General features: G+C 42.2%; 1 protein-coding gene and 1 pseudogene across 2 annotated transcripts in view; both read right to left on the bottom strand.

The window, feature by feature from the left end:
• LOC308149763 (piwi-like protein 1) overlaps positions 1 to 13,808 on the bottom strand; it is a gene marked incomplete at both ends in the record, with an annotated part of 17,517 nt that extends 3,709 nt beyond the window's left edge. Inside the window, 4 exons of the mRNA XM_080522654.1 lie at positions 1 to 56; positions 318 to 532; positions 694 to 822; positions 13,721 to 13,808. The exon at positions 1 to 56 is cut by the window's left edge and continues 66 nt beyond it. Coding sequence (XP_080378780.1) covers positions 1 to 56; positions 318 to 532; positions 694 to 822; positions 13,721 to 13,808 — 488 coding nt within the window. The remainder of the gene's footprint in view (positions 57 to 317; positions 533 to 693; positions 823 to 13,720) is intronic.
• A 32,308-nt stretch (positions 13,809 to 46,116) lies between these two features.
• LOC308151418 (integrin beta-1-like) lies at positions 46,117 to 58,580 on the bottom strand (annotated as a pseudogene). Its single transcript, XR_013938005.1, has 16 exons — positions 58,400 to 58,580; positions 56,611 to 56,677; positions 56,281 to 56,366; positions 55,186 to 55,399; positions 54,347 to 54,517; positions 53,525 to 53,718; positions 53,060 to 53,209; positions 52,804 to 52,899; positions 52,600 to 52,689; positions 52,113 to 52,253; positions 51,679 to 51,881; positions 49,412 to 49,653; positions 49,074 to 49,286; positions 47,473 to 47,708; positions 46,964 to 47,031; positions 46,117 to 46,499 (listed from the first exon to the last, which is right to left on the bottom strand). The product of XR_013938005.1 is annotated as an integrin beta-1-like (transcript).
• Between the last annotated feature and the right edge of the window lie 13,509 nt (positions 58,581 to 72,089).

The following is a 72,089-nucleotide window of genomic DNA, read 5'->3' as shown; positions in this document are numbered from 1 at the left end:
GTGATAGTGATCTGGACATCCTCTCCATGATTGGTCCGAGTCTGAAGTACAGTCTCCTACAAAATAACAGCATCTTCTCAAATGACAGTCTCCTTCTCAAATAACAGTCTCCTTCTCAAAACAGCATGTGGGAGCTGATCCATCAGTATGGGTATCCATCATACTGTAGTTAGTATGTTTTTCACTCTTGCTCCAACAATTAACAGTTAACTACTGTGTGAAGTTCTTACATGCCGTTTGGTAAATTATGATCTTAGTCTATCACAAATCCGAGTGATGGAGCCACCAGAAGAACCGAACCCTCTAGTGTACTGTACCCGGTTCTCAAGTCTGTGAGGCAGGAAGAGGAGGGCTCCATCAAAGGTGCGGGCTGAGCCTAGCGTCTCGTTATGATGATACAAGAGGGCAGAACGCATGCGGCGGGACTCTATGGGGGGCTTGTAGTCCACATGGTACTGGTAAAGCACCCACTGAGGGTGGGAAAGGATGCAGAAGAAGTTGGCTTTCAGTTGAATAGGAGAGCCAGAGGACCCTGAAGACATATCACAGATGACAGCATTATATTACAGAAAACAGAACAATGACATTCTTCTGCAATGGGTTTAATGAGGATTTCATACATGGATGTATCATGTTGTTCATTATTCTAAAACTATACTATAATTGTAACCATGTAATGGCTGGCTAACACACCAGTCTTGGATTCCTTGACATGTTCCATGGCCTGCCTGGTGTTGATTCCTACATCATGGAAATCACCGCGGCGTCCAACCCTCTTTCCGATCTTCACCTGCTGAAAGAGTGCAGATATCTTAAGAAGATCTGTGGAAACAAAGGGCAGAGAAATAATGCAGTTTCACTCACTCTCATTTCACATTAAACACATTGATTGAACACATTTCAAATGTAAAATGTTAGGCTTGACTACTGGTATAGGAGAGGAAGAATTCAAAGTAAAAGTGCACTTTAGGCTTGACAGGTAGACCATATACGCAGAAAGACATGATTAATCAATGCTTGCAGTAACTTTTCTGTTCACTGTTTTCGTTCCCTCAACTCTCAAATCCGCTCGCCATGAACAAACATTTGAACAAGTTACAGAAGCAACTGCGTTCCAGACAAACTCGACCTCCGACTCAATGGAACGCATCATACACCGAAAATTCACTGGTGCATATTGAACCGTGGATGGCAAACCATACAGTTCAATATAAACAGAGAACCGTTGCACCCCTAATATGCATTAGCTACTTTAAATGACCATAGAACACTGCACCTTCTGAGGACCAAAGTCCCGGGGCAATTTTCTGTCTTCCACGACCCACAAGTTGACCATCAGAAGTGGAGTGAACTGGCCGTGCTTCCTCCTGAGGGGGAGCCTTTAAGAAAAAACATTCAAATGTAATCAAAAATACTTTTTTACTATTTTACTATACTATTGAAAGCCCTTACCAGTTCCTATAATAACTCATGTTTCATATCAACACCACTCCACAAAATTACTGTGAAAACTCATAAAGGTAAGTGAAGTAATCTTATTTAGCCTGATCCATTCTCATCCTATTATATTTATATCGAGGATACACTACACAATTTATAAAATCTTCATACCGGAAAACCTCTGACATTTTGTGATCACCCTTGCCCAAATGATTGTGTCTTGCTGTTGCTCTCTCCAAGATCAGGGGTTCTCACATCACACATTTTAATTTATACATTTACATAAGATTTGACCATCAAGACCCTACAGTAGCCTAAATTCATACAGCCATGTTGGTACAGCCATGCGTAACGGCGAAATCCTGTGGGCAGAATTAATTCCTACAATATGTTGGTAATTGATGTGTATAAGGATTATTAATGAACTCACCGACACCGCCCCTGGTGGCCCAGTCTCTTGACCGCGTGCACGACCCCTCGATCTTGCTCTGGCTCGACCCGTCATTTTAGGGTTTGGGTTAAAACTGGAATGGAACTGGAAGAAACATACAAATTAAACTTCTCATTCTACAATTTTAACATAGCAAAGTTTGACATGACTACCACGTGTACATTTGGAACACAATTAAAGACAGTCACGAGCACATGTCGTGACCACAGTCGTGACCACATACTGGCGCAAAGTGCTGCACGAGGCAAGAAACAAGACTTAGCTAGCTAACTAACAACCACTTTGTAGTTCATAAATTAGCTAATGGAGTCATCGTTGCTTCTGTAGTCTACAGTTAAAATTCATTGCTTTAGATGTATTAATTACTAACTGGCTAATATTATTGAAAATGTAAACATTGCGTTAGAACAGGCGGCCTGTCTAAACTAGCTCGCTAAAATCACAACTGGCAACTGGACTTGAAACCATCTTGTGTGGCTCAATTAAAAGCTTATATTCTTTAATTACTTTTACAGTGATTATCTGGCAGCATGTAAGGTAATAAACATCATGTAGCTAGCTCTATTTTCTCATAGAACGCCTTAGATGTACTTACATAGTGACTTCTTTCAAATCTCAACTGTCTGCGATACGAATTGTATCAGGTTATTTGTAGGGCTTCTCAACCTGAGTATTACTGCACACTAATACAATTCTCGTATCATTCGTTGGTTCACAGAATACTGAATTCTATAAATATGTTATTTATTGAATACACAGGCATTATTTTCGACTCAAAGGAAGTAAAACAAATGTCTTACTATACACTGTACATATACTCATTGTATAATAGGCTATACAGTTGGGTAGGAGAGAGAACTATATTTTGGTAGTAATAGCGCAGTAATCACTACGACCATGGACATTTCGGGGAGACCTCTACCTCAGTGGTCTTCAACCAGAGGTACTGCAGAGGTACTGCAGATACTCACCAAAATAATCAGTGAGAATTAAAAAATATAACAAATGATATTGAGTAAAGTACAAGCATTAATAGGCAATAATAAGCTACTTTTGACAAAAACTATTTACAAAATAAATGATTCTAGAGTCTCACATAACGTCAGCTGAAAAAAAAAAAATCCGCGGATTCCGCGATGCCTCGCCTGACGTGAAATGCGCAATTGTTGATCACTTGGAGGCACTCGAAAGTCAATTTGAGAAGTACTTTTCTTTTTCTAGTCTTGGAGAAAGCACAAGACATGGATACGGTTTCCATGCAAAGACAATGCATCCGACGCCTAAACCTGACAGCCGCTGAGGAAGATCAGCTGATCGACCTAACCACAGACAGTACACACAGGGACAATAGCTGCTGCAGGCGGACCATGACCCATTGCGCAGGTAACTTATTACATATGTTGTTTGAGTTCTATGTTTTGGTGCATTTTGTAAGAGTCCACTCGTGGTGTTGCTAGCATTCGCGAGCTAGGGCATGGCTAGTCAGTAACGTCATGTTGCATTCCAAGTGTAGTACCTTTTTCCGCCACACGCGTGTATGAGAACTGTTCTGCAGGATAAATATTAGAAATGGATGAAGTATTGTTCTGAATTGTATATTGTGTGATTGTGTGATTGACATAGTGTTTGAGTGCTTTTGACATGTCATTGATTGTATGTAGTATGTTGTGGTGAATGTTGTGAGCCTGAGCAGAAGGGACAATAGCTGCTGCAGGCGGACCAGAGATTCATGCCAATTGTTTTGTTTATTTGATGACCCTTTGTGCAGGCAATAAAAGCTGCTTCATCCACCATCCTGAGAGTGTCCCAATCCCTTCAGTACCGCCAAACACAAATTAATAATTTTTAACAAAGACAGATAAGAAGAACAGGGAACATTCCATCGCGAGTGAAGCGAGCAAGCGGAAAAAAAATTGGCCTCCTCAATTCTGGAAGTCACCAGCCTCCACTGGTGTGCAACTACCTTACCTCCGACCTGATCACACGGCTGCGCTCTGGCGTTCCCCCTAAGGTGAGCCCTAAGTGCTTTCCTTTGGGCACCTCCCCTTTTCCTATTGGCGCCACCCGCCACACCAGATTGGGCTACTTTTGGTCACACTGGACGGGTGGATTCGGCAGCTTTTAGACCGGTTGGGCTGGACATTGTCAATTCCGTCTGGCAACCGTGGTAGCAAAATATGTGCATACATTACAACATCGTATCTGGTAGCCTACTGGACTGGGTTGCACCAATATGGCCTAAGTCATTACTAAACCCCTAGTTGTTACTAGTTAGTTTCAAACTAGTTGTTTACTAATTTCGGTTGCACCACGCCAATCTTTTGCCAATCTTAGCTACTCAGTTTGGTAACTGTTTTTTGTTTCTCTACTGTAACATAACCAGGTACATTAATAATAATAATAATAATAATTAATAATAATTACAATTTACAATACAAATACAACAATTGGGGGTCCCTCAAAAAAAATATGGGCGCGCTGTGCGCGCACAAAATCACCCACCAAGCCCTCATTCGGACCCAGGAAAAACCCTGGTATGTACTGTATAACATGATAGCCATCTATGAGCAATGCACTGTATATAAGATGATAACCACAGGTCTTCCTGCTGCTGACCAAGGGGCTGAGTCCTGTTGATGGGGCCCATTTTTCTTTTAGAGTCTGTAGGCTACTGTATTTGTTTATTACGATTTCATAAATATGATATATTGTCAGAATTTTTTTCTTGTTTTATAAAATGTTATTATTTATGAGTTATTATTTTCATTTCTTGTGCTGGTTTATTATGAACAACATGTAAAATTGCAGGAAACTAGCACAAATAATTGGGTGGGAGAGAGGGGCCGCCGCTGCCAAAACATGCACAGTTTTTGTTACATATAGGCATATGTTAGTAGCCTGTGTTACAGGGACACCTAGGGGTGACCTGATAATGTTGCATGTAAGACCCGGATGTTGTATGTGGGCGTGCGCGGGAGGAACCGCAGTTTAATAAAAGTCATACTGAAACAGTTTTGGGTCGCTCCACCGCCAAAAAATCTCACTCCAAACTTTTGGTGAAACTTGGCAGCCCTGCAGATTCACCCAAGATGACCGCCAGCCTAACAACACAACCAGACTCACCTAAGATGGCCGCCAGCCTTACAACACAACCAGACTCACCCAAGATGGCCGCCAGCCTTACAACACACCCAGACTCAGCTAAGATGGCCGCCAGCCTTACAGCACAACCAGACTCAACTAAGATGGCCACCAGCCTTACAACACAACCAGACTCACCTAAGATGGCCGCCAGCCTAACAACACAACCAGACTCACCTAAGATGGCCGCCAGCCTTACAAACACTCTCCAAGTATATCCAGCTGCGGACATCACGCCTATCACCCGGAAGCTTGATGGACCATATTTGGTTGGAGTGGTTGGAGCGCGTCATCATACCCAGAATCAGAATCAGAATCAGAAGACTTTTATTGCCATGACATGTAAACATGTTAGGAATTTGGTTTGGTACCATGGAGCACGGTTTACAGAAGGACAGGTGCAAGACAGGACAAGACAGTGCAAACCAACATCAAAGTGCAAGAGTCATAATTAATATAAATATAAAGTGCAGAGATTCAAGTGTTCAAGTGTTCATATCCAGACAGTGCAAAGCTCTCTGGGTGGGGGTGGAGGGAGGGTAGATAGATAGGGGTCAGGTCAGGGGGGGGGGGGCCAGCGGCATTTAGGAGCCGGATGGCTGTGGGGAAAAAGCTGTTGGTGTGTCGGACCTTCACAGTATTTATGGACCGCACCCTCCTGCCTGAGGGGAGCGGGGCGAAGAGACCGCGCCTGCATATTTGCATAGACTAGTCATCGCCTTACGACGGTATGTTTTTTTCAAATCATTTATGCAAGAAATGTTTATACTAAGGATAGTTGATTGTTGAAGTGACTGGATGAAAAGGTAATCTTGTGGCTTATATGCCTTGTTGTGATTTTAATAGATAGCTGGAACTCAGCCATATGTTTTACGTACCATTTTCTAGCATTGACTAATTTTAGATGCACGATACTTCCACCTGTGTTATTGCCAGTGTCGTATATTTCCACACACATGCATAGATAGTATGATAGGGGGTCATGCTATTCTGTAGCCTTCATGTTTGCACCAGCGGGCACCCGGAAGGGTGACATCACAGTGACATCACAGGGGACGGCCCTCATGACCATCTAGATAAGGTGATAGGCTATGACCTGTGACTGTATTTGCATAAGAGGGCAGGGATCTAGGGGACTAGGGAAAACCAGCGAGGAAGGGGGGAAGCGGTCTCTTTTTGTCACCAGGCCCCAGGATCAACACGTGTATGTATAAATCTGTTTGTAACTCGGATTAAATCATCTTAAACTCACTAGCTGTTGTTTGATTCATAACCAATAAGAATACACGACACCAGTTTACTGATGCTCACAATAAGCATAAAGTAATACAATCTTAACTAGAAGACACACAAATGGATCTGTCCCTCGCATACCGACGAGGCGAGCAGACTAACACCGCATCACAAGCAGACAAACGAGACCGGCCGATCTGCATAGGCTCCTCCCCCGACCCGGAGGAGAAAGGAGTCGGGGGCAGCATGGGGGCAGCATTTCTCACCTTTCACTTTTTTTGACATGATACATTAAAATGCTCATAACTTTTTAAAATAAAGGGCTATCTCAGTCATTCAACCAGTTATGAATAGCTGAGAACTTCTAATTTATGGAAATATAAAAAAATGAAAATGTCAAAATGCCACCATGTGAAGGGTTTTCCCAGGCCACCACACATATGTTAGTAGCCTGTGTTACAGGGACACCTAGGGGTGACCTGATAATGTTGCATGTAAGACCCGGATGTTGTATGTGGGCGTGCCCGGGAGGAACCGCAGTTTAATAAAAGTCATACTGAAACAGTTTTGGGTCGCTCCACCGCCAAAAAATCTCACTCCAAACTTTTGGTGAAACTTGGCAGCCCTGCAGATTCACCCAAGATGGCCGCCAGCCTAACAACACAACCAGACTCAACTAAGATGGCCGCCAGCCTTACAACACAACCAGACTCAACTAAGATGGCCGCCAGCCTTACAACACACCCAGACTCACCTAAGATGGCCGCCAACCTTACAATACAATCAGACTCACCTAAGATGGCCGCCAGTCTTGCAACACAACCAGACTCACCTGAGATGGCCGCCAGCCTTACAACACAACCGGACTCGCCTAAGATGGCCGCCAACCTAACAACACAACCAGACTCACCTAAGATGGCCGCCAGCCTTACAAACACTCTCCAAGTATATCCAGCTGCGGACATCACGCCTATCACCCGGAAGCTTGATGGACCATATTTGGTTGGAGTGGTTGGAGCACGTCATCATACCGCGCCTGCATATTTGCATAGACTACGTCATCGCCTTACGACGGTATGGTTTTTTCAAATCATTTATGCAAGAAATGTTTATACTGTGGTGATTCACATTGGGTTAATAGGAGAGACATTCACCAAGAGGGGTTTGTACCTTTAAGAGTGGGGGTTAAAGGGGCAAGGGTTTCCGGTTCCGGTTAATGTGATTGTTGTTGTCACTGAGTGTATGTTAGCATGTAGCAGAAAGTGAGAGAAGTAAACAACCTCGACTCCAACCTACGTCTGTTGTCTCCTTGTTGCAACTCCCACAATACTAAGGATAGTTGATTGTTGAAGTGACTGGATGAAAAGGTAATCTTGTGGCTTATATGCCTTGTTGTGATTTTAATAGATAGCTGGAACTCAGCCATATGTTTTACGTACCATTTTCTAGCATTTACTAATTTTAGATGCACTTGAATTCTACAGGGAAAGGAGGTTTTCATTGCTGACCTTCATGTAACCGCAACGTGGGTCCAGCCCTACAACTGTGATCCCATGAGCCATTTCCCAGTAAGTCAAATGATTGAGCCGGTATTTGAATAAGATAAACAGCTATGTAGACAACATTGTATCCAGCATTACAATTGGCATGCCCTTCATGGGACATCAGCACATTAGCTGTGTTGGTCCTAAATAGGCCTACCTTCTTTTTTTTTTTACTTGATTTCATCAAGGTAAATTAAATGGTTTCCTAACACTAAGCCAAAAAAAACACTACATGTATGAGAAAGGACTTCATCAAATTATCATGTAATTCATAATCATGCACATCCCAGTTAAGTGTTGGATAAAAATGATAAATGCAGTACATGGTTTTGAACAGGAACATGCTGATCAGAAGGATGCCCTTATCCTTCCACTGTGGGTTCCAGGCCACTTTGTCCTGTGTGTAAGTGTACTATACCCATATATATATACAGAGCATAACTTTATGGTGAATGGTCTTTATTGTCATTGCTATAGTACAGGTACCAAACAACGAAATTTGGGAGGGGTGGCTCCCCTGCTAGGAAAGAAAAAAAAAGAGAAAAAAACTAAAAAGACGAAGGGAAAGGGGCTGGTTTACATAAATAAAGGCTATGTACACTATCCACTATACTATACTGTACAGATAAAACACTGTGCTGTACTCTATGCTATGCTATACCTATTCTAACATTTCCTATTTCTCTGCAACCTTATGTACCCTAGGGTTGTCATATTGCACATAGTGTTATTGCACATTCATTTAAAGTGTCGCAGTTTGCAGGCTTGAAATGTACACATTTGTGCCTCAGCACTACACCTGATTTTTCAATCCAGCAGCTGCCATCAATCCGTCCAGACTGTCCAGGGCCCAGAACCTAGGTCTTTGCTGTGTTCAGGGCCTGGATGGCCCTGGGGTAGAAGCTGAGCTTCAGTCTGTTTGTCCTTGCGAACATGGTCCTGTACCGCCTGTTCGAGGGCAGCCGAGCAAAGTGTTCGTACCCAGGGTGGGATGGGTCTCTGGAGATCTTGGAGGCCTTCCTGAGGCAGCGTGTGTTGTACAGCTCTTCCAGAGAGGGGAGGGGGGCGCCGGTGATCTTCTGGGCCGTTCTCACGACTCTCTGTAGCGCATTCCTCTCTGCGTCTGTGCAGCTGGAGAACCAGTTGCAGATGCAGTAGGTGAGGATGCTCTCCACTGCGCAGCGGTAGAAGGCCACCAGTATCTCCTGTCTGGTGTGGTCCTTCCTGAGGACTCTCAGGAAGAAGAGCCGCTGTTGTGCCTTCTTGATGATGGCTGCTGTGTTGTTCTTCCAGGACAGGTCATCCTGTATGTGCACCCCCAGGAATCGGAGGGTTGAGACTCTCTCCACGCTCCCTCCGTCGATGAGCAGGGGCTGGACCTCAGATTTTTTCCTCCTGAAGTCCACGATGATTTCCTGGGTCTTTGACTGGTTCAGCAGCAGGTTGTTAACCTTGCACAGCTTGCTCAGCTGCTCTACCTCATCCCTGTACGCCGCCTCGTCCCCCCCCGAGATGCAGCCCACCACGGTGGTGTCGTCTGCAAACTTTACGATGGAGTTGCTGGGGTGGACGGGGGTGAAGTCGTAGGTGTAGAGGTTGTAGAGGATGGGGCTTAGCACGCAGCCCTGGGGGGACCCAGTGCTGAGTCTGAGGGCTGTGGAGGTGTGGGAGCCCACCCGCACCCTCTGGGGGCGGTCGGACAGGAAGTCCTTGATCCATGCACATATAGAGTGTGATAGTCCCAGGTCTAGTAGTTTGGTCACTAGCCTGTCTGGAAGGATGGTGTTGAAGGCAGAGCTGAAGTCCACAAAGAGCAGTCTCGCGTAGCTGTTTCCCCTCTCCAGGTGGGATAGAGTGGAGTGGAGAGTCGTCGCGATGGCGTCCTCTGTGGACCTGTGGGCTCTGTAGGCGAACTGGTATGGATCCAGGTTGGGCGGGAGGCGTGTGACTGTGGGCCCGGACTAGTTTCTCGAAGCACTTCATGATGATTGGTGTGAGTGCCACCGGGCGGTAGTCGTTTAGGCAGCTCACCGTGCTTTTCTTCTTATATGCAACATATGACATCCACAGTAGTAGATTATAAAGACATACAATGTAGTTGAGCATTTCTCAGCTTTAACCTTCATATGCCATTTGTTTGTGAGTTTGTGTCTATTGTATTACCCCCAGTGTCCTTTTTGCTTAATGCACTAGGAAAGCCGTGAGGTGTCATAGGGCACCAGTGAGTACAAAAACAAATCTACCTTTGCACTCGATCAAATGTCAGGACCCTCCTTTCATGACTTTTCTTAGATATGTGCGTTCTACCACCCAGCATCTTTACATTTTCAAAATCTAGTTAGTATAAAGCGTTTTTGCAGTATTTCTGTGTGTGTCTGTGTATTTGCCTTGGAATTCGGCTGCCATCTTTTTCTCCAAGGCTGCAATTCTCTTTTATATCAGCAGAGGTAGCAAGGGGACACACACTGTGCTCAAACTTCAGGCTTCAGTGCTGAATTAGATACAGTGGATAAGACTGATACGTATGTAACATAATGTGTTTATATATAGCAATAGGGATGCATAAGATATGTATATGTACAGACAGTTATGAAAATGATAAACTGTACAGTTGTCTCCCAATCCCTTCAGATTTGTTGGAGCTGAGTTTTTTTTTTTCACAGCGGGTTTACCCAAGTTCCATGCAATAGTGATGAGATATTATGATATGTGTAGCCTATGTACAGTTATGAATGATACACTGCACACACAGACCTATCAAGTTGTGTGGTGCATGCATAGCTCCCGCAGCAAAGTAATTGCAGTAGCCTCCGTTTGATTATGCATGTACTCATCAATGAATATTATATAACAAACGGATATTTATAATATTGTATATAATGTATTTTTATATATCACTGTAGACCACGGTGCTAGACCACTGGACCACCTCAGGCCACCAGTAATAACCATAATTGTGGATTACTATTTACAATTAGTAGTCTCCTAATCTCGCTACAGTTTGAGCGAGTCTGTAACTACTTTTGTTTCAGCCCATTCTTGCCTATAGACAACAATGTACAATCATTCATATTGAGTTTATTCACCCAATAAAGTAAAGATGAATAATACTGCCCTTCATCTTATTATCAGATGTTCAGTTATGATTAGACCTGTGTCGGCAATGATAATAATACACAACAGGCAAGACGGTTGTACCATAGATATACGCAGATTAATATTTGTAGATTCGTTTTCGAACATTAGATAGGCCTAGTTGATTTTGGCAACATTGTAGTAGCCAATTGCAGAGTGTATTAATTATTTTGTTTGTTTGAATCCTCACTGTGTTCATGTTATAATGTTTAGTGAACGAACAATTGTTGGGTGAATAAACTGTCTCTTGCCACAAATCGTAATTCTCTTGCCGTGAAATGTGTACATCAAATAACATGATGTCGGCGATCTACTAGAACTGGAGCGGGACGACTGCAATGTACCATATATATCTGCCATATCATACCGTTTTATATTGAAAAATATGATGGTAAATAAATACATGTGGGACCGATGTATGATATGGCAGAGGTGTGGTGTGTATCAGTCTGTCTCGTTCCAGCGAGTCAACTCGTGTTGACTCAATAAGACATTATTGCGCTCTGCGCTGCGGGCTACATTTGATTATGTAATCATCAATGAATATTATATAACGAACGGATATTTATAATAGGCCTACAGTATATAATGTATTATAATTTTTATTCTGAGCAGTCCCACTCATAATAAAATACTGATGTTCTCATAATATAATTATAGATATAGCCTAGCTAAATCGTGTAGACTGCTATGGAGGTATATTGAAAAATATGATGATAAATAGGCTACATGTGGGATGGAGGTACGGTGTGGGATGGCAGATATATGTATGATATATTATGGCAGTTTCTCGCGCCTGTCCCGCTCTGTTGTTCAAAGACTATAATATAAAACTTTAACTTTACTCTCATTACTCTCATGTGCCATGGGCTCTCGGAAAGCTGCGCATTGAATGTATTATGTATGAAAATAATGCAATAGGCTACATAGGAATAAGTGTGTTCATATGCAAACATACTCGAGAGATATGAGTTCAATCTGTAAACTGTTATCATCTCAATAGGACGGCCAATGTAATGCGTTGTTTTTTTGATTTTGCATTCCTTGTTTCGTGGTAAACAAATCTCTTTCTGATCGTCCCGTTCACAAAAACCTAAGGTGCATAAGTCACGTAATATGGCGAAATAAATGTTCGTTCAGACAATACAAGATATATTGAAAAATATGATGATGAATACATGTGGGATGGAGGTACGGGGATGATATGTGGCATGTCCGCTCGCCAACTAAAGCCCATTCTTGCCTATAGACAACTGTACAATCATATTGAGTTTATTCACCCAATAAAGTAAAGATGAATAATACTGCCCTTCACCTTATTATCAGATGTTCATAGACCTGTGTCGGCAATGATAATAATACACAACAGGCAAGACGGTTGTACCATAGATATACAGTAAGCAGATTAATATTTGTAGATTTGTTTTCGAACATTAGATGGGCCTAGTTGATTTTGGCAACATTGTACATTGTAGTAGCCAATTGTCCGCTCGCCAACTAAACACACCACATATCATACCTCCGCCCTATATGTATTTATCATCATATTTCTCAATATAAAACGGAGGTACGATATATTACCAGATATACAGTATGTATGGTATATTATGGCAGTTTCTGGCGCCTGTCCCGTTCTGTTGTTCAAAGAATATTATATAAAACGCATCACATGTTTGTCACTGTGTGAAAATATTTCTGTAGCGAAGAACCTTGGTTCAATCTGGAGCTGATCAACTCCGGACGGCAATAGCACGTTGTGGGTGCAATTGTGCAAGAATAACACTATTTACAGCTCTCATTTATTGCTATATTTATTACTGTTATATATAAATGTGAACATTACAGATACCTGGTCAACACAGCTTGGGATTCCAAGGAAATTACATGGAACTATGTGTGAAAGGGACAACAGTTATTATATATTACAGTTATTATTTTTTTTCAACTTTCATTCGTTAGTAATGAAAACTCCCGCAGTCTTGATCAATCTCCTAGATCAATCTCCTCTCCACTTACGTTACATCTACAATGGCATGCATACGCTATTATATATATATATATATATGTTCCTTTTCAGATGACTCTCTGCTCTGTCCCTACTTCTCTGGAACTTTATGCATTTTTAGAGGTAGTGTCTTGTCATTTTCTCTTCTTGTGTGACATCGCCATCCAGCGATTTTTGTGCGTCAGTACACACTCCCCCATTGTGAAGAGTGGTCGTGTGATTCGACACCTCTTTGCGCTAAAAGTAGGTAAAAAAACTTCGCTGTTCTAGTGTTAAACAACTACAACATTGTACGTGTGCCATTGTTTGTTATTTCTAGGACTCGAGTTTCGAAAGCATGGCGTTTAATGTTGTTTTTTTAACAATTTGCATCTTTTACCCTAGATTGCCATGGTAAGAAGAAAACTATTGGGTTTTCATCCTTGTAACCTATTTAATTGTATTCCCTGACCTCACAAATGTAGTTTGACACCAAATGTCATTATAGCCATAACAGTAGCAAATATATGGGGTGTGGTAATTGCCAATGGGCTCTGATGTATTGTTGGGGCCATTTTGAGAAAAAAAAAACAGATCTCACTTGTGTCTTTGGAAAAAAAGTTTTTCTATGACCCTAAGGTACTTCCATGCCAAAGGGGACATTTGTTGCATTTACTGAAGTCAACGTGCTATATTTTGGACTAACAGCCTTTACTATAAGACGGTCTGTTGTTGAAGCCAGTGCAAATGCCGTCTCCTGGAATAGCTCTCGGTTGAAGGGATATATCCCACTTGCCCGGAATCCTGCCTGAATGTTGGCCGGGGAAACTGCTAGAGGGAAGGCTGTAGCCACGATTTTGGGGATCTCGTAGATCGTCATAGTTTTCCCGGGGTTGTTTAGCATCCAGGCAGTGGAGGCGGTATTCGGTTAAGTCTGACGTGACGTTTAGCAATTTCCGGGTTCAAATTTTAAAAATCCCTGTACCAGTGTATTAACAGGTAGACTGAAGTTACGATCTGGCAGAGTGGTGAAGGCTGGACCGGGTATTTATTGAAGGCTATAAGGTGGTAATGAGGACCAGCCGGTCACCTGACTCCTACACACCTGACTCCACTCCTGGAGTTAGTAAGAGAGAGAGGAAGGGAGAGGGACTGCCAGATACCTATAGGTAGAGTGTGTGACATTTTGTTGGTTGCTCATACAGTAGTTGCTTTCATAGTTATAAGGCCTGTATTTGCTATGCTATTTGTTTGATAGGAACTCTCCTCCTTACATGCACTTAAAATAATAGAATGATCATCTTGGGCTCAAACTTAAACCAGCACTCATAATTAAGACCAGAAGTTGGAACGGATCATTCGCTTTCTTGTTTCTGTGTTCCGCCTGACTTTGATGAAAGATTCATGATTCGGATGTGAAGTATTAAGGATTCTGTGACGTAGTAAAAAAAAAGTAAAATGGTCCTCTCTTAACATTCTATTAAGAGGGTTCGATTGCAAGTTACAATATCTCTTCCTTCAAACCTCTTCCTCCCATCTCCCCTTCATCCTTTAGAAAAGAACGTGGCACCTTAGAGGGCATTTTGAGGAAGATGTACGTAAGTCTTTCATGTCTGAGATCTAAGACTGATTACAGATTCAGACCTGAGGGACCAGTCTGAGAGGAATCACTCCAGTCACTGTTTACCTGCCTGAAAAGGAGAGAGTGAGTGAGGGGGGGGGGAGCATTCTAAATTGTTCCTATTTGGTAATCACACATTGCACATTGTAAATTAGTTGAAGATTACACAACAGAAAAGAGAAGAGAAGAGACCTAACACAAATCACCACGGACAGGGTCTGTCTATATAATGACAACTGTTTGTGTAAATGTTTATGACAGGGCAGTTAAATGCAAATGAGAAGTAAGTACTCCATGTAATGTCCTAATTGAACACCTGGAAACCCCCTTTAGAAAGATGAGGTCATAAAAACTGAATGGTTGCTCCCCAAAACAACAACTGGCCATTCTGTTTGAGGATTGCTTGGCTTGTCCTTCAATAACTACTGTTCCAGTAACTTATTTCCCTTGGAAACAAAGTGCACAATCTCAGATGAATGTTTCCCATTCTTCAAGTTCCATAAGGATCTGTGTCATAGAATGCATCCTGCAGGTTTCACACAGAAGTCAGTCAACGAGCATGATACAAGGCAAATATATTGTTAGGGGCATAGTGTTCAGCCAACTCAATAGATGTTGCTCTAGCAAATCCTCATTTGCTAGAGCAAATGTCAGTCGATAAGTTGAGCATGATACAAGGCAAATATTGTTAGCAGTAAGTAGTCAGTAAGTGATAAAACAGTGGTGTGGCTTCTGAAAATAGTTTTATCTATCACACCACCTTTCACTCCAATGATAAGGACACATACTATGAAGGCATCTTTTATTTGTTGCAAAGAATATTCCTTCAAACGCCACCGTTTCCCTTATAAAACAACAAAGGCCAAAGCAAAAAAAAAGAGCTGAAAGCTGAGCAGTGTGAGGCTGAGAAAGGTGCCCCCTGCCAGGGACGTTGATGAATGCGCTTCAGGCTTCAAGCTGGCCCAGCAGCCCCCAGCAAGTGTGGATCCCACACTTACACTAATCAACCACTGCGAGACATCCAGGCCCAACACAATTGAGTGGGCGCTTTCCTCTCACAGAAACATGTAATGTACTGTAGTTTAACACTGAATACCAAATTGGTTATCTTGTTTTAAAAATCATTATCGTCATCACTATCAACATTTGGGGTGTTTCTGACTCAATACATACAAGAGTAGTCTGTGTCCTCCAACCTCACTGACCCATTTGAACAAAAATCATACAAACAAAGCAAGATCAAAGCCTTTATAGCAATAGCTATGTACCCATTTAGCTCCCACATTTGATTGCAAAAGTAGTACAAGAGGGGATTCTGAATAATAAGGATACCATGATATCAGTAAGCGGGTTAGGAAAATTAGATTACTCTATTGCCTGCTGTGGAACATAATCTGCTCAGCATCGATTAAATTTAATGGTACCATGCACACACACACACACACACACACACACACACACACACACTCCTGTTATTCTCACATCATAGAGATTGTTTTTCATGGCCTGTGCATGGGCAATAGACAGAGTGTACTGTATGTTGTTGGAATCCTATTGGCTACACCAACGGACAGTTTGAAGTTGTCCTGATACACATCGCAATGGTACTGTAAAGTAAACTACTGATACTCTCTCTAATGTAACATATCCATTGTCTTCTGTATGATAAACATCTCAATTCTATCTCATTTACTGTGTGTTATTTGCTCCAACGAATCATCAGAATATTGTTATTAGATTAGATTAGATTCAACTTTATTGTCATTGCAGAGTACTATACAACAAAATGCAGTTTAGCCTCCAACCAAAAGTAAGTAAGTAAGCACGTGTGCATACTATAGAGCTGCAAATAACCGCATGCACATACAAGCACGCACGCATGCACACACATACAGAGAGACTACGGCTGCGAGCGGGCAGCTTTAAATTCAGCACAATGTATTGACTGGCCTTTTGGCTGCTTATCACCCAGATCAGCATCACACAAGTCTTTCTGCTGCTGCCAATTCCACACTCCCTGACCCTCTGCCAGCTCTGGGTATTAAAGTATTAATGCAGTCGCAGTCTGGCGGGAGACACTGGAGGACCAGGCTTTACTTACTGGAAATGCAGCCAATGGTTTTGAACGCTGTTTAATATAGGTTGGTAGTCTATGTAGATAACATGCAGCCACACTGATGCCCCTCTTTAGTTAGCCCCTCTTTAGTTAACCCCTCTTTAGTTAACCCCTCTTTAGTTAGGCCCTCTTTAGTTAGCCCCTCTTTAGTTAGCCCCGCTTTAGTTAACCCCTCTTTAGTTAACCACTCTTTAGTTAGCCCCTCTTTAGTTAGCCCCTCTTTAGTTAGGCCCTCTTTAGTTAGGCCCTCTTTAGTTAGCCCCTCTTTAGTTAGCCCCTCTTTAGTTAACACCTCTTTAGTTAACCCCTCTTTAGTTAACCCCTCTTTAGTTAACCCCTCTTTAGTTAGCCCCTCTTTAGTTGGCCCCTCTTTAGTTAACCCCTCTTTAGTTAGCCCCTCTTTAGTTAGCCCCTCTTTAGTTAACCCCTCTTTAGTTAGCCCCTCTTTAGTTAGCCCCTCTTTAGTTAACCCCTCTTTAGTTAACCCCTCTTTAGTTAGCCCCTCTTTAGTTGGCCCCTCTTTAGTTAACCCCTCTTTAGTTAACCCCTCTTTAGTTAGCCCCTCTTTAGTTAACCCCTCTTTAGTTAGCCCCTCTTTAGTTAACCCCTCTTTAGTTAGCCCCTCTTTAGTTGGCCCCTCTTTAGTTGGCCCCTCTTTAGTTAGCCCCTCTTTAGTTAACCCCTCTTTAGTTAACCCCTCTTTAGTTATCCCCTCTTTTTTTGTAATCAGTATTTTATTGATTTTTTTCAATAAACACATTTCTTGACAACTTTTGTATAAAATGGTAACAATATCACTGAATAAGTCTTGCTGTCATCAAACAGAAATAATTATCTTTAGTTAACCCCTCTTTAGTTAGGCCCTCTTTAGTTAGCCCCTCTTTAGTTAGGCCCTCTTTAGTTAACCCCTCTTTAGTTAGCCCCTCTTTAGTTCAAAATGCTACTTTTAATGACTGCTGCAGTCTCAAAATGATTCAACCCCTTCATGACAAACATCTTCAGTACTTAGTAGAGCACCCTTTTGCTGTTATGACCTGCTGCAAACATGATGCATAGCCAGACACTAGCTTCTGACAGCATTCCTGAGGAATCTTAGCCCATTCCTCATGGGTAATGGCCTCCAGTTTAGTAATATTCTTGGGATTGCGTTTTGCATCAGCCTTCTTCAAATCCCACCAGAGATTCTCTATGGGGTTCAAGTCAGGCGACTATATACATACAAACATTGTATACATACATACATCATAATAACAAAATAAATGAAAAATAAATAAATAAATACATCAAAATACAACAGATCAGCAAACGAGATAAATCATCTATTGTTCTTTCAGAGTTAATTGTATTAAGTGCTCTTTTATTGTTTTCTTGAAAGTGCATCTAGAATTAGTTTTACTAACATGCTTGGGTAAAGAGTTCCCTCCTGTAATGGCTCTGTAAATTACAGTAGATTTGAGAAGATTTGTCCTAGGTCTAGGTGGTAAGAGATGTCCTGAAATGGCCTGTCTGGTCAGATAATTGTTTTCATTTCTGATATACACTACTTGGTCAGAAAAGTACTGTGGTTTCTTGTCATTAATGACATTCCTGAATAAGATCAGAAGACTTGATTGTAATCTATCTTCTACAGGAAGCCAAGCGAGATTTCTATGCATTTCCAAAACATGTGTACGCATTGTACAGTGGAGAGCTAATCTAGCAGCTTTGTTTTGAGCGATTTTGAGTTTTCTTAGATCTTTCTTAGCAGCAGATGACCAAATGCCTGGACAGTACTCAAGGTGTGACAGAACTAAAGCTTGAATCACTTGGTTCAGTGTCTGATGTTACATACTTAGAACATTTCCTTGTTACGGCAATGCTCTTACCCATTTTAGTTGCAATAATATCAATATTCAGTCCATGTAAGTTTAGCATCCAGCACAATGCCAAGTAGCTTGGTCTTTTTAACTTGTTCTACTATTAATGGAGGTAAATGTAAAGGTGTACCACGTTTTCTCTGAGGTAAAAGAGAAACTGAATGCCAACTGCCCAGATGGAGAAAACAAGGTTTGATTTGTTATTACTTGCCACAGGAGAGTATGGAACACTGTCTATGAAAATTAAAACATGTTTTTCATGTTATACTTGCAACGTACCCTACAGTTCACTCTGCCTTATAATCAGGGGTGCACATAACTGGTGCGCCAGTGCGCATGCGTCGCCAAAATGCATGCTGCGCGGCAGATCAGCCGCATGAGGGCGCTTTTGCGCACCCCCAAAAAAAAAAAAAAAAAAAAAAAAATTTATCACAAAAAAAATATCCTCTACCATGGTTGAAATTGAGGACAGTGATAAGTTACAGCAGTCAAGAGACCAGTGACGATGACGATTAAGCTTGTAGCATAAATAAATGCTTAGGCTGTAACTTTTTGTTGAAAAGTTGATTTCAGTGTTTACAGAACAGAGCAGTGCTTAAAGAGATGTCAGTTGATTTCATTGTGTTTAAAGGAGTCTGACAGACTTTCATGCTTAAAGAGCAGTCATTTGATTTTGCATTTGTTTATTTTGTTTTGCACACAATCATTTGTTCGTTCATCTTTATTTATGAATAAATGTCGTTTTGCTAATATAAGTTATCCATGTATCCCTTTTTCATCCATCCTGTGGGATGGGTCGTGACTCGCGAGCTCGGGGAGCACCAAACAGCATCCCTAGGTGCTCCTCTGAGCACTGGCCCCAAAAAGTTATGTGCACCCCTGCTTATAATCCCATTGTAGTGCAGGTCTGGGTAAGTGACAATGAACATGAAGGAAATGCAACTGAAGATGAATATTCAATAAAATCTGGGTTTAGGAGTCAAGTGCAAGTCAACATTATTCATGTCCAACAAAGCATGTGCGAGTGAATTAGTATTCAGTAGAAAGTTTCATAGTATTAATATTGTTCTGTTGAGAACATGATTCCAAACTTGCATTCTAATAAGAATGTTGTTTTCAACTTCTTCCAGAATCTAGGTTAACAGAAGAAGGTTCAGCCTTTGTACAACGAAATGTATTTATGCTCTAGAGCCATATAAGGTAACCCTGGAGCAATTAGGGGTTCAGTGCCTCGCTCAAGGACACCTCAACATGTGGACAGCCGGGGTTCGAACCGCCTGAGCTGCCGATCTTGTGATCATTAGACACTGGCTCTACCGGCTGAGCCACAGCCAACCGAAGCCAAAAGAGCTACTTATCACTATTTCATTTATGAAACTGAGCTATTTCTGTATGCCAGGCTGTGTTTTTAGTGGCACTGGGGTGTACTGTATTTGTATCAACACCCAACTAGCACATAGAGTAGTGAATGTATGATGAATTGAAAGCCAATGTATTTATCAATATACTATCCTCAAGGATTGTGCAGATGTCCAACTATGTCTCTGGTCCAGAGTTTGTACAGTATGTGAAATGAAACTGTTTTCCCCACCATCATCTCCTACATCATTTTGTTCACCATTCCATCTTTCCATCCACCTTTAAGAGAAACTGCTTTTTCTGAACTACTTATACATGAGATTTGAACTGCGACTGCCCAAAAAGAATGTATAAAAAAACATCCTGTATAACTTTCTGTACAATTCTCATCCTACAGTAACAGCCATTTAAAATGCAGTAAATATACTGTATGTAAAAATGTTAAAGTCATGAACCATAGGTTCAGTCATTGCTTCAATACAGTTTGAGTGATTGATGCTCTTTTTGCGCGAGTATCATGCTTCCTCCATTGAACGGAAAGTCCTATCTATTCCATTCAAAGTCAGAAAGTGTTTTAGCCTTCCCCCTTTCCACTGGTAATAAGGAATTGGCAAGAATAGATCGATATTAGATCAACATAATGCAGCACTATCATGCACCCCAGTGAGCAATTTTACGTTGATTAGACGTCTAAACAACGTCTAAATGGCCTGTAGACGTCTAGGCCAAATCGAGGCTAAATATAGGCCAAATTGGAAATTTAAAAAACGTCTATGTTTAGACGTTGTCACGTTGAAACATAGAAAGGGAAACAACGTCTATATTTCAACGGTATTTCAACGTCTTAACATAGACGTTGTTTCAATGTCCAATATAGCTTAATTATAACCTAGACATTGAAACACCGGTGTTTAAACGTCTAGGCTAAAACAAAGCCTAATGGAGGTGAAATTGAAACGACTGTTTCTATAGGCATTTCAACGGCAGACTATATATAGCTGTTGAAATGCAGTTTAAACAGACGTTTCAATTTCCAATTTCACATCAATTTAGCTTTGTTATAGCCTAGACATTTAAACACTTAGTATAAGTAGACAAATACAATTTTCATGAGTAATAAGTAAATTATGACAAGGAAATATGAATAGGAACATGTATTTATTTAGGGTTAGGGAATTTTGCAATAAACAGAAAGAGGTATTACAGTACACATGTTGTTACTAATCTGAATTATAACACCAACTTAAGACAGTACTCGAATAACAATCTCTGCGGCGTGAACTGCGCCAAACGAGCTTCATTGAAGAGCACGCAATAGCGGCGCCCATAGAAAGCACATGGCCAGACTAATTGCTAGTGCTAATATAGAGTGCAGAAAACGGCAGTATCCAAATCAACACAGCAAATACAACCTAAATACTGGGTGAAACATTGTACTTACAGTAATTCAGTGACGCACATTGACACTGTAATGCTGCACAACGATGCTAACTGGTTGGAGTTGTTACACGAGAAACTTGATGGAAGCTTGCAACTTATTCTCCGATCTGAATCAATGCGGTCCAGAATGCACTGCGCACTTAAGGTGGCAGGTGATATTACGCACAGCTTAGCTCTTAAGGTGGAAATGATAACTAAATATAATAATCATGAATCATGAATATTTTCTACTTATCTTAAATGCATTAAAACCGTTATTAAATCCCTCTAAACTGTCAGAATACGTCCCAGACGAGTTGATACATCCAATTGTATCGAACCTTTCGAGTTTTGATACTTTTTCGCCAGCGCCAGCCCAGCACACATATTTTGCACCAGAGAGAAGTTTTGTGGGGTCAGCTGTCAAACGTGCGTGTGTGGATGTATCAACTCGTCTGGGACGTATTCCAATGGGGGGATGCAGCTGGGGGGATGGGGGGATGGGGGGGATGCATGCAGTTAGGGGGCTGGCTCGAGGTAGAGATGGTGGGGGGCAGGGGGAGACCTTCGACTCAGGAACTTTGACCGTTTCCTCTGTGTGAATGATTCTGCAGAGAGGAAGGCCTGCCACTCAGAGTTTACCTACAGTACATACAGGTGCAACTCAAAAAATGAGAATATCGTGCAAAAGTCCATTCATTTCAGTAATTCAACTTAAAGGGTTAACACATGGATTCATTTTTTATATGTGCTCTAGGTAATAGGTTTCCAGTGGTTTCCCACTTTCCCCTGTAAATCTGTAATCTTTTATAATGTATTTTTCCAGCACCTGTGGTAAGTGATGCCGAAACAGGTACGGCCACTTGAATGACCCTAAATCGCGAACTGGCATCGCTTAGATTGACTTAAACCCTGTCCGCATGCTGCGTGGGTTATTGGTGCTTAGTTGTGCCTCTACAGTTTTGTTGGGGGTTGGAAACAAGATAGTTTGGCGCTTGAGCTGATGTGCCGGTAGTTGACTATTCTTGTCTTCTCGCCACCTAGGTCTGACCAGCAAGCCGGCCCGCCGACCAGCGAGCTAACACTCCGTCGCCGTGAACCGCGCAAGCTGGGGATACCAGTGGAAAAACTCTGGTCTATCGTGAGTAATATCTGAGTCTCTTATGTTCAGAAAGTGTCTCTCTGTCATATCTTATGTAGCTAATTACATTACAAGATACAACTGTTGGGCATAATGAACCAACTACACACTGTTGAGCATAATGAACCAACTACACACTGTTGAGCATAATGAACCAACTACACTCAATGTAAAGTCCTGGTAAAATAAAGGTTACATGAAAATGAATAAATGGTGGCCTGGGGTGGTCCAGTGGTCTAGCACCGCGGTCTACAGTGCATACATATGCCCATGTCGGCATGGGTTCGAATCCGGCCCATGCCCTGCTGACATGTCCTCTCTCCCTTCTTCTCCTTACTTTCCTGTCTGTCTTCACTGTATCTGTCCAATAAAATGAAAAATATACACTGTTGAGCAGAATGAACCAACTACACACTGTTGGGCATAATGAACCAACTACACACTGTTGGGCATAATGAACCAACTACACACTGTTGGGCATAATGAACCAACTACACACTGTTGGGCATAATGAACCAACTACACACTGTTGAGCAGAATGAACCAACTACACACTGTTGGGCAGAATGAACCAACTACACACTGTTGGGCATAATGAACCAACTACACACTGTTGAGCAGAATGAACCAACTACACACTGTTGGGCAGAATGAACCAACTACACACTGTTGGGCAGAATGAACCAACTACACACTGTTGGGCAGAATGAACCAACTACACACTGTTGGGCAGAATGAACCAACTACACACTGTTGGGCAGAATGAACCAACTACACACTGTTGGGCATAATGAACCAACTACACACTGTTGGGCAGAATGAACCAACTACACACTGTTGGGCAGAATGAACCAACTACACACTGTTGAGCATAATGAACCAACTACACACTGTTGGGCAGAATGAACCAACTACACACTGTTGGGCAGAATGAACCAACTACACACTGTTGAGCATTATGAACCAACTACACACTGTTGGGCAGAATGAACATGTACTCTACATACATACATACATACATACACCTGTACTCTACATACATACACCTGTACTCTACATACATACACCTGTACTCTACATACATACATACATACACCTGTACTCTACATACATACATACACCTGTACTCTACATACATACATACATACACCTGTACTCTACATACCAGTGGAGGCTCCTCCATAGAGGTGGAGGAGGCCTGGCCTCCCCAATAATTTGAGAGAAGAGAGAGAGATTGAAAAAAGCAATAATTATATTTTTTATTTTTTATTTATTTAACAAAAAAAATATTTTAAATTGTTTTATATTAATATTATTTATTAATATTATTTCCGTTTTGTTCATAAATATTTTCCATGGCTAAAACCCAATATTGCAATTGTAAAGCACCTACAGGCCAGAATCCCTATCCGTTTCTATTGAAGGAGGCCAGGCCTCCTGTCGAAAAGTCCAGGCCTCCTGTTGGAAAGTGGTTTCTCATAGAAGTCAATGTAATGCAATTTTTTTCATGGCAATATGTGATTGGCCCATCACTGAAAATGGGTGGGAACAGGAGGCCTCTCCTCCGTCGTAGTACCTTTTTTCCGCCACACGCGTGTATGAGTGCTGTTCTGCAGGATAAATATTAGAAATGAGTCCAGGGCTGAATGATTGACATTTTGTCAGGCAAAATGGATGTGAGAGAGGTACATGCAACAGGTGCTTGTGGTGGTGGCATGGGTCCGAATCCAGTGGGAGAGGAGGATGGGTTGAGTTAAGTTTTTTTTAATTGTTGAAATCCTGCAAGTTGAAATCCAGCAAGTTGGCTTGCTGATATAACTTTAATATTGGGACAAACCTGTGGAGTGGAGTCCTGGAGAGAGCATGCCGCCCCTCAGCTAAACCAGAGGTGAGTTGAACTAATCAGATGTCTCTACCAGTGTTACACCACTAGTTCTCAGTAGTAATAACACTCCATTGCATGTCTGTGTTTCTCAGCAGATGAAGCCAGCTGGAACCAGTACTGTCCTCACAACATTTAAACAAATAAATATTTATATTATATTGAATAAAACTACATTTGATAAAGAAACTGTTACGTATCTTTTTTATATGCTAAACGTGATTAAATTGATGATTACATGTTGAAGCTGTAGAAGAAGAAGAATGAAAAATGTAGGCTAAAAATTGTTTTTTAACCACATAATTATCAAATTCCTGCCTTTGACACATGTTCACTGGGCATTTATATTACATCCAAATGTCATTTCTCAACTTAATTATCAGGCAGGCTCATAGACTTACAGCAATGTCATTTCTTCAGGCAGGCTCATAGACTTACAGCAATGTCATTTCTTCAGGCAGGCACATAGGCTAAGCTCTGCACAATGAATTCCATCAATCAGAACTTTCTGATTGTAGCTTACACTCCAAATAGTATGCCTTTGGCCAGCACAAAGACAGATAAGAAGAACAGGGAACATTCCATTGCGAGTGAAGCGAGCAAGCGGAAAAAAATTGGCCTCCTCAATTCTGGAAGTCACCAGCCTCCACTGCTACATACATACATACACCTGTACTCTACATACATACACCTGTACTCTACATACATACACCTGTACTCTACATACATACATACACCTGTACTCTACATACATACACCTGTACTCTACATACATACACCTGTACTCTGCAAGATGGGAGGAGAGCTCTGGAGTGTGGAGATCCCAGTAAGTCGCACAGTGAATTGAAATAAACCCAAAGTCACACATGTTGTTGGGGCCCAATATATTAAAAAAACGGCTGTGCACATACAGACCAAAGCTCATGATAAGTTTAAAGTGGAATTTTATTATTTGTTGTTTTCATTATTCAATAGACACATTAAAAAAAGATGAAGATATATATAAATGGTCAAGATATCTCGCTTTGAATGCCGTCATCAGTCCTGATGTTCCAAATTGCCCAAGATTCCCTATTCCAGATTATATTAACTCTGGGGCTTTTTTAGGAAGTAAACATAGACTTTGAGTTTTGATAGCTATGATACGTTTTGAAATTATGATAGTTTGAGATGGTATGCATTATGGATTGACCAGAAATACACATGAACATCAATTTTGGGTAAACTTCCCCTTTTTAATGTGGATAACATTTATCTGACTGACTACCTCACATGGGTGCGGTGCAGGTACAATTTCTACAGCGTGTTCTATTTCTACAACCACACATTTCACACCTATGTGATCTCCATCCACAATCTTATGTTCCACCCCATGTATCTCAATAGAAGCATGTGCTAAACCAAACTTTGTAAGGTGTAACTTCACCTGCCTCTGTTTCACAGCTCCAGCAGCTGATGATCGTGGGCATTGACTGCTTCCACGACATAGCTGCAGGGAAGAGGTCCATTGGAGCTCTGGTGGCCAGTCTCAATAAGGGCATGTCCAGGTATGTGGATGAGCATGGAGAAGTATGGCCTTGGGTTATGAATGTGCTCTTTACCACCAATGTTGGTAGCCAGTACCAACTGATTCCTCTTGTTTTCCAGGTGGTTCTCCAAGTGTGTGGTTCAGAGCCGTGGTCAGGAGATCATGGATGGCTTGAAAGTGGCTCTGCAAGGCAAGTTCAGTGAAACAACAAAGCATTTCAAATAAGATACCATATCAAAATTGACCACTGACTGCCACATTGTAACAATCTCTTCCAAGTCTTCTTTTCAACATAATCCCTCAGAGAAGCATGAGAATGATCCCTAGTATCCTAAGTGCAGGCTCTCTTTCCCAGGTGCACTGAAGGCCTGGCTGAAGCACAACCAGTGCCTGCCCTCACGCATCATTATCTACAGAGACGGAGTGGGGGACGGGATGCTGCAGAGTGTGGTCAACTACGAAGTGCCACAGATCATGGACTCAATCAGCACCATGAGAAAGGACTACACGTAAGAGGACCTTAAGGACCTACACCTTAATTGAGGATTTCTAACATAATAATTTTTCATGTCTTTCTACCAACATATTTTAGTACGAGATGGCAATTAGAGCGTATTAAGGCCTACATGTCTTCAGTGTTTCCTCTAGGATGTTTCACATTAGTGGCGGAGTGGTAAAAACATTTTAATTGCACGCGCATGAAACGCGCACTGGCGCTCAAAACAAAGACGTCATTTCACCAAAAACTAAAGGGTGGCAAAATAAAATGTACAAAATGTGGATAAGCCATTAAAGCCGAACCGGTGATTTTTATATAGAAGGTGATCAAATACCAAGATATCCTACAGCTGCAGCAGAACATGCGGAACGCGCATACAGCACTGAACATAATATACATGTGACTGACAGATACGCCCAAGACACACACACACACACAGAAAGATCATCAGCTCATCGAATATGAAGTACACAGGGAACCGGGAGCGCGCATACAGCACTGAACAACATCCGTAGAATATAAACTTGCGACTGACACTCACAATGAAAGATCATCAGCTCATCAATACAAAGTATTGCAAGCCTACATGAGAGTGCACGCACAAAACCGTCTAATGTTACTCATTAACTGTTTACACAAGTAAAATCACAGTGTGACAGTCAGATGGAGCATTCGGTAAACAACCAACAGCAAGGTAATGCTATCAGCTGAGTTAAAGAAAACCAACTTTTACCTTTGATGACACCGATATGAGCCCTGCTTACGGCCAAGCTCCACCTGCTGCGTTGCGTCAACGTCAACGTTCTACTCTCCCAGTGGGCAATTTTACGTTGATTAGACGTCTAAACAACGTCTAAATGGCCCGTAGACGTCTAGGCCAAATCGAGGCTAAATATAGGCCAAATTGGAAATTTAAAAAACGTCTATGTTTAGACGTTGAAATGCCGTTGAAACATAGAAGTTGTTTCCCTTTCTATGTTTCAACGGCATTTCAACGTCTAAACATAGACGTTGTTTCAATTTCCAATTTAGCCTAAATTTAGCTTAATTATAACCTAGACATTGAAACACCTGTGTTTAAACGTCTAGGCTAAAACAAAGCCTAATGGAGGTGAAATTGAAACGACTGTTTCTATAGGCATTTCAACGGCAGACTATATATAGCTGTTGAAATGCAGTTTAAACAGACGTTTCAATTTCCAATTTCACATCAATTTAGCTTTGTTATAGCCTAGACGTTTAAACACTTAGTATAAGTAGACAAATACAATTTTCATGAGTAATAAGTAAATTATGACACGGAAATATGAATAGGAACATGTATTTATTTAGGGTTAGGGAATTTTGCAATAAACAGAAAGAGGTATTACAGTACACATGTTGTTACTAATCAGAATTATAACACCAACTTAGGACAGTACTCGAATAACAATCTCTGCGGCGTGAACTGCGCCAAACGAGCTTCATTGAAGAGCACGCAATAGCGGCGCCCATAGAAAGCACATGGCCAGACTAATTGCTAGTGCTAATATAGAGTGGAGAAAACGGCAGTATCCAAATCAACACAGCAAATACAACCTAAATACTGGGTGAAACATTGTACTTACAGTAATTCAGTGACGCACATTGACACTGTAATGCTGCACAACGATGCTAACTGGTTGGAGTTGTTACACGAGAAACTTGATGGAAGCTTGCAACTTATTCTCCGATCTAGTGGCAGGTGATATTACGCACAGCTTAGCTCTTAAGGTGGAAATGATAACCAAATATAATAATCATGAATCATGAATATTTTCTACTTATCTTAAATGCATTAAAACCGTTATTAAATCCCTCTAAACTGTCAGAATACGTCCCAGACGAGTAGATACATCCAATTGTATCGAACCTTTCGAGTTTTGATACTTTTTTGCCAGCGCCAGCCCAGCACACATATTTTGCACCAGAGAGAAGTTTTGTGGGGTCAGCTGTCAAACGTGCGTGTGTGGATGTATCAACTCGTCTGGGACGTATTCCAATGGGGGGATGCAGCTGGGGGATGGGGGGATGCATGCAGTTAGGGGGCTGGCTCAAGGTAGAGATGGTGGGGGGCAGGGGGAGACCTTCGACTCAGGAACTTTGACCGTTTCCTCTGTGTGAATGATTCTGCAGAGAGGAAGGCCTGCCACTCAGAGTTTACCTACAGTACATACAGGTGCAACTCAAAAAATGTGAATATCGTGCAAAAGTCCATTCATTTCAGTAATTCAACTTAAAGGGTTAACACATGGATTCATTTTTTATATATGCTCTAGGTAATAGGTTTCCAGTGGTTTCCCACTTTCCCCTGTAAATCTGTAATCTTTTATAATGTATTTTTCCAGCACCTGTTATCAATAGGCTACATTTTCTGACTTACCTACTTTCAAAACTGAGGTAAGTGATGCCGAAACAGGTACGACCACTTGAATGACCCTAAATCGCGAACTGGCATCGCTTAGATTGACTTAAGCCCCGTCCGCATGCTGCGTGGGTTATTGGTGCTTAGTTGTGCCTCTACAGTTTTGTTGGGGGTTGGAAACAAGATAGTTTGGCGCTTGAGCTGATGTGCCGGTAGTTGACTATTCTTGTCTTCTCGCCACCTAGGTCTGACCAGCAAGCCGGCCCGCCGACCAGCGAGCTAACACTCCGTCGCCGTGAACCGCGCAAGCTGGGGATACCAGTGGAAAAACTCTGGTCTATCGTGAGTAATATCTGAGTCTCTTATGTTCAGAAAGTGTCTCTCTGTTATATCTTATGTAGCTAATTACATTACAAGATACACCTGTTGGGCATAATGAACCAACTACACACTGTTGGGCATAATGAACCAACTACACACTGTTGAGCATAATTAACCAACTACACACTGTTGAGCATAATGAACCAACTACACACTGTTGGGCATAATGAACCAACTACACACTGTTGAGCAGAATGAACCAACTACACACTGTTGAGCATAATTAACCAACTACACACTGTTGGGCATAATGAACCAACTACACACTGTTGGGCAGAATGAACCAACTACACACTGTTGGGCATAATGAACCAACTACACACTGTTGGGCAGAATGAACCAACTACACACTGTTGGGCAGAATGAACCAACTACACACTGTTGGGCAGAATGAACATGTACTCTACATACATACATTCATACATACACCTGTACTCTACATACATACACCTGTACTCTACATACATACATACACCTGTACTCTACATACATACATACATACATACATACATACATACATACATACATACACCTGTACTCTACATACATACACCTGTACTCTACATACATACACCTGTACTCTGCAAGATGGGAGGAGAGCTCTGGAGTGTGGAGATCCCAGTAAGTCGCACAGTGAATTGAAATAAACCCAAAGTCACACATGTTGTTGGGGCCCAATATATTAAAAAAACGGCTGTGCACATACAGACCAAAGCTCATGATAAGTTTAAAGTGGAATTTTATTATTTGTTGTTTTCATTATTCAATAGACACATTAAAAAAAGATGAAGATATATATATAAATGGTCAAGATATCTCGCTTTGAATGCCGTCATCAGTCCTGATGTTCCAAATTGCCCAAGATTCCCTATTCCAGATTATATTAACTCTGGGGCTTTTTTAGGAAGTAAACATAGACTTTGAGTTTTGATAGCTATGATACGTTTTGAAATTATGATAGTTTGAGATGGTATGCATTATGGATTGACCAGAAATACACATGAACATCAATTTTGGGTAAACTTCCCCTTTTTAATGTGGATAACATTTATCTGACTGACTACCTCACATGGGTGCAGGTACAATTTCTACAGCGTGTTCTATTTCTACAACCACACATTTCACACCTATGTGATCTCCATCCACAATCTTATGTTCCACCCCATGTATCTCAATAGAAGCATGTGCTAAACCAAACTTTGTAAGGTGTAACTTCACCTGCCTCTGTTTCACAGCTCCAGCAGCTGATGATCGTGGGCATTGACTGCTACCACGACATAGCTGCAGGGAAGAGGTCCATTGGAGCTCTGGTGGCCAGTCTCAATAAGGGCATGTCCAGGTATGTGGATGAGCATGGAGAAGTATGGCCTTGGGTTATGAATGTGCTCTTTACCACCAATGTTGGTAGCCAGTACCAACTGATTCCTCTTGTTTTCCAGGTGGTTCTCCAAGTGTGTGGTTCAGAGCCGTGGTCAGGAGATCATGGATGGCTTGAAAGTGGCTCTGCAAGGCAAGTTCAGTGAAACAACAAAGCATTTCAAATAAGATACCATATCAAAATTGACCACTGACTGCCACATTGTAACAATCTCTTCCAAGTCTTCTTTTCAACATAATCCCTCAGAGAAGCATGAGAATGATCCCTAGTATCCTAAGTGCAGGCTCTCTTTCCCAGGTGCACTGAAGGCCTGGCTGAAGCACAACCAGTGCCTGCCCTCACGCATCATTATCTACAGAGACGGAGTGGGGGACGGGATGCTGCAGAGTGTGGTCAACTACGAAGTGCCACAGATCATGGACTCAATCAGCACCATGAGAAAGGACTACACGTAAGAGGACCTTAAGGACCTACACCTTAATTGAGGATTTCTAACATAATAATTGTTCATGTCTTTCTACCAACATATTTTAGTACGAGATGGCAATTAGAGCGTATTAAGGCCTACATGTCTTCAGTGTTTCCTCTAGGATGTTTCACATTAGTGGCGGAGTGGTAAAAACATTTTAATTGCACGCGCATAAAACGCGCACTGGCGCTCAAAACAAAGACGTCATTTCACCAAAAACTAAAGGGTGGCAAAATAAAAAATGAAAAAATGTGGATAAGCCATTAAAGCCGAACCAGTGATTTTTATATAGAAGGTGATCAAATACCAAGATATCCTACACCTGCAGCAGAACATGCGGAACGCGCATACAGCACTGAACATAATATACATGTGACTGACAGATACGCCCAAGACACACACACACACAGAAAGATCATCAGCTCATCGAATATGAAGTACACAGGGAACCGGGAGCGCGCATACAGCACTGAACAACATCCGTAGAATATAAACTTGCGACTGACACTCACAATGAAAGATCATCAGCTCATCAATACAAAGTATTGCAAGCCTACATGAGAGTACACGCACAAAACCGTCTAACGTTACTCATTAACTGTTTACACAAGTAAAATCACAGTGTGACAGTCAGATGGAGCATTCGGTAAACAACCAACAGCAAGGTAATGCTATCAGCTGAGTTAAAGAAAACCAACTTTTACCTTTGATGACACCGATATGAGCCCTGCTTACGGCCAAGCTCCACCTGCTGCGTTGCGTCAACGTCAACGTTCTACTCTCCCAGTGAGCAATTTTACGTTGATTAGACGTCTAAACAACGTCTAAATGGCCCGTAGACGTCTAGGCCAAATCGAGGCTAAATATAGGCCAAATTGGAAATTTAAAAAACGTCTATGTTTAGACGTTGAAATGCCGTTGAAACATAGAAGTTGTTTCCCTTTCTATGTTTCAACGGCATTTCAACGTCTAAACATAGACGTTGTTTCAATTTCCAATTTAGCCTAAATTTAGCTTAATTATAACCTAGACATTGAAACACCTGTGTTTAAACGTCTAGGCTAAAACAAAGCCTAATGGAGGTGAAATTGAAACGACTGTTTCTATAGGCATTTCAACGGCAGACTATATATAGCTGTTGAAATGCAGTTTAAACAGACGTTTCAATTTCCAATTTCACATCAATTTAGCTTTGTTATAGCCTAGACGTTTAAACACTTAGTATAAGTAGACAAATACAATTTTCATGAGTAATAAGTAAATTATGACACGGAAATATGAATAGGAACATGTATTTATTTAGGGTTAGGGAATTTTGCAATAAACAGAAAGAGGTATTACAGTACACATGTTGTTACTAATCAGAATTATAACACCAACTTAGGACAGTACTCGAATAACAATCTCTGCGGCGTGAACTGCGCCAAACGAGCTTCATTGAAGAGCACGCAATAGCGGCGCCCATAGAAAGCACATGGCCAGACTAATTGCTAGTGCTAATATAGAGTGGAGAAAACGGCAGTATCCAAATCAACACAGCAAATACAACCTAAATACTGGGTGAAACATTGTACTTACAGTAATTCAGTGACGCACATTGACACTGTAATGCTGCACAACGATGCTAACTGGTTGGAGTTGTTACACGAGAAACTTGATGGAAGCTTGCAACTTATTCTCCGATCTAGTGGCAGGTGATATTACGCACAGCTTAGCTCTTAAGGTGGAAATGATAACCAAATATAATAATCATGAATCATGAATATTTTCTACTTATCTTAAATGCATTAAAACCGTTATTAAATCCCTCTAAACTGTCAGAATACGTCCCAGACGAGTTGATACATCCAATTGTATCGAACCTTTCGAGTTTTGATACTTTTTTGCCAGCGCCAGCCCAGCACACATATTTTGCACCAGAGAGAAGTTTTGTGGGGTCAGCTGTCAAACGTGCGTGTGTGGATGTATCAACTCGTCTGGGACGTATTCCAATGGGGGGATGCAGCTGGGGGATGGGGGGATGCATGCAGTTAGGGGGCTGGCTCAAGGTAGAGATGGTGGGGGGCAGGGGGAGACCTTCGACTCAGGAACTTTGACCGTTTCCTCTGTGTGAATGATTCTGCAGAGAGGAAGGCCTGCCACTCAGAGTTTACCTACAGTACATACAGGTGCAACTCAAAAAATTTGAATATCGTGCAAAAGTCCATTCATTTCAGTAATTCAACTTAAAGGGTTAACACATGGATTCATTTTTTATATGTGCTCTAGGTAATAGGTTTCCAGTGGTTTCCCACTTTCCCCTGTAAATCTGTAATCTTTTATAATGTATTTTTCCAGCACCTGTTATCAATAGGCTACATTTTCTGACTTACCTACTTTCAAAACTGAGGTAAGTGATGCCGAAACAGGTACGGCCACTTGAATGACCCTAAATCGCGAACTGGCATCGCTTAGATTGACTTAAGCCCCGTCCGCATGCTGCGTGGGTTATTGGTGCTTAGTTGTGCCTCTACAGTTTTGTTGGGGGTTGGAAACAAGATAGTTTGGCGCTTGAGCTGATGTGCCGGTAGTTGACTATTCTTGTCTTCTCGCCACCTAGGTCTGACCAGCAAGCCGGCCCGCCGACCAGCGAGCTAACACTCCGTCGCCGTGAACCGCGCAAGCTGGGGATACCAGTGGAAAAACTCTGGTCTATCGTGAGTAATATCTGAGTCTCTTATGTTCAGAAAGTGTCTCTCTGTTATATCTTATGTAGCTAATTACATTACAAGATACACCTGTTGGGCATAATGAACCAACTACACACTGTTGGGCATAATGAACCAACTACACACTGTTGAGCATAATTAACCAACTACACACTGTTGAGCATAATGAACCAACTACACACTGTTGGGCAGAATGAACCAACTACACACTGTTGGGCATAATGAACCAACTACACACTGTTGAGCAGAATGAACCAACTACACACTGTTGAGCATAATTAACCAACTACACACTGTTGGGCATAATGAACCAACTACACACTGTTGGGCAGAATGAACCAACTACACACTGTTGGGCATAATGAACCAACTACACACTGTTGGGCAGAATGAACCAACTACACACTGTTGGGCAGAATGAACCAACTACACACTGTTGGGCAGAATGAACATGTACTCTACATACATACATTCATACATACACCTGTACTCTACATACATACACCTGTACTCTACATACATACATACACCTGTACTCTACATACATACATACATACATACATACATACATACATACATACATACACCTGTACTCTACATACATACACCTGTACTCTACATACATACACCTGTACTCTGCAAGATGGGAGGAGAGCTCTGGAGTGTGGAGATCCCAGTAAGTCGCACAGTGAATTGAAATAAACCCAAAGTCACACATGTTGTTGGGGCCCAATATATTAAAAAAACGGCTGTGCACATACAGACCAAAGCTCATGATAAGTTTAAAGTGGAATTTTATTATTTGTTGTTTTCATTATTCAATAGACACATTAAAAAAAGATGAAGATATATATATAAATGGTCAAGATATCTCGCTTTGAATGCCGTCATCAGTCCTGATGTTCCAAATTGCCCAAGATTCCCTATTCCAGATTATATTAACTCTGGGGCTTTTTTAGGAAGTAAACATAGACTTTGAGTTTTGATAGCTATGATACGTTTTGAAATTATGATAGTTTGAGATGGTATGCATTATGGATTGACCAGAAATACACATGAACATCAATTTTGGGTAAACTTCCCCTTTTTAATGTGGATAACATTTATCTGACTGACTACCTCACATGGGTGCAGGTACAATTTCTACAGCGTGTTCTATTTCTACAACCACACATTTCACACCTATGTGATCTCCATCCACAATCTTATGTTCCACCCCATGTATCTCAATAGAAGCATGTGCTAAACCAAACTTTGTAAGGTGTAACTTCACCTGCCTCTGTTTCACAGCTCCAGCAGCTGATGATCGTGGGCATTGACTGCTACCACGACATAGCTGCAGGGAAGAGGTCCATTGGAGCTCTGGTGGCCAGTCTCAATAAGGGCATGTCCAGGTATGTGGATGAGCATGGAGAAGTATGGCCTTGGGTTATGAATGTGCTCTTTACCACCAATGTTGGTAGCCAGTACCAACTGATTCCTCTTGTTTTCCAGGTGGTTCTCCAAGTGTGTGGTTCAGAGCCGTGGTCAGGAGATCATGGATGGCTTGAAAGTGGCTCTGCAAGGCAAGTTCAGTGAAACAACAAAGCATTTCAAATAAGATACCATATCAAAATTGACCACTGACTGCCACATTGTAACAATCTCTTCCAAGTCTTCTTTTCAACATAATCCCTCAGAGAAGCATGAGAATGATCCCTAGTATCCTAAGTGCAGGCTCTCTTTCCCAGGTGCACTGAAGGCCTGGCTGAAGCACAACCAGTGCCTGCCCTCACGCATCATTATCTACAGAGACGGAGTGGGGGACGGGATGCTGCAGAGTGTGGTCAACTACGAAGTGCCACAGATCATGGACTCAATCAGCACCATGAGAAAGGACTACACGTAAGAGGACCTTAAGGACCTACACCTTAATTGAGGATTTCTAACATAATAATTGTTCATGTCTTTCTACCAACATATTTTAGTACGAGATGGCAATTAGAGCGTATTAAGGCCTACATGTCTTCAGTGTTTCCTCTAGGATGTTTCACATTAGTGGCGGAGTGGTAAAAACATTTTAATTGCACGCGCATAAAACGCGCACTGGCGCTCAAAACAAAGACGTCATTTCACCAAAAACTAAAGGGTGGCAAAATAAAAAATGAAAAAATGTGGATAAGCCATTAAAGCCGAACCAGTGATTTTTATATAGAAGGTGATCAAATACCAAGATATCCTACACCTGCAGCAGAACATGCGGAACACGCATACAGCACTGAACATAATATACATGTGACTGACAGATACGCCCAAGACACACACACACACAGAAAGATCATCAGCTCATCGAATATGAAGTACACAGGGAACCGGGAGCGCGCATACAGCACTGAACAACATCCGTAGAATATAAACTTGCGACTGACACTCACAATGAAAGATCATCAGCTCATCAATACAAAGTATTGCAAGCCTACATGAGAGTACACGCACAAAACCGTCTAACGTTACTCATTAACTGTTTACACAAGTAAAATCACAGTGTGACAGTCAGATGGAGCATTCGGTAAACAACCAACAGCAAGGTAATGCTATCAGCTGAGTTAAAGAAAACCAACTTTTACCTTTGATGACACCGATATGAGCCCTGCTTACGGCCAAGCTCCACCTGCTGCGTTGCGTCAACGTCAACGTTCTACTCTCCCAGTGAGCAATTTTACGTTGATTAGACGTCTAAACAACGTCTAAATGGCCCGTAGACGTCTAGGCCAAATCGAGGCTAAATATAGGCCAAATTGGAAATTTAAAAAACGTCTATGTTTAGACGTTGAAATGCCGTTGAAACATAGAAGTTGTTTCCCTTTCTATGTTTCAACGGCATTTCAACGTCTAAACATAGACGTTGTTTCAATTTCCAATTTAGCCTAAATTTAGCTTAATTATAACCTAGACATTGAAACACCTGTGTTTAAACGTCTAGGCTAAAACAAAGCCTAATGGAGGTGAAATTGAAACGACTGTTTCTATAGGCATTTCAACGGCAGACTATATATAGCTGTTGAAATGCAGTTTAAACAGACGTTTCAATTTCCAATTTCACATCAATTTAGCTTTGTTATAGCCTAGACGTTTAAACACTTAGTATAAGTAGACAAATACAATTTTCATGAGTAATAAGTAAATTATGACACGGAAATATGAATAGGAACATGTATTTATTTAGGGTTAGGGAATTTTGCAATAAACAGAAAGAGGTATTACAGTACACATGTTGTTACTAATCAGAATTATAACACCAACTTAGGACAGTACTCGAATAACAATCTCTGCGGCGTGAACTGCGCCAAACGAGCTTCATTGAAGAGCACGCAATAGCGGCGCCCATAGAAAGCACATGGCCAGACTAATTGCTAGTGCTAATATAGAGTGGAGAAAACGGCAGTATCCAAATCAACACAGCAAATACAACCTAAATACTGGGTGAAACATTGTACTTACAGTAATTCAGTGACGCACATTGACACTGTAATGCTGCACAACGATGCTAACTGGTTGGAGTTGTTACACGAGAAACTTGATGGAAGCTTGCAACTTATTCTCCGATCTAGTGGCAGGTGATATTACGCACAGCTTAGCTCTTAAGGTGGAAATGATAACCAAATATAATAATCATGAATCATGAATATTTTCTACTTATCTTAAATGCATTAAAACCGTTATTAAATCCCTCTAAACTGTCAGAATACGTCCCAGACGAGTTGATACATCCAATTGTATCGAACCTTTCGAGTTTTGATACTTTTTTGCCAGCGCCAGCCCAGCACACATATTTTGCACCAGAGAGAAGTTTTGTGGGGTCAGCTGTCAAACGTGCGTGTGTGGATGTATCAACTCGTCTGGGACGTATTCCAATGGGGGGATGCAGCTGGGGGATGGGGGGATGCATGCAGTTAGGGGGCTGGCTCAAGGTAGAGATGGTGGGGGGCAGGGGGAGACCTTCGACTCAGGAACTTTGACCGTTTCCTCTGTGTGAATGATTCTGCAGAGAGGAAGGCCTGCCACTCAGAGTTTACCTACAGTACATACAGGTGCAACTCAAAAAATTTGAATATCGTGCAAAAGTCCATTCATTTCAGTAATTCAACTTAAAGGGTTAACACATGGATTCATTTTTTATATGTGCTCTAGGTAATAGGTTTCCAGTGGTTTCCCACTTTCCCCTGTAAATCTGTAATCTTTTATAATGTATTTTTCCAGCACCTGTTATCAATAGGCTACATTTTCTGACTTACCTACTTTCAAAACTGAGGTAAGTGATGCCGAAACAGGTACGACCACTTGAATGACCCTAAATCGCGAACTGGCATCGCTTAGATTGACTTAAACCCCGTCCGCATGCTGCGTGGGTTATTGGTGCTTAGTTGTGCCTCTACAGTTTTGTTGGGGGTTGGAAACAAGATAGTTTGGCGCTTGAGCTGATGTGCCGGTAGTTGACTATTCTTGTCTTCTCGCCACCTAGGTCTGACCAGCAAGCCGGCCCGCCGACCAGCGAGCTAACACTCCGTCGCCGTGAACCGCGCAAGCTGGGGATACCAGTGGAAAAACTCTGGTCTATCGTGAGTAATATCTGAGTCTCTTATGTTCAGAAAGTGTCTCTCTGTCATATCGTATGTAGCTAATTACATTACAAGATACAACTGTTGGGCATAATGAACCAACTACACACTGTTGGGCATAATGAACCAACTACACACTGTTGGGCATAATGAACCAACTACACTCAATGTAAAGTCCTGGTAAAATAAAGGTTACATGAAAATGAATAAATGGTGGCCTGGGGTGGTCCAGTGGTCTAGCACCGCGGTCTACAGTGCATACATATGCCCATGTCGGCATGGGTTCGAATCCGGCCCATGCCCTGCTGACATGTCCTCTCTCCCTTCTTCTCCTTACTTTCCTGTCTGTCTTCACTGTATCTGTCCAATAAAATGAAAAATATACACTGTTGAGCAGAATGAACCAACTACACACTGTTGGGCATAATGAACCAACTACACACTGTTGAGCATAATGAACCAACTACACACTGTTGGGCATAATGAACCAACTACACACTGTTGGGCAGAATGAACCAACTACACACTGTTGGGCAGAATGAACCAACTACACACTGTTGGGCATAATGAACCAACTACACACTGTTGGGCAGAATGAACCAACTACACACTGTTGGGCATAATGAACCAACTACACACTGTTGGGCAGAATGAACCAACTACACACTGTTGGGCAGAATGAACCAACTACACACTGTTGGGCATAATGAACCAACTACACACTGTTGGGCAGAATGAACCAACTACACACTGTTGGGCAGAATGAACCAACTACACACTGTTGGGCATAATGAACCAACTACACACTGTTGAGCAGAATGAACCAACTACACACTGTTGAGCATAATGAACCAACTACACACTGTTGGGCATAATGAACCAACTACACACTGTTGAGCATAATGAACCAACTACACACTGTTGGGCAGAATGAACCAACTACACACTGTTGGGCAGAATGAACCAACTACACACTGTTGGGCAGAATGAACCAACTACACACTGTTGGGCAGAATGAACCAACTACACACTGTTGAGCATAATGAACCAACTACACACTGTTGGGCAGAATGAACCAACTACACACTGTTGAGCATAATGAACCAACTACACACTGTTGGGCAGAATGAACCAACTACACACTGTTGAGCATAATGAACCAACTACACACTGTTGGGCAGAATGAACCAACTACACACTGTTGGGCAGAATGAACCAACTACACACTGTTGGGCAGAACCTAGGGTTCATACAAGACCTAGGGTCTGGGCCCTGGACAGTCTGGACGGATTGATGGCAGCTGCTGGACTGAAAAAATCAGGTGTAGTGCTGAGGCACAAATATGTACATTTCAAGCCTGCAAACTGCGACACTTTAAATAAATGTGCAATAACACTATTGTGCAATATGACAACCCTAGTCGTCTATCTGTACAGTATAGTACAGTGGATAGTGTACATAGCCTTTATTTATGTAAACCAGCTCCTTCCCTTCTTGTGATTTTTTTAAAAGTTTTTTTTTTTTTTTTTTTCCTACCAGGGGAGCCACCCCTCCTAAATTTCGTTGTTTGGTACCTGTACTGTAGCAATGACAATAAAGACCATTCATTCATTCATTCATTCATTCACATACATACATACATACATACATACATACATACATACATACATACATACATACATACATACATACATACATACATACATACATACATACATACATACATACATACATACATACATACACCTGTACTCTACATACATACATACACCTGTACTCTACATACATACATACACCTGTACTCTACATACATCTCTCTCAGTGTCTATCACATCTCTCAGTGTGTATCACATCTCTCTCTGTGTCTATCACATCTCTCTCAGTGTCTATCACATCTCTCAGTGTCTATCACATCTCTCTCAGTGTCTATCACATCCCTCTCAGTGTCTATCACATCCCTCTCAGTGTCTATCACATCTCTCTCAGTGTCTATCACATCTCTCTCAGTGTCTATCACATCTCTCATCAAAGAGAGAGCACACGCATACACACTCACCCCAGGGACAAGACACACGCACACACACACACACACACACACACCTCAAATACCTACTCAACAAGGTGCATGAATATACACACACACTTCAAACACTCACTCAACAAGGTGCATGAATACACATACTCACACACACACACACACACACACACACACACACACACTTCAAACACTCACTCCACAAGGTGCATGACTACATACACTCACACACATACACACACACACACACACACTTCAAACACTCACTCAACAAGGTACATGAATGTACCCACACACACACACACACACACTTCAAACACTCACTCAACAAGGTGCATGAATGCACACACACATACACTCACACACACACACACACACACACACTCATCTGGAACTCTATCATGAGCAAGAACATAGCGGATGCGAAGAGAAGCTGCTCTCATTTGCACCTCATTGGCTGAAATAAAATAAACAGCTAACGTTAGCTAGCTACTACTTAAAAAAACATTAGCCTACTAAACAGATCAAGAAAGACGGCTAACGTTAGCTGCTGTCTATTGATTTAATTTCATGTATTTCATGTTTCAATGTATGTCAATGTTGACTAGCTGTGCGTGGTTCACGTGAATCTAGCTAGCCAAAGGAAGTCATTGAGACCAACAGAGATTGCAATCAAAACTCAGCGTACCAGGTAGCTCAAGGGCAGATGAAATCTCTTTCCAACTGTTCTCCCTCATCCCTCTGTCATGATAGGAAGCGGAGGAGACGTCAAACATACACCCGTGTTCCCTCCAAAGCTCTACCAATCTTTCTTCCAGTGGCTGGGACCACTGAACACGAGCAGTAGGGTTTCTTTTTGCAGCCATTATTGGGCTTGTGATGATTTTGAGCGGATGTATGTGCAGAATCGTGTCGTAGGACCAGCCACACTTCACGAGCCACGACGAAAATTTCTGACCTGCCAGAAATGTATCGGCAGGTCGTAGCCTCGTCTTTAGAACGTAGGAGCAATTAGTCGTTGATTGCTGACTCTCTCACACTGTGCGACTTACGACGTCCCGATTTGGCCTTACGACGCTAGGATATCTCTACGACTACGCAACGTAGTCTGCGACAACAAATTCGTGGCGAAATCGTGGACAAATCACACAGTGGGCAGGGGCCTTACTACATCGTAATGATGAGAAACTGTTTGAAATGTTTAGATTGGGCATATAGTTCATGAATTACGATAGTTTGAAGGAACGCTGTAAAATCCTGTCTGCGCCAACAGCTCCGGTTTCGGAGCAAGACGGGAATCTATCGGCATTAGTCAAATACATGCTCACATCCAGTCATCCGCTCACTGCTCTCCATCAAAAATGGCACATCCATCAATAATATGTTCATTGTAAATATTATTTTAATCTTCTACAACTCACAAGTGTGGACCATGATCTGTGAGTTCAGAAGTACAGTTTAGCCTTGGACAATGTTTACCTACGCAGTTTAGAAGAGACACTTTGAACTGTTTGGGCACAGTAAAGGGACAACACCACTTGGTATGACACCCCTCATGGTTGAAACTCACTTGATTTGTATCCTCGAAGTGCTGCTGAGTACAGTGGTAGTAGTGCAGTAGTAGTCTATCATCAGGATAATTAATTTGATTTGATTTGATTTGATTTGATTAATTCATGCTTGCAGTGGAGCCAAGGCCCCACTGAAAAACTGCAGAACTTACATGACAAGAGATAATTCATACATGACAAAAAATATTAGCAGCGTACACAACAATTTTAAGGTTAAAAATATTTCAAGGCGGCAAAGCAAGGGCAGGTAGCAGTCATGATGGCCATGCTGTGTTTTTTGTGGGTCTAGATACTGTCATTGTACAGCCTAACTGCAGTATGAAGGGTTGAGTTTTCAGCCTGCTGGTCTTGGCCTTTGATTCAGCCAGCTTGTGCTTGTTCCTTAGTGTCCTGGCAGTGCAGCTGCCTCGTGTTGGAGGTAGCAGGTCGTGCAGAGGGTGTTGCTCGTCATGCATGTTCTTGACCAGCTTCACTGCAGCCTCCTCCCTCCTGGTCTGGAGTGATGGTAGGGGTTGTGAGATCTCACCAGCTCTCCTTCTGATGATTCTGCAGGCACGTGTCTGGACTCGCTCTAGCTCAGCCTGTTGTTTTTTAGTGCAGCCCACCAAGAGCACTGAGCTGTATTCCAGACACGGCCTGATGAGAGTGGTGTAGATGGTGATGAGGTCATCCGCAGGTAGACCGTGTCTTGCCATGACCGTGAGATAGTGCAGCCGCTTGGAGGCAGTTTTTATTGCCTTCTCAATGTGCACATCTCCAGTCAGCTTTTGATCAAGATGGTATCCCAGATACTTTGTTGTTTCCACAACAGGTACTTCCTGTCCACCCAGCATCAGCGGGGGAGGTTGTGGAGGGTCCCGGGCAAAGCATATGCGTAGCTCAACCGACTTTTTCCCATTGAGTGTCATTTTGTTCTTAGCTGCCCATTCGTCCAGCCTTTGTGCCTCCAGGGGCATTGATGTGTCTGACATGATGTTGGATATGGGAATTGCTCTCGACAGTGCGATGTCATCTGCATATCCCACATCCAGAGTGTCCTCAAACATAGCATCCCGGGTGGCCATATAGAGGAGGAAGACATATGGGGAAGCTACCCTCCCTTGTGGCACCCCAGATGTGACTTCGATCCAGGGGCTATGAGCCCCATTTGCCACCACTCTTTGTCTCCTCCCTGTGATGTAGCTGTGTATCCAGGCTGTCAGAGATGGGCACAGTAACAAGTCCAGTATATTTTGCATCAGGGTCCCGTGGTCAATTTGGTCAAACGCCTTTGACATATCTGCCAACAGTACTCTCACCATTGTTGGTTTGGAGTCGGTTTCAGTGAGCCAGGTGTGCATTGCTCTAACTAAAGCCGTTGTGGTGCTGTGCTTGGGTAGATATGCATATTGGTTTTTGCACACATTGAGCACTGTGGGCATGAGCTTTTTCAAGACAAATCGTTCTATTGTTTTCCCTACACAAGAGGTTAGGGAGATGGGACGCCAGTCTGAGATTGAGCCAGGGTCTTGGCCTTTGGGTATGGGACAGACATTTGACTCTTTCCATATATCGGGGACACACCCCTGTTGGTAAGAGCAGTTGGCCAGATGTGTGATGACCGGAGCCAGGTCCTCTGCCATTTCTTTAAGCAGCCAGGTTGGAATACCGTCCGGCCCACTTGCTTTCCGGGGGTCCAGCTGAGTAAGGGCTAGCTTCATCTCACCTATGCTACAGATGTCACTTTGTGTGGGGGATCCGGGTAATGGGAAAACACAGTAGGGCGTTGTTTTAGTCCATGACTTGGCAAATAAGTTGTTCAGCGCTTCTGCAACTGTGTTTTCTTCAACTCCCTGTATTGTAATTCTTGCATCGGGTGATTTAGTTCATCCTAGGCCTTTATTTATAAAGTCCCACCACTGCTTGGGGTTCTTTTTCTTTAGATTTTGCATTTCATTTTTATAGTATCTTGTTTTGGCCTTGTGGATAAGTCTTTGGATGGAGTTTCTAATTTCGTTCCATTTTCCCACTTTCCCCCATTTGTTGTAGGCTTTCTTTATAGCCTGCTTTAAGGCCAAAACAAGATACTATAAAAATGAAATGCAAAATCTAAAGAAAAAGAACCCCAAGCAGTGGTGGGACTTTATAAATAAAGGCTAGGACGAACTAAATCACCCGATGCAAGAATTACAATACAGGGAGTTGAAGAAAACACAGTTGCAGAAGCGCTGAACAACTTATTTGCCAAGTCATGGACTAAAACAACGCCCTACTCATCCACGGTTTGTCCGCGGTTGTTATTTTTTTCTGTCTCACAGGCATGCATACAGGGCTGCCAAGTCTCACGCAATCACCGTGAGACTCACGCATTTCAACCAGTTCTCACGCTCTCACGCCGCATCTCTATTTCTCACGGCGAGAAATAACAACTTTTTTTTTTTTTTACGGGACTTTTATTTTGGAAATTCCTTGAAAGAAAGCTACCGGACATGACTTTCGTGGCATCTTTCTGCACGCGCGTTAACTTGAGTCTGCAATCGGAGCGGCAGGCGAGCGCTGATGGAAGAACCTGTGTTCACGCGAGCTGCAAGAACGTAGCAAGCAGGGTTGCCAGATTGGGCTACTTTTGGTCACACTGGACGGGTGGATTCGGCAGCTTTTAGACCGGTTGGGCTGGACATTGTCAATTCCATCTGGCAACCGTGGTAGCAAAATATGTGCATACATTACAACATTGTATCTGGTAGCCTACTAGACTGGGTTGCACCAATATGGCGTAAGTCATTACTAAATGCAGGCATTTAGTAGTTACTAAACCCCTAGTTGTTACTAGTTAGTTTCAAACTAGTTGTTTACTAATTTCGGTTGCACCACGCCAATCTTTTGCCAATCTTAGCTAGTAAATACTCAGTTTTGGTAACTGTTTTTTGTTTCTCTACTGTAACATAACCAGGTACATTAATAATAATTATTATAATTAATAATTACAATTTACAATACAAATACAACAATTGGGGGTCCCTCACCCACCAAGCCCTCATTCTGACCCAGGAAAAACCCTGGTATGTACTGTATAACATGATAGCCATCTATGAGCAATGCACTGTATATAAGATGATGACCACGGGTCTTTCTGCTGCTGACCAAGGGGCTGAGTCCTGTTGATGGGGCCCAATTTTCTTTTAGAGTCTGTAGGCTACTGTATTTGTTCATTAAGATTTCATAAGTATGATATATTGTCTGAATTTTTGTCTTGTTTTATAAAATGTTATTATTTATTATTTTCATTTCTTGTGCTGGTTTATTATGAACAACATGTAAAATTGCAGGAAACTAGCACAAATAATTGGGTGGGAGAGAGGGGCCGCTGCCCAGTTTTGTGCACAGTTTTGGGTCGCTCCACCACCAAAAAATCTCACTCCAAACTTTTGGTGAAACTTGGCAGCCCTGCATGCATATGTCCATCGCTGTCTGGATATAGTTGTTAAAACTTGCTGCCTTGGCGGTGATATCCTCAACCTCGTAAACAGCAGACCAGTCAGTCATAGCTATGCATGTTGCAAGAGCCTCTTTTCTTTCTTTCGTCACTAACCGGCCCCTCCTTCGCTTCACCTGTTGTGTTTATTGGGCTCAACACCACTTGTGGTCGCTGGAACCCAGGGGGGCAAGGGTGGTTGGAGGGCTATAGAGGTTAGCCATGTTCGTAAAAATCAAGTCTAGGGTGGCCTGCCCTCGGGTCTGACGTTTAACTATCTGCCGAATATCAGGGTGGGAGGAGGTTAACATTTTTGTGGGTAGTTTATTAAAATCTCCACATAAATATAGTCCCATATGGGGAGAAGACGCTTTAATTGCGTCTATAGTGTTTATTAAATACTCCAGAGTTCTGTCCTGGTAAGGTTTTTTATTTGCCCAGGGGGGGTGATAGAGATTCCCCACAATGATAGTTGAGACACTGCTGGGGGTCCGACGCGGTTGTAGTTGGACCCACACACATTCAGTGTCATCGCTCTCCAGATCCTTTCTCCTTTTTGCCTGCAGTCTCTCATGACAGTACACAGCCACGCCCCCTCCACTTTTTCCATTTATCCTGTCTCTTCTAAAGAGTTGGTAGTCCTTTACTGACAGCGATTCATCAGGTATGTTATCATGAGCCCACGTTTCAGTAACGCATCCGATGTCGGCATCTAAGGTTTTCAGCAATAGTTCATATTCATCAGTTAGGATATTAGAAGAATTACAAACCTTTAAAAACACATAATACATTGAGAGGATTCAATGTTTATTTAGATATAATGTGTGGTTCCTTTACCCATAGTATTTCTAAATACTTAAACAAGTACTTAAGCAGGTTCCTAATCAAAGGTGTTTAGTGCCTAAGCAGTTCCTTTGCAGACCATTTTATATATATTTCATTTATATAGATTATTGATATTGAATCAGCTGGCACACTTAGTTGGGTTTAAACCAATCACAAACACAAAACAATAAAATATGTGACAACAGCTGGTGGTGAAACTGGGAACAAGTCTCCAACCAACCAAAATAGCGCTGTCACATCTCTAAATAAGGCAAGGAATAATCTGTTAGCTAGCTGGCTTGTTGTTGATTGGTTGGCACTGTTGGGACTGTACATCGGGTTCTTGTCCTGGTGGACACAAGGAGAACGAGGGTGAGAAAACAGTTGCCATGGGTACTATAAAAAGTATTTGTCTAGAGCAGTGATACCCAGTCCTGGTCCTGGAGAGCTGCAGTGGGTCCAGGTTGTTGTCCCAGCCTGGTGTCACACCTGAACTAATCAACTGATCTTCAAAACCGTGATTAGCTGAGTCAGGTGTGTCAGTGCTGAGCTGGGCTAAAAGCCTGCAGTCCTATGGCTCTTCAGGACCAGGAGTGAGGATCACTGGGTTAGAGACACTCCACATCACGTGACAAATCACATTGGTGGGTTAAGATGAATTCCCTAGAGAAAATACCTGTTTGTTCATAACATTGTGCATTGAAATGCACACTGGTATTCAATGCAAAACTCCACCATAATTTACTGGATCAAACACACCAACGTTTGACTGCATGATATGGGTATGCTGTGATATGAAATGCCGTACATACCGTGTCTCAATTTGCATTCCTCTTCTTCATTTACCACCATGGTGGCCAGCTTGAACGAGTGGGGCATTCTGTTACACACAGAGCACAGAGAAATAATTGTATACATCTTGTCAATATATAGTCTTTTTGATTGACTTGAGACAGGGAAATAAAACAAATTGTAAACACACACTGTAAATACTCTTATGTTGATATGGTGGCAGTATACCTCAAAGGGATGACCACAGTCCCTACATCTCACCAGGTTGCCACTCTTTTCCAGGCTCGTGAAGGGGTGGTTCACAGAATGAAATGGCAGTGCGTTGCTGTAGCCTTTATAAGGCTGGGGAGGGGTCAGCCATGCTGCCATGTTCCAGGTGTGATTGAATAGGGTTTCAGCGAATAGGGTGCGCAAGGGTGCATATCCCATAGTAAGATGTCTCCCCCATCTTCAGAGAACCGTTTTGCCCTCAGAGGGGCCACTCACCCAGCAGTCAAAGATATTTTTCCCCCCAGAAGGCCCAACTCACCCAGAGTCTCGACCACGTGCACCTCCTTCTCTGTGTCCTTCTTGACGGCGTAGGCGTAGTAGAACCAGCAGTCGTTGGCGTCCCTCTCCTTGCAGTGTGTGAGGGGGTAGCTCTGCTCCCCGGGCTGGGGCAGCTTGTCTCTGTCCTTCACTCTGATCATGTTGAAGTAGCTGCAGTCTCTCTCACACGTGTCCTTCTTCTCACCCGCCTCGAAGGCTCGGCACTGAACACACTCCCTGTGGAGGACGTTAGGGAGAACAGGACAGAGGAGACGTATGAGGAATGGATGCTCATAATATCTGTCCAATAAAATAAAAAAATATGAGTGGACTACCCCACTCAGAAAAAGAAAAAGAAAAAGAAAAAGATGCGCTAGTAAAGCCTCCACAGTATTTGGCTTCTCATTGAAGCTCCCCTTACGTACTGTACCGTTCCATTATGCTTCTTTACTACACAACAAGACATTTGAAGTCATAACAGCCATACTGATATTCAGCATACTAGATAACGCTTCAGTGTTAAGACCAATATAATAAGACCCTCTCACTCTGTAGGAAGGAAAAACATCATTCAGCGTGCATGCGTGCGTGCGTGCGTGCGTGTGTGCGTGTGTGTGTGTGTGCGTGTACATGTGCATGTGTTTATGTTGGGTGGACAACTCTGCCTCTGAGAATTCTTTTATTGTTTCTTGGTTTCTGACAGTTTGTTATTTAATTGTATTTTAATTTAATGTAGTATTATGTCAGGTTAGAAGCTTGAGCAACAGTTAATAAAATAAAATAAACTCTCACTGCAGACACAGGAGGATATTTATAGCTATTAAGGTTATGGAAAATTACCAGACAGACATCTATGAGGATATCAGGCTAGCAAGGTCAGTATTCTCTTTTAAATCTCTTCTTAAAACTCATGTTTATAGACTAGCCTTTAACTGATACTGATGCTACTATTCTTTTTAATGTTGTGTTTTACTGTTTTTCTACTTTTGTTTTGTTTTGTTTGTTATGGTGCTATATAAATAAAGTGTGTTATCCTATTATTATAAGTAGAATTATTATAATTAGTATTTATTTATTTTTTCTTCTTCTTCTATTCATTATTATTATTTATTTTTATTATTATCCTAATATGCAACACGTGGGAGTGGGAGCTACTCGTGTCTAACCATAGCCCAAACAAGAAGAAAGCCGCACACAGTCTTACTCCGATGCAATCATGTAGGCCTATTTATATTTACCTGTTATTTTTTATATACTATATAGCTGTTAAATGATGGTTTCAGAACTTAGTCCTTCCTTGATCCCATACGAACCACATCAACTAGTTCAAAGACTGGGGAGGCTGGTGGAGGTAGAATTACCATTCCCCATGCATTACAATAAGCCCCTCTTCTGATTTCTACCTCCACCAGCCTCCACTGTTCAGAGATGACATTGCCACTTGAGTGCAGCAGGACATTCAATCCAAAGATCCCCAACTGTCTTATTGTAGACAACACACCCTCCCATGATCAATCAAGATTTCCCCAGCTGTGGGTACCCTCTCATCCCCCCCTCTCTTCCCTGCCCTATGGGTAACAGACATCCTGCTCTCAGACTCACTTGTTCTGGGCGCAGACCCCCGGGCAGGTGGGGCAGATCTCACAGGTGGGGCCCTGGAACTTGGGGTTGGTGCACCTGCATCTACTACACTCGCAGTTGCCCAAATCTGCTGGTTGGATGCCAGGCAGGTGGTGATGTCCAGGGAACAGTCGCAGGCACTGCCTGTGTAGTTGATATCGCAGACACACACCCGGCACTCACAGCGCCCGTGGCCTGGTGGTAGAGGAGAGAGAGAGGAGAGAGAGAGGGATGGGGTTTCAGTGCTGCACAACTCAATCCACACACACACACACACACACACACACACACACACACACACACACAACGGCCTCCCTCACCTCCACAGAGTTTGTTGTTGGAGCGGTCACAGTTGAAGTTGTCACACTGGCAGTACTTTCCGCTGTAGCGTTCCTCTGGGTTCTGGGGTCTCTTCTTGCACTCACAGGTCCCACACACACAGTCTCCGTTGTTGCTGCAGATGTCCGTGCCGTTGTCCCTACGACAGTTGGCGACCAGGTCATCGGTCCTCACCTCGTCTGTGCTGCACTCACACAACCTTCCAATACGCCCTTCATTGCACCTGAGACACAACAAGACACATGGGCTGTTAGCATATAGGCTAGTTCCAATAGCGTATTGGCTAGTTCCAATAGCATATAGGCATGTTCCAATAGCCGATGAGCCAAAACATTATGACCACTGACAGGTGAAGTGAATAACATTGTTATTCTTAGTTAGTTATCTTGTTACCATGGCACCTGTCAAGGGGTGTGATATATTAAGCAGCAAGTGAACAGTCAGTTCTTGAAGTTGATGTGTTGGATGCAGGAGAAAAAAGACCTGAGTGACTTTGACATGGGCCAAATTGTTATGGCTGGGTGATGACTGGGTCAGAGCATCTCTTGTGGGGTTGTGGGGTGCTCAGTGGTGAGTACCTACCAACAGGGAGGGACAAACCACAAATGGCGACAGGGTGTTGGGTGCCCATGGTTCATAGATGTGCGAGCATATTAGACATAATACCAACAGCATATTAGACATAATACCAACAGCATATTAGACATAAAACAGCATATTAGCCATAATACCAACAGCATATTAGCCATAATACCAACATCATATTAGACATAAAACAGCATATTAGCCATAATACCAACAGCATATTAGACATAATACCAACAGCATATTAGCCATAATACCAACAGCATATTAGACACAATACCAACAGCATATTAGCCATAATACCAACATCATATTAGACATAATACCAACATAATATTAGCCATAAAACCGCATATTAGCCATAATACCAACAGCATATTAGCCATAAAACAGCATATTAGCCATAATACCAACAGCATATTAGCCATAATACCAACAGCATATTAGGCATAATACCAACATCATATTAGCCATAATACCAACAGCATATTAGCCATAAAACAGCATATTAGCCATAATACCAACAGCATATTAGCCATAATACCAACATCATATTAGACATAATACCAACATCATATTAGACATAATACCAACAGCATATTAGCCATAAAACAGCATATTAGCCATAATACCAACAGCATATTAGCCATACAACAGCATATTAGCCATAATACCAACAGCATATTAGCCATAAAACAGCATATTAGCCATAATACCAACAGCATATTAGCCATAATACCAACAGCATATTAGCCATAATACCAACAGCATATTAGCCATAATACCAACAGCATATTAGACATAATACCAACAGCATATTAGCCATAATACCAACATCATATTAGCCATAATACCAACAGCATATTAGCCATAATACCAACAGCATATTAGCCATAAAACATCATATTAGACATAATACCAACATCATATTAGCCATAATACCAACAGCATATTAGCCATAATACCAACAGCATATTAGCCATAATACCAACAGCATATTAGACATAATACCAACAGCATATTAGGCATAATACCAACAGCATATTAGCCATAATACCAACAGCATATTAGCCATAATACCAACAGCATATTAGCCATAATACCAACAGCATATTAGACATAATACCAACATCATATTAGACATAATACCAACATCATATTAGCCATAATACCAACAGCATATTAGCCATAATACCAACAGCATATTAGGCATAATACCAACAGCATATTAGCCATAATACCAACAGCATATTAGCCATAATACCAACAGCATATTAGCCATAATACCAACAGCATATTAGCCATAATACCAACAGCATATTAGACATAATACCAACAGCATATTAGCCATAATACCAACAGCATATTAGGCATAACACCAACAGCATATTAGACATAAAACCAACAGCATATTAGGCAGGTGGTCATAATGGTTTGGCTCATCAGTGTAAGCTAGTTCCAATAGCTTATAGTCTAGTTTCAATACCATATCCCTAATTCCAATCAGACCTGGGTTCATTTAGCAAACCCTGCACATCTTACACTCCAGACCCAAGCAAACGCTCAAAGTCTCAAAAAGATGTCACTGCTAAAATCAACTGAGACTCAAAAGAAGGGGTCCAAAAACATGAAGTGAAACAGCTGTCAGTATCTTGTTAGTTACCTGCAGTCTCCACAGTCGAAGGTCCCGTTGCCGTTGTGACAGATCTCACTGTTAGCTTCCCCGTCTTTGTGACAATCACATTCACAAATGAAGTTGAGGACTATCTCCACCTCCTCTGTGAAGCCCAGGGGCTTGATCTTCAGGACCACAGGCTTGTCTTTAGACAGACACTTCTGAGACTCGATGGAGATGTCAAAAGACACCTGGAGAAGGACATGAAGATGAAGAACTGTTCAGTGAGACGACACTTCCTGGTTCCAAACACACCACAAAGAGAGCCATTGATGAATAACAAAGAAGATGGTGAAGTCCAGTTATTCTTTCATTGTCAATGGACATTGCATTCACATACTCTACTCAGAACGCTATGTCGGTATAACTTCCCAAGAGAGGATGTATAACGTGACCCCTGCCCTGTGGGTTCTCTGACTTACCTCGTCTCCGATGGAGATGTTAGAACACTTCCTTCCATTCTCCCCTGTTGCCGTGACACCATTCTTGCAGATGGACTTGTATGTGATCCACACGCCCCACGGCAGCTTGCTGTTCTCCAGAATCACCTCAGACGACAGGGACTAATACAGCAAAGAGAGAATACCGTTAAAACAATCCTCCCAAATCAGAACAGGTGGAAGGCAGTGGAGGCAGAAATCAGAGGACATTGTCCATTACAAGTCATTGTAATGCATGGAATGGAATTAAACACACAATTCCATTCCATGCATTACAATGAGCCTGTCTTCAGATTTCGGTAGTAATTGCATTGACCCAAAGATTCTTTACTTTTTAAAATATATAAAGTTTGCCTCATGAGTTTAGTGCAACTACCCTAGTCTATGCAAAAGGGCATTGAATAACAATAATACTCTGAATTAAGAGTGGTTTTCTAATAGCCAAATATGCCTATAGTTTTGTACTCACATTGTAAGCATCATTAATGAGCTTGATGATGTTGCTGGAGTTGGAGGACAGGGTTCCCACAGCAGACTTGGGGATGAGATTCTTCAGTTCCTACAGAGGGATAACATCAAACATCAATCAGATTGATCAGTGCTTTAGGTTACATAAGCAGAATTAGCCCAATCTGAATCTGATTAGCAGTGAAGACACACACACACTCCTTACTTTGTAAACAGGCTGTAATTCTTCAGTGACAGCAAAGATGGTCTGAATGTTGTTGTCGCTCAGTTTCTGGCCCAAATGGGCGATGGAGGAATGGTCCTGCCAGTTAAAAAGATGAAAAAGAAAAAAGAACGTAAAAACACAGATCTCCAGCTCCAAATGTCAATGGTTAGTCCGGGTTTAACCTGGATACTTAAAGGTGAAATAAAAAATAAAACAGTGAACAGGGTCATTTTTTGAGACAGGAAACACGTACGTTGTAGTGAGTGACTCATTGTGTACATGTTGTTCTTCATGCGACACTTCCCGTCGTTGGGCAGAACGACAGCTTTCCGTCTCCAGCGAAGTGGAAGCCAGCGTCCGTGGAGAACACCAGCAGACGGGTCGCGTTCCTCCAGCCGATGCGGCCCTGGGGGGGGGGGGGGGGGGGGGGCAGTGGGTTAGAGAAACAACACTTCCAAGGGAGAGATTAAAATGACTTCTCTGACCAGCATCCCATTAAAAGCCTGACTAAGTCAAAACCTAAAGCTGACCTTAACCAAATGTTAACTAATTTGAATGGTGTTTGATACCATTCCTCATTCCATTACACTTGTTACAATGAGCCTGTCCTCCGTTTTCCACCTCCACCAGCCTCCCCTGACTGGGACCCCCAAGAGTCGCCCCCACCTCCGAATTTGAATCCTGCTTGAAATACTACTAGCCCTCCATGTTCCCCACTCACCCTACAGACAGCCACCTGCATGATGGCATCGAAGCCCCCCTCAGGAGAGTCCAGGTTGCCAGAGATCTGCTGCTTGCTGACCAGGTCGTTGAACTTGTGGTATTTCTTGGTCAGCTTCTGGACGTTCTTGTAGCTGAAGGAGCTGGGGCAGTTCTCGTTGCTCGTGCACGGATTCTTCACGATCGAGCCGAAGCCTGCCATGGTAAACAATAGGTTATATTTTTTTATTACTGGTTCAGTCAGGACACTTACGTTGTTTAATTAAAAATGTTTATACATTAAGTTTGATTGGATGGCTCCGCTTGAAGCTCCATGCCTGAAGTGATGCAGAGCTGGCAGCAATGACAGCTGCTCCTACATGTTGCCACGACATAAATGTCCTTTTGTTTGTCATGCCAGCGCTAATCGTCCTCCCCCACAACGTCTCAATCTCACATTCTGAGAAATCTCCTACAGCTCTGACATTTTTGCACAGACATAGCCTACATAGGAATTATCAAGGACATTTATAGGCATATCGGTATTAAGTAAGAGTGCTTCTTTAACCATTTATGGGTAATTGCGAGAGTGAACTAGGTGGCGTCTTGGGCTTGTGCATGGGTAGCCAATTCCAAGTTCATTTGGGATTTATACAAATAAATTGCTCACTGGCAGGCGTACGCAAGTTGTTATGTACATTTCCCCATTTGCATGAACACACACATTTCGTGTGGATTCTCTGCAGAGTTTTATAAATGAGGCACCAGGAGACTTCATCTGTGGCCAGAGAAACCTGCCTCTGGGGGTTTTGATATCAAATGTAATCCCTCTTCTTCTTCTCACCGATCCTGAAGTCTGATGTGATCTCCTGCATCTCCCTCATGAGGTCAGTTCCCAGGTTCTTGATGTTCTCCAGATCGTCCTTCGTGGAGGAGGACAGGTCCATCAGGTAGTACAGGTCGACGGGGTAGTCCTCCGCACGCTTGAACTTCAGGTTGAACGTCTGGGGCGCGCCTAGTGGGGAGATAATAACACTGGTTGAGACTGGAAAAATGTAAGGAATTCACTAGAGCAGTGATACCCAATCCTGGTCCTGGAGAGCTGCAATGGGTCCAGGTATTTGTCCCAGCCTAGTGCTTTCACACTTGAATCCTGTACCAGGATTTTGGAGCACAGTACTGAGGGACGGATTAACTCTGGGAAAGGTGGGACCAGGGACCATATTGAATGCTGAAATTAAAGTACTTTATGACAATATGTGTGTATTGGGGCGGCAGTTAGCTTAGAGGCTAGAGGTACTGGATAGCAATCGGAAGTTCGTTGGTTCGATCCTTGCCTCAGGAGGGAGTTGCATGTGAGCTGGTGACTGGAGGGTTGTTGGCATCATATCTAAGGTGTCTACCACTGCTGTTGTGCCCTTGGAGCAAGACACTTAATTGCAAGGCACTTAATTGAACCCCTAATTGCTCCAGGGGCGCTGACTATGGTTGACCCTGTGCCTAGATCAAAAAATAAATTTTGTTATACTCTGTGCCATGACAAAAAGGTTGAATCTAATATAAATGTATTGTTGTACTCAAATGGCTGAGGCAGCTATATATGTACTTTAAACATGTAATTGAATGTAAACCTAACTGGTAGGGAGGGGGACTCAGGTGGACAGGAGTCTGTCAGGGCTTTACCAGATCTGAGGGTCAGCGTGAGCTTCTGAGGCTGAATCTGAGTGATCTGTTCTGGGCTGAGCTTCTCGGCCACGTCCTTCTTGCGGTTGGTGAAGGGCTTGTCTTTGTCTATGGTGGTATGGCCGCGGGGGTTCTCGATCTTGGCCTCATCGCAGCCCTTTTTGATCAGGAACGCCAGCTCATCGCAGCGGGCCGACAGCGGGCCGACCAAGTTCTGCAGGACACAGACGACAACAACAACAACAACGACTTAAATCGACATAAGCCCCTTTCACACATACAAGCCTTCCCAGTTGATTCCATGCAATTTCCAGGGTCGACGTATGTCTGAATGCGGCTGACCAGGGAAATCCGCTCAGGAAATTACCCTGAAATTACCCGGGTCGCTGTATGACTGAATGGAAGCCTGAACATTGTCTGGTCAGTCTCCTTTCACAGCTGTCCACAGCTGACATCGTGCCACCTAGAAGGGCAGAGTGCATAAGAACTTGCGAAGTTACAAGATCCTTACATCCCACCATTTTTTTTCAAAGGATGCCAAGTTCTAATGTAGCCTATGGAGAGTATAATATGTTTATATCAATGGTAATCAAGTGCTTTAGTTGGCGAGCGAACTCTTGCACTGGTAATACGAGTTGACTCGCTGGAAGGAGACAGGCGCGCGAGACCGCCACACACCACATATCATACCTCCATCCCAAATGTATTTATCATCATATTTTTCTATATAAAACGGAGATATGATAAGGCAGATATATATATGGTACATGGCAGTCCCACGCAGTTCTGCATCCAGTTGAAGGCATGTATGCATGTTGAATGCAATGATTCAAGTAGATCACGCAACCAGGGAATTGCAGACATGTGTGAAAGGGAGCAACACAGGAAACTACCGGCATTTGGCTCATGTGTGAACGGCGAAAATGCCCGGTTGGCACAGTTTAGGATTCCATGGAAATTACAGGGAACTATGTGGGAAAGAGGCTTTACTTACATCTACACACACACACACACACTTCCCCCACACACGCGTTGCTTCCAGCCAGATGAGTCTGTCTAAGGTTTCTCCTCTGATAACTTAGCTTTTCCGCTTACAGCATCTGTACACCATGCACACCTCTCTGCCAACTGGATACACTCTCCACATGACCGTGCATTGGCCTTGATGCAATCACTTCTCTCTGAAAATACACAAATATTTTTTTCCTGAATACACAAAAAAAATATATATATATATAATGACATCATAAAACGAGGACATTCAGCATACAATAATGAATTTCATCAAATGAGTTACCACAGGAGTGATGAGGGCCAGAACATGCAGGTTAGCCGCCAAAACAGAAGATGTTTGTGATTCAAATGTGATGTGATGTTTGTACAATTCTAATTCACAACTGTGTGAGTGAACGGTGCGACCCTTACCCTGTTGTGCACTGCAGGAACAAAGGATTACTAGTAACGTTGCTATCAGCAACAGCCTCAGATCCATCTGCAATGAGAAACACACAAAGTAGAGAGGGTTAAAACGTAGGTCAATTCCTTCATATAAATGAGGTGATATGAATGTCACCTCACATAAATGTGCGTCTTGCACACCCGATCAAAAGTTACAACACTGTTTTTTTTCTGAATTGTTTATATTCCGGGGGTGTGTTTGAATGTTTTATGTCATATTTGTATTTACTGTAGGTCCATATACAATGTCTGTCCATTTAGCGCTGCCCATAGCCACCACCCTTATATTTTCACTCCCCTGCTACCTACTTACTTTATGCGTATGGCACCTTTCATTCACACTATGCAGCTCAAAGTGCTTTGACAGTTCAATACAACCATATCACAATAACAAATAGAGCAACTTCTAATAAAAAGAAAAGACAATAAAACTAGACGCTTGACCCCGCCCGAACGCGAGTTGGAACGAGCCGCACGTTTTGACACCTCTCATGTCTACCTAGTGCCAAAACTGTGGGACGAGTAGCCGGGGCAAATTTAGCTATAATAATATTGAAGAAAAAGAATAATATATACTGTATGTACAATACTAATAAGTGTTGCTTGCTACTGCAAGCACACTTAATAATCAAAAATGTCTACTGAGTCCACCTCTCTAATAGCTTTTGGCAGTGGGTTCCACAATTTTAGTGTGTAATGGATGATGGCAGCTTCCCCAGTTTTCTTTTGGGGAACCTTCGGCACGTTTAAAGACCTGCCTCAGAGGACCAGAGGGCTTATGAGGGGACATAGGACACCAAGGACTCTAGGATGTATGGGGGTGCTAAGCCATTAAGAGCCTTAAAAACAAGTCAAATACTGTAAAAGACACAGGGAGCCAGTGCAGTGCAGCCAGTAGCCTACAGGGGTTATGCTCTCTCTTCCTTGTTTTCATCAAGAGTCTAGCTGCAGAGTTCTGAACCAGCTGTAGCTTCTCACATGTCTTTTTAGGAAGGCCAGTAAAAAGAGCATTCCAATAATAAAGTCTGCTTGATATAAAAGCATGAATTAGCCTCTCGGCATAGCCTACTGCTGCGTTAAAAACGAACTATTATTATTACTGCTGGGTTAAAAACGAACTATTATTATTATTACTGCTGGGTTAAAAACGAACTATTATTATTATTATTACTGCTGGGTTAAAAACGAACTATTATTATTATTACTGCTGGGTTAAATACGAACTATTATTATTACTGCTGGGTTAAAAACGAACTATTATTACTGCTGGGTTAAAAACGAACGTACCGTGGCTATATTTCTCACGTGTAAGAACACTGTCTTGGTCACTCTATTTATGTGGCGTTCAAAATTTATGTCAGTCTAAAACTACACCGAAGCAAAGCTTGTTACTTCTGATTTAATCTGATGGGCCAGATTAGCCTTTTTGAGAATATATCACTTTTGTTCTTGGGGCCAACCAGGAGAATCTATGTCTTATTCCCATTTAATCATCCATTAATTGATTGCAGATGAACAGGCATAGTCATTATAATAGGACTAAGGAGAACATGAGACTATGAACGGAGTAATTGCAGGACAATTTAATCCAGATGAGGAACAGTGGCGTTTTTAACCCCAACATTCTTAAGGAAACACCTGCGCTGACAACAAAGTGTATACTACAAAGTCTTTCGTCACCACGCCATCCCCACCCGAAGTTCAGTCTTAACAAGCCTTAGAAATTGACAATTTGAGAATAACGGGAGAAACTTACCTTGTGTTGTTTTGTGTAATTATACCTTGCTTTTTATCCAAAGAACTAGTTGTATAGGCTATTGAAGAAAATAATAAGTGCGATTGCAAAATAAACTAGATGGAGGGAATGCAGGACATTATATAACGTAGGCCTAATGGCAGAGAGCCCACCTCGGCCGAACGCGTCATGGAATGTATTGGAGTGCAGTTCGTCCTCCTAGGGTAGGTCTAAGGAGATAGATGAATGTAAATATTATTTTAATCTTCTACAACTCACAAGTGTGGACCATGATCTGTGAGTTCAGAAGTACAGTTTAGCCTTGGACAATGTTTACCTACGCAGTTTAGAAGAGACACTTTGAACTGTTTGGGCACAGTAAGGGACAACAACACTTGGTATGACACCCCTCATGGTTGAAACTCACTTGATTTGTATCCTAGAAGTGCTGCTGAGTACAGTGGTAGTAGTGCAGTAGTAGTCTATCAGGATAATTAGGATATTAGAAGAATTACAAACACTTAACAACACATAATACATTGAGAGGATTAAATGTTTATTTTTGATCAAATGTGTGGTTCCTTTATCCATAGTATTTCTAAATAAGACAAGTTTAACGTGGGCGCTATAGAATTCCTTATATACATACACCCGAGGCAGGTGGGCCATCTTCCACTATAATGTCGTTCACAGAACACAGATGGATTTGGGGCTGTTTGAGGTCAAGTTATATACACTACAATGTATACAACACTGCCCCCTCGTGTTCAATATGTGTTACAATGACGCACAGACGTCAGGCTAGTGGAAGTTGACATCGGAGGACGAGCTCATTGTAATGCATGGAATGAAATAAGGGATGGAATCATGATACCAACCATTCCTTATTCCATTAGATATACATGTATTACAATGAGCCCGTCCTCCGACGTCGACCTCCATGTCTGCCTCCCCTGCTCTGAACCTATTTAAAGTCAGTTATCTGAACAAAAAAACTACTTGAAAGACAAAATCTTATTCAAACATTTATTTGATCCAATTCTTTGGAATGTAGTAGTCATTGAGTCAGAGACAACAGAGACGGGCTGGGTGTTGGGGCTGACTGCAGAGTAGAGGGGATGGTCAGTCAGAGTAGTAACATTACTTCAGTCTTTAAGGCCTCACTGCTTTTACTTAGTTATTTTCTCCTCTTGTTTTAATATCTGAGACAGCGAATTACAGAAGCAGTATTGAAAATAAAACTTCTTTTTTTTTTGTAGAAAAAGAATGGCACATACATTTTGTGACGGTACAAAAACACAAGGTGATATCATATAACATAGCAGGTAAATAAAACATGACGTTATTATACCTATTATAGCTATAAAAATAGGTTTTCCCAATAATGAAAAACATCTCTGTAATTGTACATTTCAGCCTCATATCATTTCATCTGAAACCATATAAAAAGAATAAACCATAACACTGTCTTTTCCTTCTCTCTTTCTCTCTCTCTCTCTCTCTCTCTCTTTTTCACAATTCGATATCATAAAACACATAGATCTTTTAAATATATCAGTGCAACATTGTTTTTACATCTAGTGCTGCAGCATCCTTTCTTCATGAGGTTCACACCAATCAGGGCTGGGGTCAATTCAATTAAAATTAGTCAATTCAGGAAGTAAACTGCAATTCCAATTCCAAATGTCCTCTATCCTTTTCAATGAGGAACATTTAAGAACTGGAATTTCAGTGAACTGCCTAAATTGAATGAAATTGAATGGACCCCAATGCTGACACCAATAACATTAGGCCTTTAACGTTATGTGACATACGGATACTAAAAAAGCTAAAAGCAGAACAACAAAACATGTTTACCTACTCGGAAGGACAGTAAAAACAGAGGGCGAAACACAGAAGCTCTAAACGGCCATAAGGAATTAACAATTACACATCACATCCACTGATTACTGGGGGTCCGTGTTGTTTCTGCCGTTTACAGTCCAGTTGTCTGATAGTAATTCACATCATTTTCATTGTGATGAGGTAGGACATTTGGACTTTCCTGCTGATCTAAAGCTTTACTGGCTTCTGTTAAACTGCATTTTGAGAGGTGTGGGATATGTGTTGACAATGCTCTCTGTTTGGCAGGATCACAAGGCAATTCCTTGTTTCTGTTGGACTCCCAGGAGGTCTCCTTCACACTTAATGTTTTTTCTCTTGGCAGGGGCCCACATAGGCCCTGTGGTTTCACTCTTGCCCCTCTTTCTCTTCCCAGGGCTGGGTTCAAAGAGGATCTGAACCTTAGTCTTTGAGGGCAAGTTGAGCAAAAGAGGCCTTTGTGGGTTGTTAACTGGAGAAAAGTAGTCCTCAAACGCTCCATCATCTTCATTGGGACAGGAAGAAGCATTCACTGAGCCCCTTGAGAGAGCAAAGGACCGTGCGGACAGAGATGCAGAAATACTACAAGCATCTTTATTTGTGGTTGATTTACTTTCTATGGGGGACTGCACTGTATGTTTTTTGTTGACTGATGGTAATCCTTTTGAGAGAGCAAAGGACCGTGCGGACAGAGATGCAGAAATACTACAAGCATCTTTATTTGTGGTTGATTTACTTTCTATGGGGGACTGCACTGTATGTTTTTTGTTGACTGATGGTAATCCTTTTGCTTTGTCAGTTGTCACTAGTGTCTTCTTGTTGCTTCTTTCCATCTTTCCTCTTTGAGCAAGGCTGAGCACCAACATATGGGTCATCAGAATCCGTATCTGCATGGACAAAATATGAGAATAAGTGAAGTAATATAGGTTAATTCTAACCAGTCATTTTAATCAATCATCAAACTCATCTCCCATTAGGTAAGTATTACAGATTAGACCAAGAACAATCCAAAGCAGAGAATCAACAAAGGATTCCCAAGTCCTTACCCAGCTGGGAGATGTGTGATGGTGTATTCCCAAGAGAAGGCTCGAGTTCAGGTGATAATCTGGACTCTGCCATCTCTGAAGCTGAGAGAATGCATTGATTAGAGTCACAGCAAGCAAACAGATTTCTCAGCTGAAGCACATACAATTCTATAGCGTTTCCATAGCGTAGTGGTTATCATGTTCGAAACTGGGGCAGAAACACATTTTGGGGGTAGTGGTGGTCTAGTGGATAGTGAGTTGGACTGGTGATCAGAGGGTCATGAGTTCAAATCCCACCTGGGAACACCACCACTAGTGTGCCCTTGAGTAAGGCACTTACCCTAAGTTACTCCAGGGAGACTGTCTCTGAAATCTCTAATTGTAAGTTGCTTTGTATAAAAGTGTCTGCTAAAATGTAAAAGATCTTGCTAGAATCATATTGGTGGCAGCAGAATGTTTAGAGTGTGTGTCATAACTGTCCTTGCACTTGTTATACATTATCATAACTGTAAATATCAGGTTCAATTGTAACCCTCGGGTCAAGCAATTGGTGATATATATAAGATATACCTGTGGGAGAAAGGTTCTCCCTTTCCTCTCTCATCTCTTTCAGTCGCTGTGCCATGGTGTCAGACCATTTCAGCAGAGGGCTGTAGACTATTCCATTCTCGTGATCAATGATGAAAGTGGACACATCTGTAACTGTGAACACAGAACATGTTCAAATGAAACCACCTTCAAGCACAAAGCTCTTTTAGACGCCAACTATAGTATTCTTCAGATGAACAGAGGTGTCTTACAAAAAGGTGACGACGGCACTGGATGAAGCTCTTTCATCATCTTGTCCAGTTTTTTCTTCATGCGTGTGTCATTTTCGGGGGTCAGCACGGGGTAGTCTTTTGGCTGCATAGAACGATGCTGGAACAAACAAAAAAACAATGTTATGTTTGGAATATAATCAAACTTATAAAGACAAGCTTTGACTTTTGACTTCACACAACCATGTCGTTTTTTTTTTTTGCCAAACACACAACTAGTTGACAATGATTCCACCTTTATCACCAGTGTCTAATGTCTTTTCATAGGCCTAAAGACTACTTCTGTATTACCCGGCAGGGTTCGACATTAACGGTTGCCCGATTGCCCGGGGCAAGTAAAACATTTGCCGGGTTTGTTTGCGCGACAGCAACGACGCTGCTGGATCCTGGTAATGCAGGAAGAACAGGACGGCGCAGGTGCCAGACCAGACTAGATGATTGTGAAGATATTATTAAAGCGTACCCCCTGTCCACCTGTCTGTCGATCAGTGCGTACGCTTTAATAATATCTTCACTCCACAATCATCTAGTCTGGTCTGGCGCCTGCGCCGTCCGTTGTTCTTCCTGCACACCGATACACAGATCCAGGATCCAGCAGCGTCGTTGCTGTTGCGTAAACAAACACAGCAAATGTTTTACTTGCCCCGGGCAATCGGGCAACCGTTAATGTCTAACCCTGCGCTGTCATTGTTTTTGTCTTAAGAATGTTACACATCACTTACTGCCCTTCTCTTGAGCGCAGGATTGGCTTCATCGTTGAAGGCAGGATACGGCTCTTCATCCACATGTTCACCGTCATCTTTACATCTGCATACGATGGAAATATGAAGTAAATAAAAAACATTTATTCTCTCCGAAAAGTTTTTTTCTTCTTTTAACTGTCAGTGACATCTTCTGGCCGGTATAAGTATTGCAAGGAAATAACAAGTCACCAACTGGGCATGCTGACAAACGAAATACCAATGTTAAACTCCATTGTTGTCATTACCACAATGTTGCACTTAACAGGGCAGAAAAAGCCAAGGTTTACCTGGCCACCCAGAGAACAGATACAAGCCTCACACCAGTCTTCTGGGCTTTATCCCATGTGGCTGGATGGCCGTATTGAAAGACCACATGGGTGACTCGCTTATTTAATCTTTTTGTCACCTGCAATTGTAGAAGGAAGGTCACAGTGTGAAGGACAAGAGTATCATTATATTTAAAAAACGTCAGTAAATGGTATGTAGGGGTTTAAACAGGGTTCCCACACCTTCTGAAACATCAAATTCAAGCACCTTTCAAGGACTTTCAAGACTTCATTCCCTCAAGTTCAAGGACCCAACATGGCATAGTTTGAGACAGATCTAGATGAGAATTGATATAATAGGAACTATCCGCTCACAGACAACAATTAAAAAGAGAGGCTTTTGAATGTGTGAACACAGGTCTCTTGCCTTATATATTGTGAACAATATATTGTGAAATATGTGTATATAAGTTACTGTGTTAAGTTAAGCAATGTGGCTTATCTACTATAATTAGGTTAAACATTTTTAGGTTTTTTGTTTTCGCACAGCTGCTGGATGATGGACTTGGAGTAATTCTCCGTTTTGCTTCTGGACCACACATCAACATAGGCCACAACATCTGCACAAAATACCAATAGCTCACACTCGGATTTAGATGTATAGACAAACAGTTGAGATACCAACGCCACTCTTCTAATTCTAAATGATTTTTAGTAATAGAGTTAGACATCAAATGAAAGCAATGTCTCACATCTGACCCAATGCAGTGTCAGACTACATCAGCATTTTGGCCTACCCATAGGTGAAAGTGGGCCGGAACGGTCCGGTGCTGCGTTCCGGCAAGACTTTCTGTGCCGGAACGCCGTTGGGGGAAGAGATGCAGCTGCCTGTCAATCAAAATCCGATTGCTGCAGAGTGCAGAAGCAATCACGATTCACGATCCATAATTTCCAACAAGGAAACACATGGTTGACGTTATGTTTCCTTGCGTCTATTTTAATACCTTTGAAAAGGACATGTTAACCCGCTTTACAGTAGACCCGACGCGACGTGGTTGGGTGGGCAGCACTGGGCACTGAGACAGTCCGACCAGGATTACAGTCGCGCTGTATGGAAGCATATAGTGGACTTTATTCAAATGTTAATGCAATTTGAGATTGCATTTGCATGTTCCACTTTTGCATGCATTCTTTCAGACAATATTCAAATTCAAATGCAATTCTAATGATTTTCATTTTCATGTACCTGATGTGCACATTCGCTGTCAATATTAAAATGATAATGCAAAGCCATTTGACATTTAATTTTCAAAGTCATGCGCTGCTTTGTAGCTGACAAAATTCAAAAGTTCATTCAAATGTGAAAATTACTATGCAATCCCAAAATAGCATATTCATTTGCCACTTTTGCCTGCGTTAATTGAGTCAATATTCAAATTGTAATGCAATAATGTGATACGCAATTGCATTTACATGTTCTAGTAAACACATCCGCTTTGTAGCTGACAAAATTCAAATGTTCATTCTAATGTGAAAATTACTATGCAATCCCAAAATAGCATATTCATTTGCCACTTTTGCCTGCGTTATTTGAGTCAATATTCAAATTGTAATGCAATAATGTGATTAGCAATTGCATTTATATGTTCTAGGAAACACATCCGCTCATTAGAATTGCATTTGAATTTGAATATTGTCTGAAAGAATGCATGCAAAAGTGGAACATGCAAATGCAATCTCAAATTGCATTAACATTTGAATTTAGTCCACTATATACCTCCATAAGCAAGCCGTGTTGCCAGATTGGGCTACTTTTGGTCACACTGGACGGGTGGATTCGACAGCTTTTAGACTGGTTGGGCTGGAAATTGTCAATTCCATCTGGCAACCCTGGTAGCAAAATATGTGCATACGTATCTGGTAGCCTACTGGTACTTTCAAATTGCATCGTATTATTATTATTATTATTATTAATAATAATTACAATTTACAATACAAATACAACAATTGGGGGTCCCTCAAATAAAATTTGGGAGCACTGCGCAAGCACAACATCAACCTCCAAGGCTTGATTCTGACCCAGGAAAAACCCTGGTATGTACTGTATAACATGATAGCCATCTATGAGCAATGCACTGTATATAAGATGATGACCAAGGGTCTTTCTGCTGCTGACCAAGGGGTTGAGTTCACTTGATGAGGCCCAATTTAGTTTTAGACTCTGTAGGCTACTGTGACGATCCACACTTGAACCAATAGTGGGCGCTATACATCTGTTGTCCTGTTGACCGTCTCTCTTGGTTCCAGATGGGCACAGGTGGGGGTGATCATCCTAATTGTCCCAGGAACTTTAAGAGGGGGTCAAATTGATGGACTCGCTCTCTTCCTTGTCGACCAGCAGCCGTTTTTGGTTGTCGTTACTATTTTCTTTATCATTATTTCTATTTAACAATATATTCTTTAATAAATCTCCTATTATTGTTATCCATGTGTCGTCTCCCTTTTTGTCACCTTGTCAAGAGCCAGGCAAGCGTAACACTACTGTATTTGTTTATTAAGACTTAAGATATATTATCTGAATTTCTCTTGTTTTATCAAATGTTCCAATTATTTTCATTTCTTGTGCTGGTTTAAAATTGCAGGAAACTAGCACAAATAATTGTGTGGGAGAGAGGGGCCGCCGCTACCAAAACGTGCACAGTTTTGGGTCGCTCCACCACCAAAAACTCTCACTCCAAACTTTTGGTGAAACTTGGCAGCCCTAAAGTGTTTCTAATTTCGACACCAACACCACGATGTGTGTGTTCAGGGATGCATGAAGCTGGGGGCAGGAGGAGAACTATATGAAACGATGAAGGTTGGGGTAGTAGCCTATAGTTCCTGTAAGAAACCCACTTTCACCCCTGGGCCTACCTTTAAGGATGGCAGCAGAGTTGCTGTTTGTGGTCATCTTATTCACATTCACCTGTAATCATGAACATGACAATAATTAGTGTGCTTGCTACTTCTCCTACATCTTATGCCAAAAATATGACCCAGCTGGTGTATGCGGTGCAGGTTTATGTATGATAAGAAACAGGAAAGTGAGTTATTACTCTGATAACAAACAGGAAAGATGACAGTTGAACAGTTGAACAATAGCAATGGAATTTCAAACCCAACAAGAGGGTCCTGGAATGTTGTGAGATTAGCATTGGGATGGATGACATGTTTCTGTACTTCACACAAATGGTGGAATGTTCAAAACTCCACACTTGGCAGTTGGGAATTTCCATTTCAAACCCATTTTCGACAACTTTTAAGGTACACAAAACATACAGATGTACATCTGGTTCCCAGGATTACTACGGTGTGACTTTCTAAGCTGTGACATTTATACGTTTTGAGACAGAGCTGGCTGAAGCTGGGCATGCTTTTCTCAAACTACTATTGGTATTGGGACGCATAGGCGACTCCTCAACACAACACACACATTACGTATAAATATCATTTCAACTTTATAACTTATTTTAAATATATATATATATATATATATATATATATATATATATATATATAGACCACTTACGTGCACATCTATGGTGACCACACACTCCAAACCAAGTGTTAATGTGCAGAACACTTTTAACATAACTCGAGCCGAGAGTTGTCGGCCATGTTTTTTGTTTTTGAAAAATATCAGTTGGCGCATGTATGTTAACCCTTAACCGCCCGTTGTCATACTCGATGGGGCGATTACGTGATGGCTGATTCGACACGATTGCACACAGCTAGATATGTAACATCAATTTAGTCACCAATATACCATACCTAGGATTATATTTCAGCAAGATTATCTTGAGTTGCAAACGTTGTTCGAGCGATGCGTCAAGAAAGGCAGCTCAACAGCTTGGAACTTCGCTTCCGGCGGGTCTGGGGGCGGGACTTGTAGTCAACCAGCCCAGAGATAGGCCGAGCCATTTTAGACAAGGGAATCCACCTGTTACCTATCTGTCACAGAGACTTGTGGGGATTGCCTGAAATACCACTAGTTTATTACCCAAAAATAAAGAAGATTATTTTTCATTGTAATTCGTAGATTACATGATTTCCATGTATACAATGAGCCCGTTCTCCGATTTCTACCTCTCTATGGTGATCCCGGTATCACAACAGAAGGGTTGTTGATTACGAATTAAAGGCTAAAGATGATTTATACCACCACTGTATGAATGAATGAATGAATGAATGGTCTTTATTGTCATTGATATAGTACAGGTACCAAACAACGAAATTTGGGAGGGGGGGCTCCCCTGGTGCTAGGAAAAAAAAACTAAAAACAAGAAGGGAAAAGAGCTGGTTTACATAAATAAAGGCTATGTACACTATCCACTATACTATACTATACAACTAAAACACTGTGCTGTACTCTATGCTATGCTATACCTATTCTAACATTTCCTATCTCTGAACCTTATGTACGCAAATGTAAGCAAACTATGGAAAATTTATAAATAGTGAAATACATTCTTAGAAATGTCTACCGTGTCATGATTACAAAGATACCACTTGAACACACACACTGTGACACGTTGGTCACACGCGCGGGCACACACGCGCGCATGCGCGATGCGCGCGAAACACACACACAACACACAGTTTCAGATCTACTAACGGGTCTTGTCATCGTTGGCATCGCGAATCATAGCGAATCATAGCGCTACCTATGGCCGGAAAGGGCAGAACCTATGACCGGAACCGGAAAAGTGGGAAATTCTGGTAGGGTGGGAAAATCCTGTACCTAAGAAAATGTTTATATCTTTGCACTCGATCAAATTTCTGGACCCTCCTTTCATGACTTTTCCAAGATATGTGCGTTCTACCACCCAGTATCCTTACATTTTCAAAACACATCAGGATAAGCTAATATAAAGCTATTTTGCAGTTTTTCTGTGTCGGAAGCAGGCTAATGTACAAGCGGACAACTAGTGGTCGTTGTGTGTAAATAGCAGCTTGAGCATTGTAAAGTGGGAGCTCTTTTAGAGGTATGGTAGCTTGCCGCCATTGGTGTGTGAATTTGTGTGTGAATGGGTGAATGAGAGGCCGTTGTAAAGCGCTTTGGATAAAGGCGCAGTCCATTTACCATTTTTAGTAGGTAAAAAGGCACGGCTGTTCTAGTGTTAATCTCTGTTCGTAGGCGTCTGTTTCGATCTAAGGTTCTGCCTGGGGATCTGTAGTGGTGAGCGGTACCTGAGGATGTGGGACCACACACACACACACACACACACACACACACACACACACGAGAGAGAGACAGACAGACAGACAGACAGACACACACACGGGAGACAGACATAGAGAGACACACACCGACACACATACAGACAGACACACACACAGAGACACACACACACCATAGATCAGGGGGGGGGGGTGCAACTTGATATTTAAATTCTCATGTTGGCGGGGGGCCCTGACTTATTTTGGGGGTACTTTCGCCTGGTGTAAACCTGAACCCTGCCCCTACCTGAACCCTGCCCCTACCTGGTGTAAACCTGAACCCTGCCCCTACCTGCCAGGCAGCAGCTTGGCGATCTCCACCCAGCGGTTCCCGAGGCGTTTGTGGGCTTCGTAGAAGATCATGTCCTCGTCGTGGGTCCAGCAGGACTTCTTCACCTCGGGGTTCAGGTGGTAGTGCCAGCGCTCCCGACACTGCCTGCCGTTCCGCCCGTGGAGTTGTTTGGCAATGACGGACCAGCTCCTGGTGCCGTACTTCTGGACCAACTCGGTGACCTGGGAGTGGAGGAGAACACAAAGGTTAACAGGGCTGTTTTTGTTTGATCTGGGCCTAGATTAAGCCTATACCAGGGGGTAGGCTGGTGGAGGATGGGCTCGTCGTAATGCATGGGATGGAAGGAGGCACGGTATCAAACACGTGAGACGGTTCTCCCGATTTCTACCTCCACCAGCCTCCACGGGCCTATGCCTACGCCTGCTTAAAAACAAGCATCTTCAGAATAATTTCATTGCTGTATCTATGGGAGAGTTCTCCATCGGAAGTGTGATTCTAGTCCTAGACTTGGTTTAAAAAGAACGTTAGTGTGTCCGGAGGAAACCCGCCCTTGAGTAGTATGTGGCTGATGAACATTGAGTAGACAGACGTGAAGAGTGAAAGAAAGTCGATGTTGATGTGTGTCTTCACCCTATGGTCCTCTTCCTTGGTCCACGTTCCCTTCACCAGCTCTGGGTTCAGAACCTTCTGCCACGATTGCTGACACTGGATGTCGGACCTCTGTCGGAGGAGAGAAACGTAAAGAAAATGGTAGAACGTGAGTCGGAGTCTTCTACGTTACACACACGCACGCGCAGATTGTGACCAAATAACCAGCCTAGGACGACAACTTAATATTTCCAAGCTTTATGACAGTCAAACAGACTGTCTATGCATGTCTATGTTAGATATTAGTTGCTAGTGTTTCTGTATAATATAATATTATGCAGCTGTTTATTTATTAAAAGACAGTTTGCCTGTGAACTGTGTCACACAGGGCAGGCTGGTGGAGGTAGGCGGAGAGGACGGGCTCATTGTAATGCATGGAATGTTGTGTTTGATACCTTTCCTCATTCCATTCCATGTATTACTATGAGCCTGTCCTCCGATTTCTACCTCCACAAGCCTCCACTGGTGTTACACAATGTTTGTTTGCCTTGAATTTATCTGCAATGAGACTCCAGTCATAGTCTTCATCCTGCTCCACCAGCCTCTTCAGCTTCTCATCCTTGAAATCAAGAGATGAATACAGATACTCTGAACCAGAGAAATGCGTAGGAAGACTACAGTGGAGGTTGGTGGAGGTAGAAATCGGAGGATGGGCTCATTGTAATGCATGAAATGGAATAAGGAATGGTAGCAAACACGTGTGTCAAACACATTCAGTTCCATGCCATGTCCATGGTGCATTCAAGTGCTCCTCTGAAACTCTGAGCTTCCCACCAAGACTTAGCATTGGATTTAGCGTAGAGCTCTCTGTTGACTAATTCTGAGATTAGTGCCAAATTTAGAGATCTCAAAGGTACACAGGTTTCTGAGTTGAAAATGCTCAAATTACCAATTTTTGAGGAGTACTTGAATGTAGCATAAACCCCTAACTGATCCCAACCTTCCTCTGGTTCGAGATAACCAGCTCTGGGACATGTGTCACTGTATTAACTTTTCATTAAATGTTGATCTCTGTTGAAAATGTTTCCCTGTGTTTTATAATGTTGGAATTGTGTATATATGTCACTGTAAATTATGCTTATGCAGGGCTCCCTTGTAACAGAGACCCTGGTCTCAATGGGACTCTCTATTAAAATAAATATTAAATACATTTTTAAAAAGTATGAGCTTATTTTCCTACCCTGAACTGAATATCAAGAAAAGGTTACAACATAAGTCACTCATTGTAGTTTAGAAACCTTTGCTTTTTTGAGGGTGGGTGAAAACTGTTTTTAATTTCTCTTCAAATATCACCAGACAAGACAAAAACATTAAAGATTTAAGCCAAGATTGTTTTTCCCCAGACTTGATGAAGACTCTCTAAATCCAGGACTAAGGGTCTTAATCTGGGCCAGGTGGTCTAACCCCAGGTGACCCCAGGTGAGACGACCAGCCCAGATGAGGAGGTGGTCCTACCTGAGAAGGAGAGAAGGCCACGGTCTTGGCGGGGGTCAGCTGGGGAGACGAGTCACTGCTCGTCAGGGTGGAGTGAGAGGTGCTCAGCCTGGACACGGAGGGGGAGGAGGCGGGCAGGAGCTCTATGTCGCTCCTGCTCAGGTCGGAGACGGGGCCTGAGTCGTCACACAGCTCATTACCGGGTACTTCCTGCATGTCGCCGCAGGGCAGGGGCGTAGCTTCCTGTCTCAGTGGCGAGGTCACTTCCTCCGCCACCTCGCTCCAGGCTACAGGGTCCTGTAGAGAGGGACCATGACAACAATGACAGGTATGATTGGTTCTCTCTGGCCCTGTCTAGAACAGCGGTGGCCCTATGGGACTAGGGACCTGTTGGGTCGATCTGACAGGATTGAAGTGGGACGATAAATAAATATTAAATACATTTGTAAAAAGTATGAGCTTATTTTCCTACCCTGAACTGAATATCAAGAAAAGGTTACAACATAAATCAACTCTATGGGGTAAAACATTACCTCTTCCCTGGACCACTTCACTTTCTGCAATGTTTTGTGATTTTTTAACTCCATGCATTCCCTTTTGCACAGTGTATGGTCTATGGTTCCACTGAAAAATCAAGACCAAGAGTTGTATGGTTAATTAATGTTAATAACTGTTAGATCCAATAGCCCAAGTTAAACAATAATGAGGGAACATTTTTCAAGAGGACTAATGTATACAATTTTAAGCAGAAATTCTATGTTTTAAGTATAAGTATAACAAACAACCCTTTTGGCCTGACAATTCGGACACTGTCAAAGCCCTACCCAAGCTCCCATCCCAGGATGTCTGTTGCCAAGCAACAATGCTGAAAGGAGATCAGGAGGAGAGGGGGGAGAGGGAGTAGAGACATCCTAACCTATTGGTGACACATCTAGTTTATACATTGGCCTTGACCATCTACCATGCAATGCTGCCTGGTTTATAGCTATTATGTCAAGCTGAACAGACTGGAGTAGCCTTTCACTAGTTCTTCTTCTTTACCATATCTAGCCAAGTTCCTGGGGAAATGTTGATGTGTCACTGATTGTCTTGCAAACTTACCAAGCCCTCTTCTTGCTGCCAGTGGACATGGTGGTCACGATGGTCCCTCCAATTCACTGACTAGTAACTACTGACTAGCTAAGAAACCAAAAAGAAAAGCGTGATTAGCCGTGATATAGAAATGAGCTGCTGCCGCTAGCAAGTTGTCAAGCTAGCTGGCTACTAGCAACTAGCTAGCGAGCTGAAGTCAACAAAACGACTTTGTGAGTCAATGAAATGACAGCTGTAATATTAATAGTCATTAATGTGGGTTTTACACGACGAC

Source organism: Nansenia antarctica, assembly GCF_963989245.1.
Source record: "Nansenia antarctica genome assembly, chromosome: 2".
Lineage (NCBI taxonomy): Eukaryota > Metazoa > Chordata > Actinopteri > Argentiniformes > Microstomatidae > Nansenia > Nansenia antarctica.
Note: the sequence above shows the minus strand (reverse complement) of the source record. Positions and strands in the feature narration are given on the sequence as shown.